General features: G+C 59.2%; 1 protein-coding gene across 1 annotated transcript; it reads right to left on the reverse strand.

The window, feature by feature from the left end:
- Positions 1-20,076: 20,076 nt before the first annotated feature.
- On the reverse strand, positions 20,077-43,892 carry MUC3A (mucin 3A, cell surface associated; the record flags this gene model as incomplete). Its single annotated transcript, XM_084616168.1, has 19 exons — positions 20,077-20,409; positions 21,409-21,488; positions 21,969-22,093; positions 25,118-25,285; positions 25,850-26,021; positions 26,993-27,061; positions 27,569-27,702; positions 28,300-28,361; positions 28,795-28,913; positions 29,884-30,009; positions 30,394-31,982; positions 33,411-35,525; positions 36,061-36,232; positions 36,764-36,823; positions 37,300-37,433; positions 38,029-38,090; positions 38,525-38,643; positions 40,172-40,297; positions 40,682-43,892. The coding sequence occupies 19 exons, from the start codon at positions 43,890-43,892 to the stop codon at positions 20,374-20,376; spliced, it is 8,679 nt and encodes a 2,892-aa protein (XP_084472294.1). The 3' UTR covers positions 20,077-20,373.
- Between the last annotated feature and the right edge of the window lie 25,368 nt (positions 43,893-69,260).

The raw sequence follows: 69,260 nt of genomic DNA on the forward strand, positions 1-69,260 counted from the left end.
CAGAGGAACTGAGGGCTGGATGTTGGAGCCTGACATGCTCCAATGGGAAATACAGCACCGACATTTAACAGCACGGGGGATCGGCCATTGGACCGAACTACCCTGGGCAAGCTACTGGGTTCAATACTGGGGTGACTGGGGGAGATTCTTCCCAAACATCTGGTGCAGCCCCCACCCACGTCTCTCCTTTGGGCCCAGGGAAGCAGATTCCCCCATTCACTCTGTTGGCCTGGGGAATAGCCCTGCTGTCTCATTGCTGGCCCTGTTGCATGGTCAGCTGGATTCTACGGGCACCCGCCGGGAGCATCCCTGCAGCCAGAGAGCCGCTCTAGAGCATCCTCCATTCCTCTTGGGAGGGTTAATAAATGCCCTGCCTGCGAGCACTTGGTGATTGGCATCTCTTCCTGGGTTCCCATGAGTGCATGATTGTCAGCAGGAGTCTTTTGAAAATTACAGTGGGTGCCATAGAAGCTAATAAGCTGTCATGGACAGTGGTGCTAAGGACATCTCAGAAATCAGTCTACCAACCTTTTCATCCATCTGTCCATTCATCCCCAGAATACATCCACACACCCATCCCCAGACACACCCATCCATCCATCCATCCACAGAAGCAACACCCCACCATTCATCCATCTCCAACCACACCCACCCGTCCATCCATCGTTCCATCCCCAGAAACATCCATCCACCAAAACATCCATCCCCTAACACACCCACCTATCCATCCATCCATCCCCAGACACAACCACCCATCCCTCCACCCATCCATCCCCAGACACACCCACCCATCCATCCCAAGTGTGACAAAGTGGGACTGTTCTTAATGTTTCCTCTGAATATTGTGGGGTTGCCTCAGTTTCCCATATGCAGTTCTTAAGTATCTAGGTGGTGGGGTAAGGGTGTATGATCGTTGCAGAGCCCTAGAGGGCAGGTGTGTGCAGGGGTCTGGACACAGAGAATGGCCGACACCCTGTTTCCTGTTTCCTCTCCCTTCCTCCCTGCAACATGAGAGCTAAAGGGCTGGAGAATAAAGGAGTTAGCTGACCTTCTGGCCCAGGAAAAGGACAAAGCCCAGAGGAGGAGGAGCTGGAGGGGGAGGCAGTTTGGGGCTGTCTGGGGACGAGGAGTGAAGTGCAGACGGGGTTGTCTGGCTCACTGTCCCCCAAAATGGACTCAGCTGAGGGGTCCTGTTCTCTGCACCTAAAAGCTCTGTTTTAGACTATGTTCCTGTCGTCTAATAAACCTCTGTTTTACTGGCTGGCTGAGAGTCCCATCTATCTGACTGTGGAGTTGGGGGGCTTCCCCAGGACCCTGCCTGGGCGGACTCGCCGTGGGAAGTGCACGGAGAGCCAGAGGATGCTGAATGCTCCGAGGTCAGACCCAGGAAGGTGGAAGCCGGGTGAGCTGTGTGTCCTGCAGACAGGCTGCTCCCAGAGAGGAGACTCCCCCAGAGTCCTGCCTGGCTTCCTAGGGAGCAGATCCAGAGCATCGTCCGGGGACTCCGTGACACCAAGACACACCCTTCCATCCATTCGTCCTTCCCAAGACACCCGTCTATGCCAAGACAAACCCATCCATCCATCCCCATCCACCTATCCATCCCTCAAGACACCTCAATCTCCTCTACTCATTCACCCATCTGCAGACATATCCTCGACCTAATGATTCATCCCCCTCCAGAAACACCTATTTATCTATCCATCCATCCATTCTCAGACACAGACCTATATCTATCTAGCCATCTACCATCCATCCATCCCCAGACACACCATCTCTATCTATTCATCTATCCACCCAGCATTGATATTAACCTCCCACTTTATGAGAAGGTTTTTCCACCGACTGACCTCACCATCCCCTCTCTGTCTCAGGCTGGGCTCTGGTGGGCATCAGCACAAAAGTAACACAGCAGAGATGTGCCATATGGGTAGACACAAATACACTGATTTGGTGAGGAAGACGCAGCAGGGAAGATGCTGATTCCACAGCATGTCACCCTCCAGGCACATAAGATGACAGAAAAACATGTGACCATGGCAACCACTACACCCGGATATTGATAGTGGGATCACAGAACACTGGGCAACTCACCTGCTGGTCCAGGTGCAGAGATGGATGGCTTGGGAGTGGTGGTCTGTGTGGAGGTGGCTGGAGCAGTGGAGGTCCTACTACGGGCTGTGGTGGTTTCAGTGGGGGCTGTGGAGGTCTTGCCGGAGGCCGTGGTGGTCTCACCGGGAGCAGTGGAGGTGTCGACAGAGGAAGTGGTGGTGTCGGGGGGAGCAGTGGAGGTCTCACCGGAGGCCATGGTGGTGTCGCCGGGAGCCGTTGAGGTTTTCCCGGAGGCTGTCGTGGTGACGGCGGGAGCAGCGGAGGTGTCACGGGAGACCGTGGTGACGACGGTGGAAGCAGTAAAGGTCTCGCCGGAGGCCGTGGTGGTGACGGGGGGAGCAGTGGAGGTGTCTCTGGAGGCCGTGGTGGTGACGGCGGGAGCAGTGGAGGTGTCTCTGGAGGCCGTGATGGTGATGGCGGGAACAGTGGAGATGTCTCCGGAGGCCGTGGTGGTGACGGGGGGAACAGTGGAGATGTCTCCGGAGGCCATGGTGGTGATGGCGGGAGCAGTGGAGGTCTCACCGGAGACCGTGGTGGTGACGGCGGGAGCAGTGGAGGTGTCTCTGGAGGCCGTCGTGGTGAGGGCGGGAGCAGTGGAGGTCTCGCCGGAGGCCGTCGTGGTGAGGGCGGGAGCAGTGGAGGTGACGGCGGGAGCAGTGGAGGTCTCGCCGGAGGCCGTCGTGGTGAGGGCGGGAGCAGTGGAGGTCTCGCCGGAGGCCGTGATGGTGACGGCGGGAGCAGTGGAGGTCTCGCCGGAGGCCGTCGTGGTGAGGGCGGGAGCAGTGGAGGTCTCGCCGGAGGCCGTGGTGGTGACGGCGGGAGCAGTGGAGGTCTCGCCGGAGGCCGTGGTGGTGACGGCGGGAGCAGTGGAGGTCTCGCCGGAGGCCGTGATGGTGACGGCGGGAGCAGTGGAGGTCTCGCCGGAGGCCGTCGTGGTGAGGGCGGGAGCAGTGGAGGTCTCGCCGGAGGCCGTCGTGGTGAGGGCGGGAGCAGTGGAGGTCTCGCCGGAGGCCGTGGTGGTGACGGCGGGAGCAGTGGAGGTCTCGCCGGAGGCCGTGGTGGTGACGGCGGGAGCAGTGGAGGTCTCGCCGGAGGCCGTGATGGTGACGGCGGGAGCAGTGGAGGTCTCGCCGGAGGCCGTCGTGGTGAGGGCGGGAGCAGTGGAGGTCTCGCCGGAGGCCGTGGTGGTGACGGCGGGAGCAGTGGAGGTCTCGCCGGAGGCCGTCGTGGTGACGGCGGGAGCAGTGGAGGTCTCGCCGGAGGCCGTGGTGGTGACGGGGGGAGCAGTGGAGGTCTCGCCGGAGACCGTGGTGGTGACGGGGGGAGCAGTGGAGGTCTCGCCGGAGGCCGTGGTGGTGACGGCGGGAGCAGTGGAGGTCTCGCCGGAGGCCGTGGTGGTGACGGCGGGAGCAGTGGAGGTCTCGCCGGAGGCCGTCGTGGTGAGGGCGGGAGCAGTGGAGGTCTCGCCGGAGGCCGTGGTGGTGACGGCGGGAGCAGTGGAGGTCTCGCCGGAGGCCGTCGTGGTGACGGCGGGAGCAGTGGAGGTCTCGCCGGAGGCCGTGGTGGTGACGGGGGGAGCAGTGGAGGTCTCGCCGGAGACCGTGGTGGTGACGGGGGGAGCAGTGGAGGTCTCGCCGGAGGCCGTGGTGGTGACGGGGGGAGCAGTGGAGGTCTCGCCGGAGGCCGTGGTGGTGACGGGGGGAACAGTGGAGATGTCTCCGGAGGCCGTGATGGTGACGGCGGGAGCAGTGGAGGTCTCGCCGGAGACCGTGGTGGTGACGGGGGGAGCAGTGGAGATCTCGCCGGAGGCCGTGGTGGTGACGGGGGGAACAGTGGAGATGTCTCCGGAGGCCGTGGTGGTGAGGGCGGGAGCAGTGGAGGTCTCACCGGAGACCGTGGTGGTGAGGGCGGGAGCAGTGGAGGTCTCGCCGGAGGCCGTCGTGGTGAGGGCGGGAGCAGTGGAGGTCTCGCCGGAGGCCGTCGTGGTGAGGGCGGGAGCAGTGGAGGTCTCGCCGGAGGCCGTGGTGGTGAGGGCGGGAGCAGTGGAGGTCTCGCCGGAGGCCGTGGTGGTGAGGGCGGGAGCAGTGGAGGTCTCGCCGGAGGCCGTGGTGGTGAGGGCGGGAGCAGTGGAGGTCTCGCCGGAGGCCGTGGTGGTGAGGGCGGGAGCAGTGGAGGTCTCGCCGGAGGCCGTGGTGGTGAGGGCGGGAGCAGTGGAGGTCTCGCCGGAGGCCGTGGTGGTGAGGGCGGGAGCAGTGGAGGTCTCGCCGGAGGCCGTGGTGGTGAGGGCGGGAGCAGTGGAGGTCTCGCCGGAGGCCGTGGTGGTGAGGGCGGGAGCAGTGGAGGTCTCGCCGGAGGCCGTGGTGGTGAGGGCGGGAGCAGTGGAGGTCTCGCCGGAGGCCGTGGTGGTGAGGGCGGGAGCAGTGGAGGTCTCGCCGGAGGCCGTGGTGGTGACGGGGGGAGCAGTGGAGGTCTCGCCGGAGGCCGTGGTGGTGACGGGGGGAACAGTGGAGATGTCTCCGGAGGCCGTGGTGGTAACGGCGGGAGCAGTGGAGGTCTCGCCGGAGGCCGTGGTGGTGAGGGCGGGAGCAGTGGAGGTCTCGCCGGAGGCCGTGGTGGTGAGGGCGGGAGCAGTGGAGGTCTCGCCGGAGGCCGTGGTGGTGAGAGCGGGAGCAGTGGAGGTCTCGCCGGAGGCCGTCGTGGTGAGGGCGGGAGCAGTGGAGGTCTCGCCGGAGGCCGTGGTGGTGACGGCGGGAGCAGTGGAGGTCTCGCCGGAGGCCGTGGTGGTGACGGCGGGAGCAGTGGAGGTCTCGCCGGAGGCCGCCGTGGTGAGGGCGGGAGCAGTGGAGGTCTCGCCGGAGGCCGTGGTGGTGACGGCGGGAGCAGTGGAGGTCTCGCCGGAGGCCGTCGTGGTGACGGCGGGAGCAGTGGAGGTCTCGCCGGAGGCCGTGGTGGTGACGGGGGGAGCAGTGGAGGTCTCGCCGGAGACCGTGGTGGTGACGGGGGGAGCAGTGGAGGTCTCGCCGGAGGCCGTGGTGGTGACGGGGGGAGCAGTGGAGGTCTCGCCGGAGGCCGTGGTGGTGACGGGGGGAGCAGTGGAGGTCTCGCCGGAGGCCGTGGTGGTGACGGGGGGAACAGTGGAGATGTCTCCGGAGGCCGTGATGGTGACGGCGGGAGCAGTGGAGGTCTCGCCGGAGACCGTGGTGGTGACGGCGGGAGCAGTGGAGGTCTCGCCGGAGACCGTGGTGGTGACGGCGGGAGCAGTGGAGGTCTCGCCGGAGACCGTGGTGGTGACGGGGGGAACAGTGGAGATGTCTCCGGAGGCCGTGGTGGTGAGGGCGGGAGCAGTGGAGGTCTCGCCGGAGACCGTGGTGGTGAGGGCGGGAGCAGTGGAGGTCTCGCCGGAGGCCGTCGTGGTGAGGGCGGGAGCAGTGGAGGTCTCGCCGGAGGCCGTCGTGTTGAGGGCGGGAGCAGTGGAGGTCTCGCCGGAGGCCGTCGTGGTGAGGGCGGGAGCAGTGGAGGTCTCGCCGGAGGCCGTCGTGGTGAGGGCGGGAGCAGTGGAGGTCTCGCCGGAGGCCGTCGTGGTGAGGGCGGGAGCAGTGGAGGTCTCGCCGGAGGCCGTCGTGGTGAGGGCGGGAGCAGTGGAGGTCTCGCCGGAGGCCGTCGTGGTGAGGGCGGGAGCAGTGGAGGTCTCGCCGGAGGCCGTCGTGGTGAGGGCGGGAGCAGTGGAGGTCTCGCCGGAGGCCGTGGTGGTGAGGGCGGGAGCAGTGGAGGTCTCGCCGGAGGCCGTCGTGGTGAGGGCGGGAGCAGTGGAGGTCTCGCCGGAGGCCGTGGTGGTGAGGGCGGGAGCAGTGGAGGTCTCGCCGGAGGCCGTGGTGGTGAGGGCGGGAGCAGTGGAGGTCTCGCCGGAGGCCGTGGTGGTGAGGGCGGGAGCAGTGGAGGTCTCGCCGGAGGCCGTGGTGGTGACGGGGGGAACAGTGGAGATGTCTCCGGAGGCCGTGGTGGTGACGGCGGGAGCAGTGGAGGTCTCGCCGGAGGCCGTGGTGGTGAGGGCGGGAGCAGTGGAGGTCTCGCCGGAGGCCGTGGTGGTGAGGGCGGGAGCAGTGGAGGTCTCGCCGGAGGCCGTGGTGGTGAGGGCGGGAGCAGTGGAGGTCTCGCCGGAGGCCGTGGTGGTTAGGGCGGGAGCAGTGGAGGTCTCGCCGGAGGCCGTGGTGGTGAGGGCGGGAGCAGTGGAGGTCTCGCCGGAGGCCGTGGTGGTGAGGGCGGGAGCAGTGGAGGTCTCGCCGGAGGCCGTGGTGGTGAGGGCGGGAGCAGTGGAGGTCTCGCCGGAGGCCGTGGTGGTGACGGGGGGAGCAGTGGAGGTCTCGCCGGAGGCCGTGGTGGTGAGGGCGGGAGCAGTGGAGGTCTCGCCGGAGGCCGTGGTGGTGAGGGCGGGAGCAGTGGAGGTCTCGCCGGAGGCCGTGGTGGTGAGGGCGGGAGCAGTGGAGGTCTCGCCGGAGGCCGTGGTGGTGAGGGCGGGAGCAGTGGAGGTCTCGCCGGAGGCCGTGGTGGTGAGGGCGGGAGCAGTGGAGGTCTCGCCGGAGGCCGTGGTGGTGACGGGGGGAGCAGTGGAGGTCTCGCCGGAGGCCGTGGTGGTGACGGGGGGAGCAGTGGAGGTCTCGCCGGAGGCCGTGGTGGTGACGGGGGGAACAGTGGAGATGTCTCCGGAGGCCGTGGTGGTGACGGCGGGAGCAGTGGAGGTCTCGCCGGAGGCCGTGGTGGTGAGGGCGGGAGCAGTGGAGGTCTCGCCGGAGGCCGTGGTGGTGAGGGCGGGAGCAGTGGAGGTCTCGCCGGAGGCCGTGGTGGTGACGGGGGGAGCAGTGGAGGTCTCGCCGGAGGCCGTGGTGGTGACGGGGGGAACAGTGGAGATGTCTCCGGAGGCCGTGGTGGTGATGGCGGGAGCAGTGGAGGTCTCGCCGGAGGCCGTGGTGGTGAGGGCGGGAGCAGTGGAGGTCTCGCCGGAGGCCGTGGTGGTGAGGGCGGGAGCAGTGGAGGTCTCGCCGGAGGCCGTGGTGGTGAGGGGGGGAGCAGTGGAGGTCTCGCCGGAGGCCGTGGTGGTGACGGGGGGAGCAGTGGAGGTCTCGCCGGAGGCCGTGGTGGTGAGGGGGGGAGCAGTGGAGGTCTCGCCGGAGGCCGTGGTGGTGAGGGGGGGAGCAGTGGAGGTCTCGCCGGAGGCCGTGGTGGTGAGGGGGGGAGCAGTGGAAGTCTCGCCGGAGGCCGTGGTGGTGAGGGGGGGAGCAGTGGAGGTCTCGCCGGAGGCCGTGGTGGTGAGGGCGGGAGCAGTGGAGGTCTCGCCGGAGGCCGTGGTGGTGAGGGCGGGAGCAGTGGAGGTCTCGCCGGAGGCCGTGGTGGTGACGGGGGGAGCAGTGGAGGTCTCGCCGGAGGCCGTGGTGGTGACGGGGGGAACAGTGGAGATGTCTCCGGAGGCCGTGGTGGTGAGGGCGGGAGCAGTGGAGGTCTCGCCGGAGGCCGTGGTGGTGAGGGCGGGAGCAGTGGAGGTCTCGCCGGAGGCCGTGGTGGTGAGGGCGGGAGCAGTGGAGGTCTCGCCGGAGGCCGTGGTGGTGAGGGCGGGAGCAGTGGAGGTCTCGCCGGAGGCCGTGGTGGTGAGGGGGGGAGCAGTGGAGGTCTCGCCGGAGGCCGTGGTGGTGAGGGGGGGAGCAGTGGAGGTCTCGCCGGAGGCCGTGGTGGTGAGGGCGGGAGCAGTGGAGGTCTCGCCGGAGGCCGTCGTGGTGAGGGGGGGAGCAGTGGAGGTCTCGCCGGAGGCCGTGGTGGTGAGGGCGGGAGCAGTGGAGGTCTCGCCGGAGGCCGTGGTGGTGAGGGCGGGAGCAGTGGAGGTCTCGCCGGAGGCCGTGGTGGTGACGGGGGGAGCAGTGGAGGTCTCGCCGGAGGCCGTGGTGGTGACGGCGGGAGCAGTGGAGGTCTCGCCGGAGGCCGTGGTGGTGACGGCGGGAGCAGTGGAGGTCTCGCCGGAGGCCGTGGTGGTGACGGCGGGAGCAGTGGAGGTCTCGCCGGAGGCCGTGGTGGTGACGGCGGGAGCAGTGGAGGACTCCATGCTGGATGTGGCTTCAGTTGGAGTTACATTAGGTAAGAACATAATAACAGCACACTGTGTGAGACTTGTCCCCCGTCCATCACAGTAGACAGTCAGCCTATTGCTGCCAGTGCCAGAGTTTCAAAATGAGTGGACAGAACAGGGCAATTTCAAGTGATTCATCCCCTGTTGTCCCATCACAGCCTCTGGCATTCAGGGATTAAAACAATGACAGCCTTGGGGTTTCCTCCCTGACCCTCTCCTTAGGATATAGATATTCAGGCCTGTAGGCAAAGGCCTGTACTCTAAGACTTTACGTGTATTCTTATCACTTAGCTAGTTCTAGAGGTATAAAAGAAAGAATCAAAATCACTGTCTGCCGGTGTAAGGGCCTCCTCTTACTGTGACAGTCTGAGGCCCTTTGGCTCAGCAGCAGAGGCAGCCATGAGCTGGGGAGCCACCGGTCACCTCCTCACATTCCAAACTAGTCACATTGAAAGAAGGTGCTATTGGGCTGTTAGGAATACAATCCTGTCCTGATAATGCCTATCGCCTCCAGAGAAAGGGAAGGGCCTAGAAAATGTAAAAGGAAACTTAGTTTGAGAGCATCCTGTCTGGCAAGAACTCACTTATCAATAGCTGGGATGTGAAATCCTCACTTCTGTATTGTTTTGTCATTATAGTTCCCACTTTGCTATTGTTTGTCTGTATAATCTCTGTCTGGTTCTGTGATTGTTCCTGTCTGCTGTATAATTAATTTGCTGGGTGTAAACTAATGAAGGTGGTGGGATATAACTGGTTGACGGTCGCTGCACATTGAGTGCACACTGAACTATCCACAGTGACTCCAGGATCTCTTTCTTGAGTGGTAACAGCTCATTTAGACCCCATCGTTTTATACAAATAGTTGGGATGATGTTTCCCAGTGTGCAGTACTTTGCATTTATCACGTGTGGCAAATTGCCGGCAGTACTACGATGGGTCTTGCCCTTTCTCTTCTTGGGTGCGGGTTCAGGGCACCGTTTCTTGCCCCTGAACTGGGGTATTAACTGCCCCACTAGTGTCCTAGGGGAGGGGAGTGGAGAGAGAGGGACCTGGGCCCACCCTCTACTCTGGGTCCCAGCCCAGGGGCCGTAGGGATAGTGGTAAACCACTAGAACTAGCGGTTCCTTCCCCTGGGCTACTTCCCTCTCCTGCCCCTCAGCTTGTGGGGCTTCCTGCCCTCCCTCCGCACAAACCAGGTGTCCCTTTACCTAAGGTCTTGGTCTTCTTAGCCGACCACAGCACTTCTCCCAACTCTCCTCTGCTTCCCTCCAAACTGCTCTCTGCTCCAACACCAATCCACTCTGCTTCAACTCCTCCTCTTGTCTGATTGAAGCAGGGCGGGTTTATCATGTGACTGGCTTCAGGTGCTTTAATTAATTTATAGCAAACTTTCTTCCCTCTACAGGGAATAAGGCTCCCTTCTAACACTCTCCTGCTGCCCTCTGGCCATGCTGTATCACACAACATTGAATTTCATCGGCCATTTTGTACCCCAATCACCTGGAGATCCTTTTGTAGCTCTTCCCAGTCTGCCTAGGACTTAACTATCTTGAGTAGTTTTGCATCATCTGCAAACTTTGCCCCCTCACTGTTTACCCCGTTTTGCAGATCATGGTTGTGGTTGTTCTGTCTGTGATCATGGTGGCTGTGGCCAAGAACCTGGTCTTTTCCGTCATGTCAATGGGTGGGATGGATGGGTCGGGATGGGGAGGTAGATGGGGTGTATGGGGATAGACAGAGAACGAAAGAGGGGATGCATGGGGATGGATAGATAATCGTGGTGTGCCAGCTGTACTGTGGTTGAGGTGGAGTATCCCGTTCTGAGAATGGTTGACTCTTCTAAGCGCTCTAAGCTCCTCATGCTTACTTGGAAGGTTTTGAACTTTGGTGTGCCTCCTGGGAACCTGAGACCGGGAAATTCGAGCAAGGGGTTCCCGAGATGCAGCCCCGCCCCAAACAAAAACAGCATTTCATAATATCCTCTGGCTTAATCAACATTTTTTGGTGCGTACATGAGAGACAAACCCAAGTGGATCTCAGTCACTCAGTATTTGTGTGTGATGAGGGGAGGGTGAGATTCCATGGAAATTTTTGAGAAAAATAATTGTGGAATTTTCTGGTGACAAATCAAAGCTCTAAATATTTCAGTTGGGAACTGCCACCAAGCTGCCTTATAGACGTTTTAGTTCAGACACCTCATGTCCCCACCTTTCTTCTACAGGCCTGGCTTCCTGCCTAGACTACATCTCCCATGATGCACTACGGTAGCTCTGCCAGAGGAGAAACTCTGGTGCATCATGGGAGGTGACCTCCCACTAGGAAGCCAAGTCTGCAGGGGAGACTGCAGAGGAGAAGGAAGGTGTGACGCATCCAAACTTCAACTCCCATCCAAACTTCAACTCCCATGAGCCACCTCGGCACCATTTCCAAATAGAAATGCTTGATTTTTTTTCATGAGAAGTTGAAATTTCCCATTGGAAAGCCCAACTAACCTGTGGAACTCATTGCCAGGGGATGTTGTGATGGCCAAAAGTATAACTGGGTTCAGAGGAGAACTGGATAAGTCCGAGGAGGACAGGACCACACTAGCCAAGATGGACGGGGACAAAATCCCATGCTCAAGGTGACCATAAACCTCTGACTGCAAGAAGCCAGGAGTGGAAGACACCTGGATCTCTCCAAAACTGCCCTGTTCTGTTCACTCCCCCTGAAGCAATGGGCAACTGTTGGAAGACAGGATACTGGGCATGATGGACTTTTGGTCTGACCCAATATGGCCACTCTGGCATTATGAAAGAGACGCTTTTCACACACCAAAAAAAGTTTTGGTAAAAACCCTATTTGCCATCAAAACCCAGTTTCAACTGGAGATTTTCACAGGTTCAGGGACATCAGCGCCCTTTCCATCAGCATCCTCTGGTTGTTCTCTGTCCCAGGAAGACTGATGCCAAGAAAAGGAGCTTAGTTACATTTCCTGGAGTGTCCCTCCTCCATGGGTGCATTGCCACATTCACCCCCATTGGCCGGGCTCCAAGCCATGCTCTGCCTTTGCTGCCTAATGAGCGGGTTGATCATTAGCCTGGTGAAGGGTGGGGCTGGCAGTCCTGGCCCCGAGGCAAAGCCCCTGTGACAGGCCAAATTAGCCTATCTAAGAGGTTAAGATTGTCGGGCTCAACGGGTAGTGATCAATGGCTCCATGTCTAGTTGGCAGCCGGTATCAAGTGGAGTGCCCCAAGGGTCGGTCCTGGGGCCGGTTTTGTTCAATATCTTCATAAATGATCTGGAGGATGGTGTGGATTGCACTCTCAGCAAATTTGCGGATGATACTAAACTGGGAGGAGTGGTAGATACGCTGGAGGGGAGGGATAGGATACAGAAGGACCTAGACAAATTGGAGGATTGGGCCAAAAGAAATCTGATGAGGTTCAATAAGGATAAGTGCAGGGTCCTGCACTTAGGATGGAAGAATCCAATGCACCGCTACAGACTAGGGACCGAATGGCTAGGCAGCAGTTCTGCGGAAAAGGACCTAGGGGTGACAGTGGACGAGAAGCTGGATATGAGTCAGCAGTGTGCCCTTGTTGCCAAGAAGGCCAATGGCATTTTGGGATGTATAAGTAGGGGCATAGCGAGCAGATCGAGGGATGTGATCGTTCCCCTCTATTCGACATTGGTGAGGCCTCATCTGGAGTACTGTGTCCAGTTTTGGGTCCCACACTACAAGAAGGATGTGGAAAAATTGGAGAGAGTCCAGCGAAGGGCAAGAAAAATGATTAGGGGTCTAGAACGCATGAGTTATGAGGAGAGGCTGAGGGAGCTGGGATTGTTTAGCCTGCAGAAGAGAAGAATGAGGGGGGATTTGATAGCTGCTTTCAACTACCTGAAAGGGGGTTCCAAAGAGGATGGCTCTAGACTGTTCTCAATGGTAGCAGATGACAGAACGAGGAGTAATGGTCTCAAGTTGCAGTGGGGGAGGTTTAGATTGGATATTAGGAAAAACTTTTTCACTAAGAGGGTGGTGAAACACTGGAATGCGTTACCTAGGGAGGTGGTAGAATCTCCTTCCTTAGAGGTTTTTAAGGTCAGGCTTGACAAAGCCCTGGCTGGGATGATTTAACTGGGAATTGGTCCTGCTTCGAGCAGGGGGTTGGACTAGATGACCTTCTGGGGTCCCTTCCAACCCTGATATTCTATGATTCTATGATTCTAAGAAAAACTCAGCTTAAGAGGAAAGGTGAAAAAACAAACAAACATGTGGGCCTGTGGAGCCTTTAGAAAAGAAGAGTGAGGGAGGGGAGAGACCTGAGAACAGGCTCCAGATATTTTCAAAAGAGGACAGGGATCAATTGTTCTCTGTGGCCACTGAAGGCAGGACAAGGTGCAATGGGGCTAATCTGGAGCAGAGCAAAGTTCAGTTGGGTTTTAGGAGACGCCTTCTCACTCCCGGGGAGCTCAGCTCTGGAACAGGCACCACGGGAGGCCAGAGGGTCCCGTCGCTGGTGGATTTTAAGAACAGGTTGGACAAACACCCATCAGGGACAGTCTAGGTTTACTTGGTCCTGCCTTAGTGCAGGGGGCTGGACTGGATGACCTCTTGGGATCTCTTCCAGCCCTGTGTTTCTATGATGCTATGAATCTAGTGAGTTTATGGAAAATAGATCCTGTCAGACTAGCCTGGTTTCTTTTTTTTTTTTTTATGAGATTACAGATTGGGTTACTCAAGGCCATAGTGGTGACCCAATGGACTTAGACGTGGGTTTGACTTGGTCCTGCATGACATTTTGATGTAAAAGCTAGAACGATATAAAATGAACAGGGCACACATTGAATGGATGAAAAACTGGCTAACTGATAAATCTCAAAATGCAACTGTAAATGAGGAATGATCAGCAAACTGGTGTTTTTCTAGTGCAGTCCCTCAGGGACCGGTTCTTGGCCCTACTCTATTTAACATTGTTATCTATGACCTGGAAGAAAACATAAATCACTACTGATAAGATTTGCAGATGACGCAAAACTTGAGGGAGTGGTCAATAATGAAGAGGACGGGACTGATACAGTGTAATCTAGATCTCCTGGTAAAGTTGGCACAAGCCAACAAAATGTTTTTTAACGGGGCTAAATGTAAATGTGCACATCTAGGAACAAAGAAAGTAGGCAAGATACAGAGGATGGGGGACTCCCTGTCCTGGGGAGCAGTGACTCCAAAAAAATTTGGGGGTCATAGCGGGTAATCAGCCAAACGTGAGCTCCCAGCATGACACTGTGGCCAAAAAGGCTAATGCAATCCTGGGCTCTGTAAACTGGGGAATCGCCTCTAGGAGCAGAGAGATGATTTTGTATCTGTATTTGGCCAGGGTGCAACCACCACTGGGATCCCATGTCCCGTTCTGGTGCCCACAGTTCCAGCGGGGCTGTAATTAAATTGGATAGAGGCCAGAGAAGAGCCACAAAAAGGATTAGAAACCCTGCCTTCAAGTGAGAGACTTATAGAATCATAGAATAGAATATCAGGGTTGGAAGGGACCTCAGGAGGTCATCTAGTGAGAGTCCAACCCCCTGCTCAAAGCAGGACCAACCCCAGCTAAATCATCCCAGCCAGGGCTTTGTCAACCCTGGAAAGAGATTCCACCACCTCCCTAGGTAACGCATTCCAGTGCTTCACCACCCTCCTAGTGAAATAGTGTTTCCGAATATCCAACCTAGACCTTCCCCACTGCAACGTGAGACCATTGCTCCTTGTTCTGTCATCTGCCACCACTGAGAACAGTCTAGATCTATCCTCTTTGGACCCCCCTTTCAGGTAGTTGAAAGCAGCTATCAAATCCCCCCTCATTCTTCTCTTCTGCAGACTAAATAACCCCAGTTCCCTTAGCCTCTCCTCATAAGTCATGTGTACCAGTCCCCTAATCATTTTTGTTGCCCTCCGCTGGACACTTTCCAATTTTTCCACATCCTTCTTGTAGTGTGGGGCCCCAGACTGGACACAGTACTCCAGATGAGGCCTCACCAATGTCGAATAGAAGGGAACGATCACGTCCCTCGATCCACTGGCAATGCCCCTACTTATACATCCCAAAACGCCACTGGCCTTCTTGGCAATGAGGGCACACTGTTGACTCATATCCAGCTTCTCGTCCACTGTCACCCCTAGGTCCTTTTCTGCAGAACTGCTGCCGAGCCATTCGGTCCCTAGTCTGTAGCGGTGCATGGGATTCTCCTGTCCTAAGGGCAGGACTCTGTACTTGTCCTTGTGGATCCTCATCAGATTTCTTTTGGCCCAATCCTCCAATTTGTCTAGGTCCCTCTTTATCCTATCCCTACCCTCCAGCATATCTACCTCTCCTCCCAGTTTAGTGTCATCTGCAAACTTCCTGAGGGTGCAGTCCACGCTAGACTCAGGGAGCTCGATCTATTTAGCTTAACAAAAGAAGGTGAAGGGGTAACTTGATCACAGCCTGTCAGTACCTACGTGGGGAACAAATATTTAACAACGGGCTCTCCAATCTAGCAGAGGCAGGTCTAACCCGAACCGAGGGCTGGGAGTTGAAGCGAGACAAATCCAGACTGGAAAGAGATGTCAATTTTTAATGGTGAGAGTCATTAACCCTTGGAACAATTTCCCAGGGTCATGGTGTGTTCTCCACCAGTGACAACTGTTAAATCAAGGTTGGCTGTTTTTCTACCGGCTCTGCTCCATGAATGACTTGGTGGGGGCAGGTCTCCAGCCTGGGCACTCCAGGGGGTCAGACCATATGATAGCATTGGTCCTATCTGGCCTCAGAAGGTACGAATCTAGGAAAACACTGGTGGATGGGGTAGGAGGGGGGAACTAGCAGCTGGATCGTGGCAGGTGGTGGGGTGGGGAGACCAGGGCTCTTTGTGCAGACTCGCAGTGGGAACTGCCTTTGTGCCAGCAGAGGATGGGGAGAGCTTGTCACGGGCTGAGATCTGGGACTGGCCACTGGGGAACAGCGGGGCACACCCAGATCCAGGAAAGGCACTTGCAGGGGGAGACATCAAGGGGGCCATGCAGCATTGGGAAGACCCCCCAGCAGCACCCCCACCCCAAGAGGGAGCCTCTGGAGGATTCAGTGGGACCCCCCCTCCCCATCCTCAAATTAGAAGCCAAACGAACTTCAGGGGGCCCAGCAGAGGCTGGCCGCTCACTGAACCCCCCCCCCCACCGGGACTGAGCCCCACTCACCTGATGTGATGCCTGAGCAGGCAAAGTGGAAGAGGAAGAGAAGAGCAGTAAATTTCCTCATCCTTCCCTGCAGAACACTTCGGTGCGGTCCGGAGAAGCAAAGGCAGCTGCGGCCAGCTGTCGGTTCAGAGGTCCCTAGGCACAGTTCCGAGAGAAGGCACGGGCAGGGCCACGTTCAGGTGCGGAGCGGAGCCGGCCCTCACCTGCTCACAGCCACACAGGAACTGAACAGAGAGAACAAGACTCGGGAAATATCAGCGGCCCAGAACGAACCTTTGTCCCTTCGCTCACAGTCTGTGAGCTCCCTCAAGGATGTTGCAGAGATAGGACAGGGACAATAACCAGAATGCAGTAGCAAAGGGCAGAGTGAGTAGTGTACCAGGTATTCAGTGGGCAAGCCCCAGGAACAAGGAAGGAGCTGGCTGCAGGGGTTGGGGTGATAAATAGAGGGGGTGTATAGAGATAGATAGATAGATAGATCGATCAACCTCAGGAGGTCATCTAGTCCAACCCCCTGCTCAAAGAAGGACCAACCCCAACTAAATCATCCCAGCCGGGGCTTTGTCAAGCCTGACCTTAAAAACCTCTAAGGAAGGAGATTCCACCACCTCCCTAGGGAACCCATTCCAGGGCTTTACCACCCTCCTCGTGAAATAGTGTTTCCGAATATCCAACCTAGACCCTCCCCCACTGCAATTTGAGACCATTACTCCTTGTTCTGTCATCTGCCACCACTGAGAACAGTCTAGATCCATCCTCTTTGGAACCCCCTTTCTGGTAGTTGAAAGCAGCTATCAAATCCCCCCTCATTCTTCTCTTCCGCAGACTAAACAATCCCAGTTCCCTCAGTCTCTCCTCATAAGTCATGTGCCCCAGCCCCCTAATCATTTTTGTTGCCCTCCACTGGACTTTCTCCAATTTGTCCACATCCTTTCTGTAGTGGGGGGCCCAAAACTGGATGCAGTACCCCAGCTGTGGCCTCACCAGTGCCAAATAGAGGGGAATAATCACGTCCCTCGATCTGCTGGCAATGCCCCTACGTATACATCGCGAAATGCCATTGGTCTTCTTGGCAACGAGGTGCCAAGATTCATATCTAGCTTCTCGTCCACTGTAACCCCTCAGTCCCTTTCTGCAGAACTGCTGCCGAGCCATTCGGTCCCCAGCCTGTTGCCATGCATGGGATTCTCCCGTCCTAAGTGCAGAACTTCAGGGGAGCTGGGGGCAAACTGGGAAGCAGCCAGGGGACAATCCAAGGGCTAGAAACCTGACCTAGGGGAGAAGGTTAAACCTGGACACATTTAGCATGGAGGACGGGGGGACTTGAGCCCAGCCTGGAGGTCGGGGAAGGGCTGATCTGAGGGGACAGTGTCAGTTGTTCTCTGGGGCCCCCAAAGGCAGGACAAGGAGCAAGGGACTTAATCCGGAGCAGGGCCGAGCTTGGTTGGGTTTTAGGAAACGCTTTCTGGCTCTCCAGGGAGCTCGGCTCCAGAACAGGGCAATACGGGGGGGGAGAGGGGGTCCTGTCCCTGGGGGTTTTTCAGAGCAGGTTGGACAAATGCCCATCAGGGCTGGACTGGGGTTACTGGTCCTGGCTCAGTGCAGGGGGCTAGACCAGATGCCCTCCAGTGGGGATGGGGGGCTGGACCGAATGACTCCTCAAGGTCCCTTGCAGCTCAACCTTCCCATGACTAGGTGTAAATTGTCCCCCACCCTGGTGCTGGCTGAGCATTGGGAGGGGATGGTCTGCTCAGCATCTCCTGCTCCTTCAGGAAGCGGGGCTGCCCAGGAGAGCCAGGGGCTGATAGAGCCTCACACAGACGCCCGCTCCATCTACAGAGGTCCAAGCACAGGTCCCGCCTCAGGCCCACGGGGTTCAAGGCCAGAGAACCTCCCTGAGCTGCTCCTGCATCCAGCAGTAGTAGGGCTGTTGTCTGCAAGCTGAGACCAGGGCCTCGTCCCGTTAGGTGCTGCCCAGACCCTGACCAAGAGCCAGGCCCCGTGGGGCCAGGCACTGCCCAGACCCAGCTGAGATGAGGCCCCAGGGTGTATGGGACGGGACAGTGACACAGGCGGGGCACTCTGCGTGACTTGGAGCCGGAACATTGCAAGGGGCTTCCAGGGATGAAAAGTCCAGGACAATCCAGCTACCTGCACCATGGATCTTTGGACCGCAATTAGCACCATTGATGTGGGATGCGCTTTGGAGTCTATTTGCGGCACTGTTGCCATCGCAGCGGGGAGGGAGGGGAAGAAACAACCGTCATTCAGCCACCATAAAGACATTGAACCCTGGCTAGTATTCACTCCTGGTTATGGCCAGGAAACAGCAGGGCCCCTTATCAGCAGCTGGGTTATCAGCACCATGCAGGGCAGTCATAAACCGGTCCAAGGTCTGCCACGTGAGCGGCCTGCTTCCAGGAGGGCAAGGTGGGTCGGGAGCCTCTTCTCGTCCATCTTCGGCCGCTCTGCCAGCCTCGCCTGGGCTCAAAGTCCAGCCCCCTCGGGCCGCACCCAGCAGGCTGGAGATAACGGCTCTACTACTGCTGCCTGCTCTGTCCCTTTTGTCATCCCGGCCCTACTGTGGAGACGGGGGTCCCATGAGATGAACTGTGCCAATGACAGATGTGCCTCTTTTTGGAGGGATAGCAGCCCTACTACTGCCGTCAGCTAACACGCTCCCTCCTTTGAGGGATCCAGGTTCAAACCCGGCTCATGGGGGCGTCAGAGTGGCTGGGCCACTCTGTCCATCACACGCTGCCTGGACCTGCCCCGTCGCCGCCAGGGAAGGTAGCAGACATAGGTCAGATAGGATCCTGGCCTCTGACTGCACCCAGGTGCTTCCAGTTCGGGTCTCAAACTGGTCTCTAACAGAGAGCAACTCAAACCATGGGGGAGGAGGGGGGTTATCTCATAGATTTGTGTCGACCCAGGCCAGAGAATTCACCCAGCTCCCCCCGGACCGCGCCTGGCCGCTTGTGCTGGACTAAAGCATCTCCCAGAAGGGACCCGCGACTGCCCCTCGACAGTTCCAGACAGAGACCAAGTGGCCATCTCCTAGCCCAACGCGTGGGGGCCCTGTTCCTTCTCTGTCCTTCTAGTTTCATTTCTCAAGCCTGGCACCACCCAGGAGTGCAAGTCTCTGACGTCTTCTCATCAGCACCAGGGAGCCAGCCAGTCTCTGTTCTCCATAAACCCTTAATTAACCCTCCCCCTCCTTTCATTCCAGATGAACCAAGTCCCGTATCAGCCGCTCCGGCATCTTGCCCAAATATTTGGCCCGTTTATCCGTGTTAAATATTGGCACAACGCTGGCTCCCTGCCCATCTTTGGGACGGGCAGAGCCCTGGGAACCCACCACAAGTGGGCACGGAGGGGCGGAGCGGACAGGGGACTGTGCCAAGCTGGCATGTCAGTGTCCCGGGGGCTATTCACTCAAGTGTTTGCCTTCGCACCGCGCCCTCCACCCGGGCCTCCTTTCCCCCCCCCTTCTTTCTTTCTCTACAAGTTTGTTTTTCAAGTGACTCGGCCCCGGGCTCAGGTCGCCACTATCTGCCCCGCTGCCGTCTGACTTGGCAGTCACGTGCCGCGATAGCAGGGACACGTGCACCCTTGTCAGGTGTTTGGGCACCACTTCATCAGCTGGCACAAGCCAGCCTTGGGCTGGGCAGACTGGGGCCGACCCATCCCCTCCCAGGTCCCGGGACCGAGCAGCCCAAGCAGCCAGGTTTGGGTACAGGTGCTGTGCGGCCCGGCAGGCACCAGACGCCCCCCGGGGCACAGACATGAGCATGATCTGGGCGGGGGGGACACGCTGCTCTCGCCCCTGAGTCTGCCCTGAATTGGGGGGGGGTTCCTACTCCCTGTCTGGGGATCTGTGGGAGGCATGTGTCTGGAGACACAGTTCCTCACAGGGGAGCCTTAGGTAACAAGCGCCCCATTCTCAAAATAACACCCGCCCCCGGGCAAGGAAACCCACTCACGCCTGGCATTTTCTCACCGCTTTATTTCCCCTCTGAGAATCACAACAGCAGAGCTTAATTTCTTACACTTACATTATTTCAGTCCGCAGAGGCTGTCGGGGAGCAAAATCCGGGGGGGGGTGTCCTGTCTTGGGGGGGTCTGTCATGAGGAGAGGCAGCCCCCTCCCGGGGGTGGGGAAATCTGATCCAGGGGCGTCCCCCTGCAGAGCAATGAACCTGGCCAATGCCTTTTGCCTTGCTCTGCTCTAGCGTGGCTTCTTCCCCTGGACGCCTGGGTCCCCTGTCTTCACTGAGAACCCCCTCCCAGCTGGAAATGGGCCATCCTCACTTCCTCTGGATGCCTGGGTCCCCTGGCCTCACCCCTTGGGAACGCAGCCCCCATTCCCCCTACCTCCATCCCGCCCCTGTTTGCTCAGGGCAAAGGAAACAATTGGAAATCAACACCACCCCCACCCCAGAAATCGCCAGCAGAGGGGCTTGGTGCCAGCCAGCACCTTCCTGGCCTGCCCATTCTTCCTCTTTGACAAACGATCCGCTGAACCCGCTGTGCAAACAACCTCAGTGCGGCCAGCCAGGGCCTGGGAAAGCTCCACCCGTGCACCTGGCTGCCAAAGAGGAACACCCCGCCCCCAGACACAGGCAGAGTTGGGGACGCTACCAACTCCTGCCCCACTGCCAGGACCCCAACTACCACCAACAGCAGCACTGCTCGGTGCCTGCCAGTCCCCGGGAGCTCAGCAGTGCCCAGTCCCGGATCCGCTGCGTCCCTGTCCCACGGGAGGGTCTTGGCAGCAGAGAGTGACTGGCCTGGTGGTGGCTCTGGGTTCACGTCTGGCCTGGGCCCCCCGGCCTCAGCTCCGCAGGTCTGACGGGTGCAGGTCCCCGGGGAGCAGCCTCCTCCAACAGCTACGGCCGCTGGATCAGTCCTGGATGTCGCAGGCCAGACCAGCTGCCGGGACTCAGATACGGGTCACCTGGGGCCGGGCAATTTGCGTCTGGGGGAAGCAGAGCCAGCCTGGGTCAGACAATGCGGAGAGCCCAATGCCCCTCACCCCCGACCCGCAGCTAGGGTGACCAGGTGTCCAGTTTCTGGCCGGAACACCCGGTCAGAAAGGGACCCTGGTAGCTCCAGTCAGCACCCAGTCATGGTGCTGCAGGACTAAGGCAGGTGAGCCCCTACTTCTCCTGGAACAGCGCTGCGCCCTGGAAGCAGCCAGCAGGTCCAGCTCCTAGGCGGGGGTGCCACAGGGCTCCACAAGCTGCCCCCGCCCCGAGCACTGGCTTTGCACTCCCATTGGCCCGGAACCATGGCCAATGGGAGCTGCAGGGGCGGTGGCTGTGGGTGAAAGCAGCATGCAGAGCCACCTGCCACACCTCCGCCTAGGAGCCGGACCTGCTGCTGGCCGCTTCTGGGGTGCAGTGCAGAGTCAGGACAGGCAGGAAGCCTGCCTTAGTCCCCACACGGCACCGCTGATTGGGAGCAGCTGGAGGTAAACCCATGCCCCAACCCCCTACCCTGAGCCACTCCCAAACCCAGAGCCCCCTCCTGCACCCCAAACTTCTCATCCCCAGCCCCATCCCAGAGCCTGCACCCCCAGTTGGAGCCCTCACCTCCCCAGCATCTCAACCCCCTGCCCCATCCCAGTGCTCCCTCCCACACCCTGAACCCCTCTGCCCCACCCCCTAGCCTGGAGCTCTCTCCTGAACTCCTCAACCCTCATCCACAGTCCCACCCCAGACCCTGCACTCACTTCCTCCTGCACCCCAATTTCCTGCCCCAGCCCACTGAAAGTGTGTGAGGGTGGGGGAGAGTGAGCCACTGAGGAAGAGAGGGAATGTAGTGAGCAGGGGGCGGGGCCTTAGGGAAGGGGGGGCCCCAGGGAAGGGGTGGGGCTAAGGTGTTCATTTTGTGCAATTAGAAAGTTGGCAACCCGACCCACAGCCTCTGCTAGCCCAGCCCTGGGCTCCCCCCAGCTCTGCCAATGGTCAGGTACCTGCAGAGATGTGTCTACTTTGTCCAGGGAAGGCCGGAAGGACGAGGAGACTCTGTGGCTGCCAGTGCCTCCCTCAGTCCCTGCAAGAGGCCCCAGAATGGGATGAGCAGTTACCATTTGGGGGGCCAGTTTCCTCCACCCTCGGCTATCCCAGCACTGCTGCCCCTGCCCCACTGCACCCTGGTCCCCTGACCCCACCCTGCCATGCACTTTCTCCTGCCCCCATTCCATCCCCTCCCTTTCCCAGCCCCCCTGCTCCACCCCCGCCGGCTAAGGTTGCCCCAGAATCAGCCCTTTGTGGCAGGATCGGCCCCGGGCACCCGCTGCACCTGGCCAGTACCTTGGGTTCAGGCTCCTCCCAGATCTCCCAGTTATTTGTGCCTCGGAGGTGGCAGCCAAACCCCTTGCCCAGCCAGCCCCCTTCCACCCAGACCCTCTCCCAGCGCCCACCGCTCAGCACCCCTGCAGAGCACGAAGGAGCCAGGCCAGCAGAGTGGAGAGGGGAGGCTGAGGTCAGCCTGGCTCACTGAGGCCCAGAGCCGGGGGACGTGGCTACACACCTGGGATGTTACCAGTCCAGCTGGGTGCAGTCGGGGTCCTGGCAGTGATTCCCTGGGGTGGCGCATTCCACTCCCACTCCTCGTTGTTGTACCACTTCTCCTGACTCTCCTCCAGGTCCGCCACACTGCAGAGAGAGCAGCCATACCGCCCGTCAGCCCCAAGGCCCAGCCCCCCACAGCCCTCGGCATGTGCACTCCGGGGGGGCTGGCTGCCACATACCCACCTCCAATTTCCACCCCCCCCCCAAATGTCTCAGATTCTCTGGTTTCAAAACCTGCCAGAGCCTGGCGCAGCCTGTCCTCGGTACAACCCCAGCACGGCCTGGCGCACAAAGCCTGTCTGAGAGGATCGGCCTCTGGACTCGCCCCAAGCCACGCGGTCTGCAGCAAAACTGTGGCGAGAACCCAGGAGTCCTGAGTCTCAGCTCGGGGCCCTGGCTCCCCCAGCTCACGGCAAATCCCTCTTCTCCCATGCCTCAGTTTCCCACTCCATGAAATCCTTCCCTACCTGACGGGGGCGGGGCAGGGGGAGAGACTAAAATCTATTGGTGACTCCGTGGAGCCACCCAGATGCCACAGTGATGAGGCCAAGAAAAGGTCACAGATTCATAGAATCATAGACGATCAGGGTTGGAAGGGATCACAGGAGGTCATCTAGTCCAACCCCCTGCTCAAAGCAGGACCAATCCCCAACTAAATCATCCCAGCCAGGGCTTTGTCAAGCCCAAGCTTAAAAATGTCTAAGGAAGGAGATTCAGAGCATTCAAGGCCAGGAAGGACCATGAGTCTGAGCGTCTGTTTAGCCCGGGCCAGCAAATCTCACCCACTCAGAGAGCTGTGTCTTCCAACCACCTCTGGAGAGACTGGCCCCTCCGTTCCCCTGGCCCTGTCGGCCGCCCTGCTCCTCACCCCGGCCAGCTTGAGATCCTCTCTCTTGGGCGTGGCTGGACGTTGGGGTCTGACCCGTGCCTGACCCCAGGGTGTGACGAACGTGGGCGTTCTCTGCAATATCATTCTGAACACTCTGCAGGACTCGGCGCCTGTGCCCCTGTCATCGCCCCCCCGGGGGGAGGGTTTGCATTCGACACACCTGCCCCCGCTGGCTCTCAAGGCAGCAACAGTCCTAGGCTCACCGGAAAGACCAAACCCCTCTCTGGCCCTCTGTCCTTCCCAGTGCAGATTATCTGGGGCAGAGGGGGTTGACAAAATTGGATTTTGGGGGGTCAAAAAACACTCATTTCTCAAAACGGGGCATAGGAAAGTTTCAGGCATCCATGCAGTTTTTGACTTTGGGGGGGAAAAAGGGTCTGAAATTGTACTGCCCCAGTTTGCCATTTTCCAAAAGAAACCAACGAACTAAAAAAAGGATCAAGTTTTCCGGTTCCCAACTTTTCATGGGGATGTTTCAAAGACCGAAAATGGTTGAAACCGAACTATCCCAAACTGAAATTTCGGGGGGTGGGGGGTGGTATTTTCAGTTCAGGGAATTTTCTGAGGTTTCCATCAAGTAGGGGCAGAGAGGTAGTTTTCCCTCTGTGCCTAGCCTGGGTGCGACCATGGCTGAAATCAGTGTCTCAGTTTCCCCTTCTATGAAATCCTTCCCTACCTGACTGTGGCAGGGGAAAGGAAGGGAAAAGACCAAAATCCATGAATCTGAGCATCTGTTGCCCGTTCTAGCACCCACAGTTCCAGCCAGATGGTGATTAAATCACAGAGGGGTCAGAGAAGAGTCATGAGAAGGATTAAAAACCTTGCTTTCGAGTGACAGACTCCAGGAGCTCTGTCTATTTGTTCTCCTTAACCTCTCTGAACAAGACAAGAGGCAATGGGCTTAAATTGCAGCAAGGGAGTGTGACGCTGCACTCCATATGATTTTAAGAAAATATGCTAATGAGTGTGAATATAATGTCACTGGAATATGCTTCATGCAAAAGGTCTCTTGTGAGGTTTCATGACAAAGCTTATAATCTACGGAGTGTGGTCATCCTATTTGTATGAATGTATCACTCTTGTATCTGAAACTAGAAATATGAAATATAACTCTGAGGGCCGATTGTAATTATGCAAAATGTGGGCCATTAATGGTGGTTTGGAATCTTGATGGCGCCCAGCAGCCAGGACAATTGACTGTGGATGGCTCTGTTTGCAGGCAGGCCTTCCTGTGAGCCAGACCAGGAAGAATGGAGGCTTAGGGGACTCATAGGATATGTGACCATAACACCTGGTACTGGAATCCATCTTAAACATAATGCTTTTCCATTTAGAAGGAGGGGTGGGGATCCAGAGAGACAAAAGATTCCCGCCCTGTGCCAAAGCTATAAAAGTGAGAGGAGCAGGACAAAGGGGGCGGCAGTCATGAGAAATCCCCTAGTGACCACTTGAGCTGGAACAAGGGCTGTACCAGGGGAAAGGATCGGGCCCAGACTAGAAAGGAGTCTAGCCTGTGAAAGAAGCTTATTGGAACTATATTAGGCTTAGACGTGCGTGTTTTTGTTTTATTTTGCTTGGTAACTTACTTTGTTCTGTCTGTTATTACTTGGAACCATTTAAATCCTACTTGTTACTAATTAATTAACCCAGAACAAGTCATTAATACCTGGGGGAGCAAACAGCTGTGCATATCTCTCTATCAGTGTTACAGGGGGCGGACAATTTATGAGTTTATGCTTTATACAGAGTAAAACGGATTGACTTGGGGTTTGGGTTCCACTGGGAGCTGGGTGTCTGGGTGCTAGAGACAGGAGCACTTCTTAAGCTGTTTTCAGTTAAGTCTGCAGCTTTTGGGGGACGTGGCTCAGACCTGGGTCTGTGTTTGCAGCAGGCTGGCATTTCTGGCTCAACAAGACAGGGTATGGAAGTCCCAAGCTGGCGGGGAAAATGGGATCAGAGGTAGTCTCAGCACATCAGGTGGCAGTCCCGAGGGGGTCTCTGTGACCAAACCCATCACAAGGAGGTTTAAATTGACATCAGGAAACACTTCCTAACTGTCAGAGTGGTTAAGCCCTGGAATAAATTGCCCAGTGAAGTGGTGGAATCGCTGTCCTTGGAGGTTATTAAGAGCAGGTCAGACAAACCCCTGTCCAGGATGGGTTAGATCCCACCATGCTGTGCCTCCCAGGCCCCGCCTGCCCCAGACCCTCCCCCCGTACCTGTGCTTGCCACTCCAGTGCCGACGCCAGCCAAGGCAGATGGCCAGGACAAGAATCACCAGCAGCAGCACGACCAGGCCGAGCGCCACCCCCACTGCTACGCCCACCTTGCTCACGACTTGTTCGCAGTGACTGCCCGTGAACCAGTACCAATCTGAGTGCTGGCAGCTGCCAAGAGAGGGGGAGGCCATCAGGAGTGTGATGCAGTGAGGACACCTGGGTTCTCTCCCTGGCTCTGGGAGGGGAGCGGGGGCTGATGGGTCAGAGACAAGGGGCTGGGAACCAGGAGTCCTGAGTTCTCTCCCCAGCTCGGAGAGGGGAGTGGGGGCTGGTGAGTTAGAGAAGGGATGGCTGGGAGTCGGGACTCCTGGGTTCTCTCCCCAGCTCTGGGAGGGGAGCGGGATCTCATGGGTTAGAGCAGGGGTAGGGGTTTCCGATGTCAGAAGTGTGGGAAAGGGACCCCTAACCCCATTCAGCAAGGGACAGTCCCAGCCCCAGTACTGAGGCTCAGGCCTGACCCAAATCTGCCCAATGCTCCCCAGGAGCAAATGCTGAAGAGGGGGGTGACCAGCCCTGTGCCCCAGTGACCCCCCTCCCATTTTTTGCTGCTCCAGAGTGTGGTGTTCCGACCAGCTGCGGGTGCCTTTCACCCAGGTGTTGCAGCCGGCCTCCATCCCCCTCCCCAGCCACAGTTGAGTTCCCCACACCTCCACCCCGGGCGGTGACACTCACTAGCAGGTGGGTCCCCCCAGCTGGATGTAGCAGTACCCCCGGCCGTTGCAGGCATAGGTGTCGGGGTGGTGGATGCTGCAGTTGGAGACGCACATCAGCTGCCCCAAGACATTGACGGGCAGGAAGTATTTCTGGTAGGACTGGCTGATGGTCGAGTTGTTCAGACACACACCTGGGGAGACAGGGCCAGAGCAGGTAAGCACGGGAATCCCCCCAGTTCCAGCTGGGCCAGCCCCAGAACCGCCCTGCAGGAAAACACGCTGGGGCTCTGGTTCCGTCCTGAGGTCTCCAGACCCCCCCCTACTGCCCCCCAAGAGCCAGCAGGAGTAGATACCGGCCTTCCCAGGATGCTGGAGGCAGCGGGACCACCCGTTCTGGGTCTCCCGCACTGGGATTCTTTTTCTTGAACATCCTCCCTGTATAAAATGTCACCCCTTGACCTTTCCTCCCAGTGCAACATATTTCCATTCCCCCCAGTTATGTGAAATTTTGTATGGGATGGGATTTCCATTTTCCGGCCAATGCTACTTGGCCTCAGGCAGACCTTGGGGCAGCAAGTTCCCCTGGTTGTCATCAGTTGGGAATTTGCTGCCTATGTCAGTGTTAACACACAAACAAGGGGGCATCTGACATCCGCATTTGTCCGTTCTCTTTAGAGGCCGGCGGAATGCCCCGAACAGCCAACAACAATTGGTCTTCATTTTCCTTCCTGGTTTGAAAATCTCTCGGCCGAATTTCCCATCCTGGCTGCTCTGTGCTGTTCGTGACTCCATAGGCTTCGATCGCAGCTCCATTCCCAGTGAGATGGCCGGACGCCAAAGTGAGACAAGGGGACCCTGGAAACGGGGCACCACGTCTGTGACGCTGGGGGCTGATTAACCAGGGGAATCAACTCACTAGTCCCAGTGGTGGAGCCTCCGCCCCTTGGGGGGGCGCAGTCTGACCCGCAAAGGCCCAGGCTTCCGGCAGTGCTGGTAACAAAGCGGGGGACGAATTTCCCAGGGGCCGTGCTGGAGTCTCCACCCATGTTACAGCAAAAGAAAGAGGTTTTTCTAACAGACCTGGGAATTACTCTGGAGGCAGGTATCTGGGGATCAGGCCAGATGGTCCCCGCCCCACCGCCTCTCCAAGACTGCATCTCACCTGCCATCATCAGGGGGACCGTGTTGACGTGCGTTGCGTTGGCTTTGAAGCACAATTCCTGCGACTCAGCTGAAAGAGAAGATCCAGGCCCGTAAGTGGCGCCCCTCGGCATGGACCCTGGCGGCTTTCCGCCTGGGGATAGGGGTGGGGAGCAGCGAGGACCCCAGGGCTGGGCCAGCAGCCATGCCGCTGGAGCTCTGGGAGCAGGCGGGTGTGAACTATAGGGGTGCCACGAGCGCTGGTCCTGGGGGGCCCATGTCTGCGCAGGGGGGCAGGCCCAGTTGGAGGCCAAGTGGGAGAAGGGGCTAGCCACTCTGCGGGACAGATGCAGCGGAGTGAGAGGGGTCTCCGTCATCACCCCAGGGGGGGCTCTAGAGACCCCCTAGGCTGGCTGGCGCCTCCTGAGAGCCCAAGACAGATGCAGGAAACACAGCAAGGACGGCATGCAAGGCTCCGCAGGGAAGGGATGAGACGCCAGGCCTGCGGCTGGCACCTTGCAGCGACCCCAAAAGCTGGATGGCCAGCGCCGGGCCCGCAAAGGGGAGGCCGGCTGGCCAGGCGAATCGCGGTACACACCCGGAGAGGCGCTGGTGCAATTGGTGGCGTTCAGCCGCGCTCTGACGTTGGCCACGGCCTGGGTGTACACACTGGTGTAGTTGGCGTAGGGCACGTCCAGGACCACGCGGTGATCCACCACCACGCTGCCCTTGCTGTGGGAGGAGAACGAGAGGAGAAAACTCATCAGGGGGCCACCGGATGACACCACCCCATCCCCAGGGTTGCCAGGCATCTGGGTTCCAAGAGGAAGGCCTGGTCGAAAGGGGACCCTGGCAGCTCCGGCTGGCACTGCCAACCACTTGGTGAAACGTCCGGCCGGCGGTGCAGTGCGGGTAAGGCAAGCTAGTCCCTGCCTGCCCTGGGACACCGCACTGCTCCCAGAAGCTGCCGCCAGGTCCCTGCAGCAACATGGCACATGGGTGGCCCGTGAGGCTCCATGCACTGGCCTCGCGCCTGCAGGCATCACCCCCACAGCTCTCATTGGTGGAGGTTCCCGGCCAATGGGAGCTGCGGAGCCAGGCCTCGGGCTGAGCGTGGAGCCTCACTGGCTGCCCATGTGCCTAGGGGCTGCAGGGACATGGTGACAACTTCCTGGAAACAGCGGCAAGTGCCACAGGGACCCCCCCCACCCTGAACCCCTCCTGCACATGAACTCCCTGCCCCAGCCCGGGGGGGTTGGTATTGTGTGACTAGAAAGTTGGCGACCCTTTCCCCCACCCCCACCATGGGGCCCGGGCCCCACACCTCACCTCAGCTGGATCACCTCGATGCTGAGGAACCCAGGCACCGTCTCCCTGTAGATCGGGTCCATCTGCAAGAGAGTGGGCTCAGCACGGTGGGCGCAAAGTGCTCCCCCTACTCCATGGAGCCCTGGCCCCCTTCCCTGCGCTCCGCACAGACCTGCCCTGCTGCAGCAGCTGTCCCCCACCCAGCAGAGACCCTGCTCCCCCAAACCAGTGGGATGCTCCTTCCTCCAGACTGCCTTGGACCTTCCACGGCTCAACCCAGCCCCAGGGACCATCCCCCACCTGCCAAAGCCCCAAACCTCCCATAATACATTGCATCGGGCCCCTGCCCCTAGGAGACACCGTGGCTCTCTGCAATGGGGCACTGCCTCCACAGACCCTGCAATCTAACCCCTCACCGGCGTGCCAGACCCCAGCTCTGCCCCCACTACAGCAGTTCCCCGTTCACCCACAGCTCCGCGCGTTCTCCCCAGCCCTCCTGAGTCCGGTCTCCCTCACCCGGGTACGGAAGATTTCCTCAAACTCTTTGAACGCTGTGGACTTTGGATCCTCCATGCTTTCGGAGAAGTTCATGTTTGTCACCACCACGGTGACATTGATCTCCGCCTTCACCACATCTGCAAATGGGAAACAAAGTGCAGCTTTGGCAGCCCCGAGCGCTCACGAGCTGGGGAGGATGAGCGCTGACTCGCCAGGCTGGGTTTAAACACCACAAGATAGGGGCAGGGGTAATTAAAGAGCCAAATGAGTTTGGCTCCTCTTCTGAGCCTCTAAAGTAGGTCCATCATTGGAGAATCCAGGAACGGCCGGCTGGAAAGGACTCCGAGTTCAGATCCACACGCTAAGCCAGGACCAGTAATCCCAGCCCAGCCCTGATGGGTGTTTGTCCAACCTCCTTTGAGAAGCCTCCAGAGATGGGACCCGCCCGTGGCACCTGTTCTGGAGCCGAGCTACCCTGAGAGCCAAGAAGCGTTTCCTAAAACCCAACTAAGCTTGGCCCTGCTCCAGATTAAGCCCCTTGGTCCTTCTCCTGCTTTCAGGGGCCCCGGAGAACAACTGACCCTCTACGCTCAGACCAGCCCTTCCCTGACCAGCAGGCCGGGCTCAAGTCCCCACCGTCCTCCACGCTAACCACGCCCAAGTTGAACCTCGCCCCCTAGGTCGGGTTTCTAGCCCTCGAATCGTCCTCTGGATGGCCACTCCCCCGTTTCCCCCAGCTCCCCTAATGCTCCCAGAGCTGGCCACAGCACCCTAGCTCGGGGCTTCCGGAGCCAACAGAGCAGGATGACCCCCTCCCCTGTTCACATACCCTGGGTTGATATTAGCCGTTTTTGCACCCGTCTCACATTTGCTTGTGCGATGCTCTTGCAAAAAAGACGAGTGTCAGTCACGGGTCGCAGGAACAAACACCCCGGTAAAGCCACCAGGGTTGCCGATGCAGCCAACGGCACCGTGAGCCCGGAATAGGGGCTCAGGAACCAAACCCTTGGGAACAAGCCGCTCTGCGAGAATGGGTACCCAAAAGGCTCAGGGACTGACAGTCCAACAGGAACCCACAGAGCGATGGGGGAGGCCAGAGCCACTCACCGATGTTGATGTTGTTCATCACCGTTTCGCACCGCTCCCCTGTAAATCCCGAAAGGCAGAGACACTTGTTCGCAAGGGGGGTCCCTCCATTCTGGCACCTCAGGGGCTCCAGCGTGGTGGCGGGAGCTTCAGGGGAGCAAAGAGAGAAATGGGACTGAATGAGGACATACACCTGAAAGGGACCCCTCGCCCGGCACTGAGATGCGGCCACCTCTGGGGTGAGCATGGGAAATGGTAATGGTTTGCCACAAGTTTCTAGCCAGGAATTAACTTCACATCCCAGTTAGCCACTGATGTGGATGATGTGATTTTTGTGTGTGACAGTAACCCCTGCATGCCCCAAACCGTAAGGAGGACCCCATCGTGCTGGGCACTGCACCTGCCCCGACTGAGATACGAGACCCCACGGTGCTGGTCAGTGGCTGAGCCAGGAATAGAGTCTACGGTTCCCAATCTGCCGCCCCTACCTTCCTCGCGGAACCCTGCTCCCCATAGAAACCCACAACTCACCCGCAGTGGTTGTGGTGCCAGTGGGGTTTGTGGGGTGGCTGCTGGTCCCTGGGATTTTGGTTGGCACAGTCACGGAAGTACTTGTGCTGCTAGACTGCGTCTGAGTCACAAGGCTGGTCACGGTGCCGGGTTTCCTCGTGGGAACCGAAGAACCTGTCGAGACGGAAAGAGGAGGCGCCATGGACCTTGTAGAAGACACTTGACTTGTTCCTGGCTCGGACGTCATCATTGTGCGAGAGATGCCGGAGATGGACCCTGTGCTGGTAGGCGAAAAAACAGTCGTGGCCAACGTTTCCTCGTGGCTGGTGGATTTGGTTGGGCTTGGAACAAAACGGGTTGTCGTTGGCAGTGTCTCATGGTGGGTGGATGCCGGAGGACTTGAGTAGGAAAGTGTTGTTGCCAGGGTGGTCTCGCTGGTGGTGGATGAAGATATGGTTGGATAGGACTCTTTTGTCTTTACGGTAGACTCAGTGGAAGATGTGGTCACAGGCGGCTGAGGAGAGACTGTCGTCAAAGTTGTCTGTCGGCTGCTGAATTCCTCTGTGTTAGGGACAGAAAGAGTTGTTACTCCTCTACTTGCAGTACTTGTGAATTCAGTCGGAGCTGGATGGAGAGGGGCCGACGTCACGGTTGTCTTCTTGCTGGTGAATTCAGGTACAGTTGTATGGGACACAGATGTCATGGTGCTACTCTCGATGGAAGATGTTGGCACAATGGGCTGAGAGGTGGCTGTTGTCAAGCTTGTCTCACTGGTGGAGATTTCACTTCTGGCAGGCGCAGAAAGAGTGGTTGCCAGTGTCGTTTGGTTGTGAGTGAGTCCTGTTGCTGGGACATAGGGAGTTGAGGTTACGGTGGTCTCATTCTTTGGGAATTCAGTCATAAGAGTGGAAGGACTAGTTGCCTTGGTTCTCTCATTGGTGCTGAATTCGGGTAGGGTTGTATGGGACACAGATGCCATTGTCCTACTCTCCGTGGAAGTTGTCACGACAGTTGGCTGGGATGTGACTGTTGTCAAGTTTGTCTCACGGGTGGAGCTTTCTGCTGCAGCTGCCACAGAGAGTGTGGAAGACCTTGTGACTTCAGGAACCGTTGACCCGGAAAGACTTGTTGCGAGTGTTGTTTCATTAGTGGGGACTTCAGACATGGTTGAATAGCGCCCAGTTGTCTTTACAAGGCTTGTTGCCAAAGTTGTCTCCTTTCTGGTGAACTCAGACACAGCTGAGTGGGAGGGAAACGTCACTGAAGGGCTCTGAGAGGAAGGGGTGGTCAGAGCTGGTTGGGAGGTGGCCATTGTAGAGTTCGTTTCAAGGGTGGAGATTTCAGGTGTAACAGGTACAGAGAGAGTTGTTGATATCGTGGTCTCAGCCTGGGTAGATTTTGAAGCCGTTTCTACAGGAAACCTAGTTGCCATGGTAGTCTCACGGCCTGTGAATTCTGTTAAAGTCAGATGTGGAGGAGTTGTCGCTGGGAGTGCGGCACTGGTAATGAATTCAGGAACTGTTGTGTGTGACATGCTTGTCATGATGGCACTCTCAGTAGAAGATGTTGATACAACTGCAGAGTTAGTAGCTCTTGTAGCCGCTGTCTCGCTGGTGGATATCTCAGATGTAGCAGACGCAGAGGGTGTTGTTGACAATGTTGTTTCACTGTTGGTCAATTCTGCTGAAACTGGAGCAGAAACCGTTGTTGCCAGAGTCGTTTCCTTGGCTGTGCTTTCAGAGAGGGTTGTGTTGGAGACAGAAGTCAAGAAGGTGCTCTGGGTGGAAGAGCTGGGCACCGTTGCCGGTGAAGAGGATGTTACTGAGGTTGTCTCACTGTTACTTGTTTCCATTGTGGTATGCCCTGAAGAAGGTGGTATCACATTGTGTGTGGATGTCTCTGTCATTGGAAGAGAAGGAGTGCTTGCCATGCTAGTCTCTGTCCTTGGGAATTCAGTACCAGTTGGATGGGGTGGAGCCAATGTCACGGTTGTCCCATTGGTGGTGAATTCAGACACCGTGGGGTGTGTGAAACTCGTCCTTATCGGACTTTCACTGGACGATGCTGTCAGAGTTGACTCGGAAGCAGTCATCAGACTTTCCTCCCTTGTGGAAATTTCGGCTGTTCTCGGGACCGGAAGAGAGGTTGCCATGGGAGTCTCACTGTTTGTATATTCACTAAAGGTCGGGGGAAGAGTTGTTGTTGTTAGGGTTGTCTCACTGGTGAAAGTTTCAGGTAGTGTTGGGAGAGAGACACTTCTTGTTATCTCCCTGGAAGATGTTGAAACAACTGCCGAGTTAGTAGCTCTTGTAGCCGCTGTCTCGCTGGTGGATATCTCAGATGTAGCAGACGCAGAGGGTGTTGATGACAATGTCGTTTCACTGTGGGTCAATTCTGGTGAAGCTGGAGCAGAAACCGTTGTTGCCAGAGTCGTTTCCTTGGCTGTGCTTTCAGAGAGGGTTGTGGGAGAGACAGAAGTCAAGAAGGTGCTCTGGGTGGAAGAGCTGGGCACCGTTGCCGGTGGAGAGGATGTTGCTGAGGTTGTCTCACTGTTACTTGTTTCCATTGTGGTATGCCCTGAAGAAGGTGGTATCACATTGTGTGTGGATGTCTCTGTCATTGGAAGAGAAGGAGTGCTTGCCATGGCAGTCTCTGTCCTTGTGAATTCAGTGCCACTTGGATGGGGAGGAACCAATGTCACGGTTGTCCCATTGGTGGTGAATTCAGACACCGTGGGGTGTGTGACAGTCGTCCTTATGGGACTTTTACTGGACGATGCTGTCAGAGTTGACTCGGAAGCAGTCATCAGTCTTTCCTCCCTTGTGGAAATTTTGGCTGTTCTCGGGACCGGAAGAGAGGTTGCCATGGGAGTCTCACTGTTTGTATATTCACTAAAGGTCGGGGGAAGAGTTGTTGTTGTTAGGGTTGTCTCACTGGTGAAAGTTTCAGGTAGTGTTAGGAGAGAGACACTTCTTGTTATCTCCCTGGAAGATGTTGAAACAACTGCAGAGGAAGTAGCTCCTGTAGCCGCTGTCTCGCTGGTGGATATCTCAGATGTAGCAGACGCAGAGGGTGTTGGTGACAATGTTGTTTCACTGTTGGTCAATTCTGGTGAAGCTGGAACAGAAACCGTTGTTGCCAGAGTCGTTTCCTTGGCTGTGCTTTCAGAGAGGGTTGTGTTGGAGACAGAAGTCAAGAAGGTGGTCTGGGTGGAAGAGCTGGGCACCGTTGCCGGTGAAGAGGATGTTACTGAGGTTGTCTCACTGTTACTTGTTTCCATTGTGGTATGCCCTGAAGAAGGTGGTATCACATTGTGTGTGGATGTCTCTGTCATTGGAAGAGAAGGAGTGCTTGCCATGGTAGTCTCTGTCCTTGGAAATTCAGTACCAGTTGGATGGGGTGGAGCCAATGTCACGGTTGTCCCATTGGTGGTGAATTCAGACACCGTGGGGTGTGTGACAGTCGTCCTTATCGGACTTTCACTGGACGATGCTGTCAGAGTTGACTCGGAAGCAGTCATCAGACTTTCCTCCCTTGTGGAAATTTCGGCTGTTCTCGGGACCGGAAGAGAGGTTGCCATGGGAGTCTCACTGTTTGTATATTCACTAAAGCTCGGGGGAAGAGTTGTTGTTGTTAGGGTTGTCTCACTGGTGAAAGTTTCAGGTAGTGTTGGGAGAGAGACACTTCTTGTTATCTCCCTGGAAGATGTTGAAACAACTGCCGAGTTAGTAGCTCTTGTAGCCGCTGTCTCGCTGGTGGATATCTCAGATGTAGCAGACGCAGAGGGTGTTGATGACAATGTTGTTTCACTGTTGGTCAATTCTGGTGAAGCTGGAGCAGAAACCGTTGTTGCCAGAGTCGTTTCCTTGGCTGTGCTTTCAGAGAGGGTTGTGGGAGAGACAGAAGTCAAGAAGGTGCTCTGGGTGGAAGAGCTGGGCACCGTTGCCGGTGGAGAGGATGTTGCTGAGGTTGTCTCACTGTTACTTGTTTCCATTGTGGTATGCCCTGAAGAAGGTGGTATCACATTGTGTGTGGATGTCTCTGTCATTGGAAGAGAAGGAGTGCTTGCCATGGCAGTCTCTGTCCTTGTGAATTCAGTGCCACTTGGATGGGGTGGAGCCAATGTCATGGTTGTCCCATTGGTGGTGAATTCAGACACCGTGGGGTGTGTGACAGTCGTCCTTATCGGACTTTTACTGGACGATGCTGTCAGAGTTGACTCGGAAGCAGTCATCAGACTTTCCTCCCTTGTGGAAATTTCGGCTGTTCTCGGGACCGGAAGAGAGGTTGCCATGGGAGTCTCACTGTTTGTATATTCACTAAAGGTCGGGGGAAGAGTTGTTGTTGTTAGGGTTGTCTCACTGGTGAAAGTTTCAGGTAGTGTTGGGAGAGAGACACTTCTTGTTATCTCCCTGGAAGATGTTGAAACAACTGCCGAGTTAGTAGCTCTTGTAGCCGCTGTCTCGCTGGTGGATATCTCAGATGTAGCAGACGCAGAGGGTGTTGATGACAATGTTGTTTCACTGTGGGTCAATTCTGGTGAAGCTGGAGCAGAAACCGTTGTTGCCAGAGTCGTTTCCTTGGCTGTGCTTTCAGAGAGGGTTGTGGGAGAGACAGAAGTCAGGAAGGTGCTCTGGGTGGAAGAGCTGGGCACCGTTGCCGGTGGAGAGGATGTTGCTGAGGTTGTCTCACTGTTACTTGTTTCCATTGTGGTATGCCCTGAAGAAGGTGGTATCACATTGTGTGTGGATGTCTCTGTCATTGGAAGAGAAGGAGTGCTTGCCATGCTAGTCTCTGTCCTTGGGAATTCAGTACCAGTTGGATGGGCTGGAACCAATGTCACGGTTGACCCATTGGTGGTGAATTCAGACACCGCGGGGTGTGTGACAGTCATCCTTATGGGACTTTTACTGGACGATGCTGTCAGAGGAGACTGGGAAGGAGTCGTCAGATGTTCTCCTGTAGCTGTCTCTGAGGAACTCGTGTGTGTGCTTCTCTCTGTGGTGGCTACAGACGTCTTTGGGACAGGAGCTGTGGCTGAGCTCGGTGGCTCTGTGCTGGACCGAACCGCTGTGCTGTGTGCTGTCTCCCGTACTGTGAACTCAGCTGTTGTTGGCATCGACTGGGTCCCTGCTACTGTCGTGGTCAGCTGACTGAGTGGGGAAAATTACCATGGCTTCATCACTCATGGAACCAATTACAGATCATGCCTTTCCCATGGGCCGCTGCTGAGTTACCCACCCCACGTTCTGCAGTGCAACCCCGCCTGACACCGTGCTGGGGCAGCGTGGAAATCACTGACTGGCAGGGGACAGCACCCGCTGCTGAGCCCCTGCCCCGCTCCCTGCCCCACGATGCCCGCTAGTGCCCCACTTGGGCCAGCCCTACTTGCTGGGGGAGAGCGCCCGCTGCTGAGACTCCACCCTGCTCCCTGCCCCACAGCATCCCCTGGCAAATGCGCACCCTCTGAGCCCCCCACTCCCTACAGCTCAGGCTCCCCACTTCTTGTGGCGCAGCACCCCCAGTTACCACCATGCTGAGGCGTTGGGCAGTGACCCATGGAGGAGAGCATCCCCTGCCCTGCCTGGCTTTGGAGAGCTCATTCGCGCACGGGACACAGCAGCAGGGAGGCAAGATGTCTCTAGCTCCAGCAGAAAGCAGCCCCCTTTGGGGAGGTGTGTGACTCACCGGCACTGGGGTCCCTGAGCCCCAAGGTAGCACTGCTCCCCTGCTTTGCAGAAGGGGCCGTAGGGGCTGTGGATGCTGCAGTTGGAGATGCACATCAGCCCGTTGCTCACGTTCAGCGGGAAGTAATATTTCTGGTACGCCGCGGGAATGATGGAGTTTTTCTGGCAGACCGCTGGGGGGGAGGGCGAAAGCCGAGGCAGGTCAATACCACAGGAAACCAACCCACCTCCCTCTTCCTTCCTGGATGCTCAGACACTGCTCAGCCAGATGCGTCCCAAGGGACCCTCCAAAACAGGAACCGGTCCCAGAGAGCGACTGGATCCCGGGCTACAGGGGAGAAGGCATCTAACACCTGGGAGCCGCGCTTCGCCCGATTCAGACTGCACGGAACATGGGCATGGCGGCCAGAACGGCCTCCCCGGGGAGCTGCTGGATTCCCGGAGCATTTAAATGGAGCCTGTGTGACTCCAAACGCTCTGCACTCGCTCAGCCGGACGCAGAGATCACTGGGGTCCTTGCATCTGCCGGCCAGACCCTTAGCTGCGGTGAATCCGCTGTCAAGCCACAGGCATAGATTCAGCTGTGATGCAAGTTCGCTCCAGCTGCGTCTCTGACGTTACAAACCAACAGGACCGGCCCCTGACGTTATCCTGGGAGAGCAGGGAAGGGGGTGACGGGCAGAGACAGAGGCTCTGGGTCTTACCTGCTATGTTCAGATTTACCGAGTTGACCTGCGTGGCTCCAGGTTTAAAGCACAATTTGTCTGAAAACAAGAGAGAGGGAGACCCAAATGTGAGTTGCAGCATCTGCGATTTGGGGGGGATCTGGCTCCAGGTTTGTGCATGTTTCCAGCCATGTTGGGGAGCAGGATGCACGCTGGAGGCCGAGCGGTTAGAAGGGGCCGTTCACAGTCCAGCATGCTGAGCGCCCACAGCCCTAGCGCGGTGGAACCCCAACGCCTGGGAGAAACTAGCCGGTCTGCATGACAGATGCAGCGGAGCGAGGTGGGGGTCTCCTTCATCTCCCCGGGGGCTCTGGAGACCCCCTCGGCTGGCTGGCGCCCCCTGGGAGCCCAAGAGAGATGCAGGAAACACGGCAGGGACGGCATGCAAGGCTCCGCAGGGAAGGGATGAGACGCCGGCTCTGCGGCTGGCACCACGCAGCGACCCCGAAAGCCAGATGGCCAGCGCCGGGCCCGCAAAGGGGAGGCCGGCTGGCCAGGCGACGCGCGGTACACACCCGGAGAGGCGCTGGTGCAATTGGTGGCGTTCAGCCGCGCTCTGACGTTGGCCACGGCCTGGGTGTACACACTGGTGTAGTTGGCGTAGGGCACGTCCAGGACCACACGGTGATCCACCACCACGCTGCCATTGCTGTGGGAGGAGAAGAAGAATAGAAAGGCCGTCAGGGGCCACCGGATGACACCACCCCATCCCCAGGGTTGCCAGGCGTCCGGGTTCCGAGAGGAAGGCCTGGTCGAAAGGGGACCCTGGCAGCTCCGGCTGGCACTGCCGACCACTTGGTGAAACGTCCGGCCGGCGGTGCAGTGCGGGTAAGGCAGGCTCGTCCCTGCCTGCCCTGGGACACCGCACTGCTCCCAGAAGCTGCCGCCAGGTCCCTGCAGCCCCATGGCACATGGGCGGCCAGTGAGGCTCCATGCACTGACCTCGCGCCTGCAGGCATCACCCCCACAGCTCTCATTGGTGGAGGTTCCCGGCCAATGGGAGCTGCGGAGCCAGGCCTCGGGCTGCACGTGGAGCCTCACTGGCTGCCCATGTGCCTAGGGGCTGCAGGGACATGGTGACAACTTCCTGGAAACAGTGGCAAGTGCCACAGGGACTCCCCCACCCTGAACCCCTCCTGCACACGAACTCCCTGACCCAGCCCGGGGAGTTTGCTTTTGTGCGACAAGAAAGTTGGCGACCCTTTCCCCCACCCCCATCATGGGGCCCGGGCCCCACACCTCACCTCAGCTGGATCACCTCGATGCTGAGGAACCCAGGCACCGTCTCCCTGTAGATCGGGTCCATCTGCAAGAGAGCGGGCTCAGCACGGTGGGCACAAAGTGCTCCCCCTACTCCAGGGAGCCCTGGCCCCCTTCCCTGCGCTCCGCACAGACCTGCCCTGCTGCAGCAGCTGTCCCCCACCCAGCAGAGACCCTGCTCCCCCAAACCAGTGGGATGCTCCTTCCTCCAGACTGCCTTGGACCTTCCACGGCTCAACCCAGCCCCAGGGACCATCCCCCACCTGCCAAAGCCCCAAACTTCCCATAATGCATTGCATCAAAACCCCTACCCCTAGGAGACACTGTGGCTGTCTGCAACGGGGCACTGCCTCCACAGACCCTGCAATCTAACCCCTCACCGGCGTGCCAGACCCCAGCTCTGCTCCCACTACAGCAGTTCCCCGTTCACCCACAGCTCCGCGCGTTCTCCCCAGCCGTCCTGAGTCCAGTCTCCCTCACCCGGGTACGGAAGATTTCCACAAACTCTTTGAACGCTGTGGACTTTGGATCCTCCATGCCTTCGGAGAAGTTCATGTTCGTCACCACCACGGTGACATTGATCTCTGCCTTCACCACATCTGCAAATGGGAAACAAAGTGCAGCTTTGGCAGCCCCGAGCGCTCACGAGCCGGGGAGGACGAGCGGGGGCTCGCCAGGCTGGGTTTAAACACTACGAGATCGGAGCGGGGGTAATTAAAGAGCCAACTGAGTTTGGCTCCTGTTCTAAGCCTCTAAAGTTGCTCCATCATTGGAGAATCCAGGAACAGACAGGCTGGAAGGGAGCCTGAGTCCAGATCCTCACGCTGAGCCAGGACCAGTAACCCCAGCCCAGTCCTGACGGGTGTTTCTCCAACCTGCTCTGAGAAGCCTCCAGAGACAGGACCCGCCTGTGGCACCTGTTCTGGAGCCGAGCTACCCTGAGAGCCAGGAAGCGTTTCCTAAAACCCAACTGACCTCGGCCTTGCTCCGGATTAAGCCCCTTGCTCCTTCTCCTGCCTTCGGGGGCCCCAGAGTACAACTGACCCTGTCCCCTCAGACCAGCCCTTCTCCGACCTGCAGGCCAGGCTCAAGTCCCCACCGTCCTCTACGCTGACCACACCCGGGTTCAACCTCGCCCCCTACGTCGGGTTTCTAGCCCTCGGATCGTCCTCTGCATGGCCACTCGCCCGTTTGCCCCCAGCTCCCCTAATGTGCCCAGAGGTCGCCACAGACCCATGGCAGGGGGCTTACCGGCACCAACAGAGCAGGACGACGCCCTCCCCCATTCACACACCCTGGGTTGATATTAGCCTTTTTTGTACCTGTCGCACATTTGCTTGTGCGATGCTCTTGCAAAAAAGGCGAGTGTCAGTCACGGGTCGCAGGAACAAACACCCCGGTAAAGCCACCAGGGTCGCCTGGTAAAGTAAAGCTGCTCCAGGTCAATTAAGACACCTGGGGCCAATTAAGAACTTTCCAGAAGGCAGGGAGAAGGCTAGGTTGATTGGGACACCTGAAGCCAATCAGGGGCTGGCTGAAACTAGTTAAAAGCCTCCCAGTTAGTCAGGTGGGTGCGCATGTCAGGTGCTGTGGGAGGAAGTTGTGCTGTTGGAGAGGCTGCGTAGTACACACCATATCAGGCACAAGGAAGGAGCCCATGAGGGAAGGGTGAAGTGGAGCTTGAGGAAGTGAGGGCTGCTGTGGGGGAAGTAGCCCAGGGAATTCTACATGCCATGTTTCTAAAAGGTCAGCTGCCATAGTTGATACTATTAGGGTCCCTGGGCTGGAGCCCGGAGTAGAGGATGGGCCTGGGCTCTCCCCCACACCTTTGCCACCTGATTAATCACTGAGACTGGGAGACGACAGAGACTGTGCAAGGAAGGAAACTTCTCCTCACCTTCCTTGCTGGCTTATGATGAAAATGGTTCAGTAGACTGTGACCCATGTCTCGAGAGAAAGAAGGGTTACGTGGAGGGTCACAGTGAGCCTCTGAGACTAGCGAAATCCGCCAGGAAATGCAGGACCCATGGAGGCAAGGACAGAGCTTTGTCACAGTCCCCAAAAAGCTCAGGGACTGGCAGTCCAACAGGGACCCTCAGAGCGATGGGGGAGGCCAGAGCCACTCACCGATGTTGATGTTGTTCATCACCGTTTCGCACCGCTCCCCTGTAAATCCCGAAAGGCAGAGACACTTGTTCGCAAGGGGCGTCCCTCCATTCTGGCACCTCAGGGGCTCCAGCGTGGTGGCGGGAGCTTCAGGGGAGCAAAGAGAGAAATGGGACTGAATGAGGACATACACCTGAAAGGGACCCCTCGCCCGGCACTGAGATGCGGCCACCTCTGGGGTGAGCGTGGGAAATGGTAATGGTTTGCCACAGGTTTCTAGCCAGGAATTAACTTCACATCCCAGTTAGCCACTGATGTGGATGATGTGATTTTTGTGTGTGACAGTAACCCCTGCATGCCCCAAACCGTAAGGAGGACCCCATCGTGCTGGGCACTGCACCTGCCCCGACTGAGATCAGAGACCCCACGGTGCTGGTCAGTGGCTGAGCCAGGAATAGAGTCTACGGTTCCCAGTCTGCCGCCCCTACCTTCCTCGCGGAACCCTGCTCCCCATAGAAACCCACAACTCACCCGCAGTGGTTGTGGTGCCAGTGGGGTTTGTGGGGTGGCTGCTGGTCCCTGGGATTTTGGTTGGCACAGTCACGGAAGTACTTGTGCTGCTAGACTGCGTCTGAGTCACAAGGCTGGTCACGGTGCTGGGTTTCCTCGTGGGAACCGAAGAACCTGTCGAGACGGAAAGAGGAGGTGCCATGGACCTTGTAGAAGACACGTGACTTGTTGCTGCCTCGGACGTCATCACTGTGCGAGAGATGCCAGAGGAGGACCCTGTGGCGGTAGGCGAAGAAACAGTCGTAGCCAATGTTTCCTCGTGGCTGGTGGATTTGGTTGGGCTTGGAACAGAACGGGTTGTCATTGGCAGTGTCTCATGGTGGGTGGATGCCGGAGGACTTGAGTAGGAAAGTGTTGTTGCCAGGGTGCTCTCGCTGGTGGTGGATGAAGATATGGTTGGATAGGACTCTTTTGTCTTCACGGTAGACTCAGTGGAAGATGTGGTCACAGGCGGCTGAGGAGAGACTGTTGTCAAAGTTGTCTGTCGGCTGCTGAATTCCTCTGTGTTAGGGACAGAAAGAGTTGTTACTCCTCTACTCTCAGTACTTGTGAATTCAGTCGGAGTTGGATGGAGAGGGGCCGACGTCACGGTTGTCTTCTTGCTGGTGAATTCAGGTACGGTTGTATGGGACACAGATGTCATGGTGCTACTCTCGATGGAAGATGTTGGCACAATGGGCTGAGAGGTGGCTGTTGTCAAGCTTGTCTCACTGGTGGAGATTTCACTTCTGGCAGGCGCAGAAAGAGTGGTTGCCAGTGTCGTTTGGTTGTGAGTGAGTCCTGTTGCTGGGACATAGGGAGTTGAGGTTACGGTGGTCTCATTCTTTGGGAATTCAGTCATAAGAGTGGAAGGACTAGTTGCCTTGGTTCTCTCATTGGTGCTGAATTCGGGTAGGGTTGTATGGGACACAGATGCCATTGTCCTACTCTCCGTGGAAGATGTCACGACAGTTGGCTGGGATGTGACTGTTGTCAAGTTTGTCTCACGGGTGGAGCTGTCTGCTGTAGCTGCCACAGAGAGTGTGGAAGACCTTGTGACTTCAGGAACCGTTGTCCCGGAAAGACTTGTTGCAAGTGTGGTTTCATTAGTGGGGACTTCAGACATGGTTAAATAGCGCCCAGTTGTCTTTACAATGCTTGTTGCCAAAGTTGTCTCCTTTCTGGTGAACTCAGACACAGCTGAGTGGGAGGGAAACGTCACTGAAGGGCTCTGAGAGGAAGGGGTGGTCAGAGCTGGTTGGGAGGTGGCCATTGTAGAGTTTGTTTCAAGGGTGGAGATTTCAGGTGTAACAGGTACAGAGAGAGTTGTTGATATCGTGGTCTCAGATTTTGAAGCCGTTTCTACAGGAAACCTAGTTGCCATGGTAGTCTCACGGCCTGTGAATTCTGTTAAAGTCAGATGTGGAGCAGTTGTCCTTGGGGGTGCGGCACTGGTAATGAATTCAGGAACTGTTGTGTGTGACATGCTTGTCGTGATGGCACTCTCAGAAGAAGATGTTGATACAACTGCAGTGTGAGTAGCTGTTGTCGCCGCTGCCTCGCTGGTGGATATCTCAGATGTAGCAGACGCAGAGGGTGTTGTTGACAATGTTGTATAACTATTCGTGAATTCTGCTGAAACTGGAGCAGAAACCATTGTTGCCAGAGTCGTTTCCTTGGCTGTGCTTTCAGAGAGGGTTGTGGGAGAGACAGAAGTCAGGAAGGTGCTCTGGGTGGAAGAGCTGGGCACCATTGTCGGTGAAGAGGATGTTGCTGAGGTTGTCTCACTGTTGATTGTTTCCATTGTGGTATGCCCTGAAGAAGGTGTTATCACATTGTGTGTGGATGTCTCTGTCATTGGAAGAGAAGGAGTGCTTGCCATGGTAGTCTCTGTCCTTGTGAATTCAGTGCCACTTGGATGGGGAGGAACCAATGTCACGGTTGTCTCATTGGTGGTGAATTCAGAGACTGTTGGCTGTGTGATTGTGCTCGCATCAGCCGTGGAACTCAGGTTTGAAATGCTGGGTATGGAGACAGACTCAGAGAGGGTGCTGGACTCAGATGTGAGGGTCAGGCTGGAAACCCTGGGTGTGGAGACTAACTCCGAGACGGTGCTGGACTTGGATGTCAAGGACAGGATCGAAGCACTGGGCATGGAAACGGGCTCGGAGACGGTGCTTGACCCAGCCATGGAGGTCGAGCTGGAAGCACTGGGTGTAGAGATGGACTTGGAGATGGTTCTGGTCTCAGCCGTGGAGGTCAGACTAGAAGCACTGGGAGTGGAGAAGGACTCAGACACTGTCCTGGCTTCTACAGTGGAAGTCAGGGTGGAAGCTCTGGGCGTGGAGATGGATTGGGGGACAGTGCTGGACTCAGCCGTAGTGGTCGGGATGGAAGCGCTGGGTGAGGAGACGGGCTTGGAGACAGTGCTGGACTTGGCCATGGAGATTGGGCTGGAAACACCTGGCATGGAGACGGACTCGGAGACTGTTGTTGAGTGAGCCATGGAAGTCAGGCTGGAAGCTCTAGGTGTGGAGACGGACTCAGAGTTGGTGCTGGTCTCGGCCACAGAGGTTGGGCTGGAAAAACTGGGCGTAGAGATGGACTCAGGGACAGTGCTGCTCTCGTCCGTGGAGGTCGGGCTGGAATCTCTGGGAGAGGAGACAGACTCGGAGCTGGTGCTGATCTTGCTTGTGAAGGTCGGGCTGGAAACTCTGGCTGTGGAGATGGACTTGGAGTTGGTGCTGGTCTCGGTCACAGAGGTTGGGCTGGAAGATATGGGGGTGGAGACGGACTTGGAGACAGTGCTGGACTCGGCCATGTAGGTCAGGCTGGAAGCTCTGGGGGTAGAGACGGACTCGGAGCCGGTGCGGGTCTGAGTCACAGAGGTCGGTCTAGAAGTGCTGGATGGAGAGATGGACTCGAAGGTGCTGGTCTCAGCCACAGAGGTCAGGCTTGAAGTACTGGGCGAGGAGACGGACACAGAGGAAGTGCTGGTCTCGGTCCTAGAGGTCAGGGTGGAAGCGCTTTCCGTGGAGACGGATTTGGAGATGGTGCTGCTCTCGGCCGTGGAGGTCGGGCTGAAAGCTCTGGGCAAAGAGACGGACTCAGAGCCGGTGCTGGTCTGAGTCACAGAGGTCGGTCTAGAAGTGCTGGATGGAGACGTGGACTCGGAGGTGCTGGTCTCGGTCATAGAGGTCGGGGTGGAAGCGCTTTGCGTCGAGATGGACACAGAGGCAGTGCTGGTCTCGGTCCCAGAGGTGAGGATGGAAGCACTATGCGTGGAGATGGATTCGGAGTTGGTGCTGGTCTCGGTCCCAGAGATCGAGGTGGAAGCACTTTCCGTGGAGATGAATTTGGAGACAGTGATGGACTCGGTCCTAGAGGTCGGGGTGGAAGCTCTGGGCATAGAGACAGACGCGGAGACAGTGCTGATCTTGGCTGTGGAGGTCGGGCTGGAAGCTCTGGGCGAGGAGATGGACTCGGACACGGGGCTTATCTCGGTCCTAGAGATCGGGGTGGAAGCACTTTGCGTCGAGATGGATTTGTAGACAGTGCTAGTCTCGGCCATGGAGGTCGGGCTGGAAGCTCTGGGCGAGGAGACAGACTCGGAGACACTGCTAGTCTCAGTCCTAGAGGTCAGGGTGGAAGTGCTTTGCGTGGAGACGGATTCGGAGATGGTGCTGCCCTCGGTCGTGGATATCGGACTGGAAGCTCTGGGTGAGGAGATGGACTCGGAGCCGGTGCTGGTCTGAGTCACAGAGGTCGCTCTAGAAGTGCTGGATGGAGAGGTGGACTCAGAGGTGCTGGTCTTGGCCATAGAGCTCGGGCTGGAAGCTCTGGGCAAGGAGATGGATTCAGAGACGGTGCTGGTCTGAGTCACAGAGGTCGGGCTGAAAGAGCTGGACAGAGAGATGGACTCATACGGGGTGGTTGGGATGGAAGCTCTGGGCATAGAGACGGTCTCGGAGCCGGTGCTGGTCTCTGCTGTGGAGGTCGGACTGGAAGCTATGGACACAGTGCTGGTCTCAGTCCTAGAGGTCGGGCTGGAAGCGCTTTGCGTGGAGATGGATTCGGAGACAGTGCTGCTCCCGGCCACAGAGTTTGGGCTGGAAGATCTGGGCAGGGAGACGGACTCAGAGAGAGTGCTAGTCTCGGCCATGGAGGTCGGGCTGGAAGCTCTGGGTGAGGAGACGGACTCGGAGACAGTGCTAGCCTCAGTCCTAGAGGTCAGGGTGGAAGTGCTTTGCGTGGAGACGGATTCGGAGATGGTGCTGGACTCGGTCCTAGAGGTCGGGCTGAAAGAGCTGAATAGAGAGATGGACTCATATGGGGTGGTTGGGATGGAAGCTCTGGGCATAGAGACGGTCTCGGAGCCGGTGCTGGTCTCTGCTGTGGAGGTCGGACTGGAAGCTATGGACACAGGGCTGGTCTCAGTCCTAGAGGTCGGGCTGGAAGCGCTTTGCGTGGAGATGGATTCGGAGATGGTGCTCCTCTTGGCCACAGAGCTTGGGCTCGAAGATCTGGGCAGGGAGACGGACTCGGAGAAAGGGCTTATCTCGTTCCTAGAGATCGGGGTGGAAGCGCTTTGCGTCGAGATGGATTCGTAGAGAGTGCTAGTCTCGGCCATGGAGGTCGGGCTGGAAGCTCTGGGCAAGGAGACAGACTCGGAGACACTGCTAATCTCAGTCCTAGAGGTTGGGCTAGAAGCGCTTTGCGTGGAGATGGATTCGGAGACGGTGCTGCTCTCCACCGTGGAGGTCGGGAGGGAAGCTCTAGGGGAGGAGACGGACTCGAACCTGGTGCTGGACTCAGCCGTAGCGCCCGGGCTGGAAGCTGCATGGGAAGAGAAGGACTCAGAGATGCTGCTGCTCTCGGTTGTGGATGTCGGACTGGAAGCTCTGGGTGAGGAGATGGACTCAGAGATGGTGCTGGTCTGAGTCACAGAGGTCGGTCTAGAAGTGCTGGATGGAGAGGTGGACTCGGAGGTGCTGGTCTCGGCCATAGAGCTCGGGCTGGAAGCTCTGGGCGAGGAGATGGACACAGAGGCAGTGCTCGTCTCGGTCCTAGTGGTCGGGGTGGAAGCGCTTTGCGTTGAGATGGATTCAGAGACGGTGCTGGTCTGAGTCACAGAGGTCGGGCTGAAAGAGCTGGACAGAGAGATGGACTCATATGGGGTGGTTGGGATGGAAGCTCTGGGCATAGAGACGGTCTCGGAGCCGGTGCTGGTCTCTGCTGTGGAGGTCGGACTGGAAGCTATGGACACAGGGCTGGTCTCAGTCCTAGAGGTCAGGGTGGAAGTGCTTTGCATGGAGACGGATTCAGAGACGGTGCTGCTCTCTGCCGTGGAGGTCGGACTGGAAGCTCTAGGGGAGGAGACGGACTCGGACACAGTGCTGGTCTCGGCCACAGAGGTCGGGCTGAAAGCACTTTGCGTGGAGACAGATTTGGAAATGGTGCTGGACTCGGTCATAGAGGTCAGGCTGGAAGCTCTGGGCGAGGAGATGGACACAGAGGCAGTGCTGGTCTCGGTCCCAGAGATCGAGGTGGAAGCACTTTGCGTGGAGATGAATTTGGAGACAGTGATGGACTCGGTCCTAGAGGTCAGGGTGGAAGCTCTGGGCATAGAGACCAACTCGAAGATGGTGCTGGTCTGAGTCACAGAGGTTGGGCTGGAAGAGCTGAACAGAGAGATGGACTCGAACGTAGTGGTTGGGATGGAAGCTCTGGGCATAGAGACGGTCTCAGAGCCGGTGCTGGTCTCTGCTGTGGAAGTTGGACTGGAAGCTCTGGACACAGGGCTGGTCTCAGTCCTAGAGGTCGGGCTGGAAGCTCTTTGCGTGGAGATGGATTCGGAGACGGTGCTGCTCCCTGCCGTGGAGGTCAGGCTGGAAGCTCTAGGGGAGGAGACGGACTCGGACACAGTGCTGGTCTCGGCCACAGAGGTTGGGCTGAAAGCGCTTTGCGTGGAGACAGATTCGGAGATGGTGCTAGACTCGGTCATAGAGGTCAGGCTGGAAACACTGGGCGTAGATACGGACTCAGAGACAGTGCTGGTCTCGGCCATGGAGGTCGGGAGGGAAGCTCTAGGGGAGGAGACGGACTCGGACCTGGTGCTGGTCTCGGCCATAGAGCTCAGGCTAGAAGATCTGGGCATGGAGACGGACTTGGAGACAGTGCTGGTCTGAGTCACAGAGGTCGGTCTAGAAGTGCTGGATGGAGAGGTGGACCCGGAGGTGCTGGTCTCGGCCATAGAGCTCAGGCTGGAAGCTCTGAGCGAGGAGATGGACACAGAGGCAGTGCTCGTCTCGGTCCTAGAGGTCGGGGTGGAAGCGCTTTGCGTTGAGATGGATTCAGAGACGGTGCTGGTCTGAGTCACAGAGGTCGGGCTGGAAGAGCTGAACAGAGAGATGGACTCATACGGGGTGGTTGGGATGGAAGCTCTGGGCATAGAGACGGTCTCGGAGCCGGTGCTGGTCTCTGCTGTGGAGGTCGGACTGGAAGCTATGGACACAGGGCTGGTCTCAGTCCTAGAGGTCGGGCTGAAAGCGCTTTGCATGGAGACAGATTCGGAGATGGTGCTGGACTCGGTCATAGAGGTCAGGCTGGAAGCACTGGGTGTAGATACGGACTCGGAGACAGTGCTGGTCTCGGCCATGGAGGTCGGGATGGAAGCTCTAGGGGAGGAGACGGACTCGGACCTGGTGCTGGACTCAGCCGTAGCGCTCGGGCTGGAAGCTGCATGGGATGAGAAGGACTCGGAGATGCTACTACTGCTCTCGGTCGTGGATGTCGGACTGGAAGCTCTGGGTGAGGAGATGGACTCGGAGCCGGTGCTGGTCTGAGTCACAGAGGTCGCTCTAGAAGTGCTGGAAGGAGAGATGGACTGAGAGGTGATGGTCTCAGCCACAGAGGTCGGGCTGGAAGCGCTTTGTATGGAGACAGACTCGGAGACAGTGCTGGTCTCGGCCATGGAGGTCGGGCTGGAAGCTCTAGGGGAGGAGACGGACTCGGAGCCAGTGCTGATCTTGGTTGTGAAGGTCGAGGTGGAAGCTCTCGGCAGGGAGACGGACTCTGAGACAGTGCTGGTCTCAGCCACAGAGATCGGGCTGGAAGGGCTTTGTATGGAGATGGACTCGGACCTGGTGCTCGTCTCAGCCATAGAAGTCGAGGTGAAAGATCTGGCCATGGAGACGAACTCGGAGACAGTGCTAGTCTCAGTCCTAGAGGTCAAGGTGGAAATGCTTTGCGTGGAGACAGATTCGGAGATGGTGCTGGACTCGGTCATAGAGGTCAGGCTGGAAGCACTGGGAGTAGATACGGACTCAGAGACAGTGCTGGTCTCAGCCATGGACGTCGGGCTGGAAGCTCTAGGGGAGGAGACAGACTCGGACCTGGTGCTGGTCTTGGCCATAGAGCTCGGGCTGGAAGCTCTGGGCGAGGAGATGGACACAGAGGCAGTGCTCGTCTCGATCTTAGAGGTCGGGGTGGAAGCTCTGGGCATAGAGACAGACGCGGAGACAGTGCTGATCTTGGCTGTGGAGGTCGGGCTGGAAGCACTGGGCGAGGAGATGGACTCGGACACGGAGCTTATCTCGGTCCTAGAGATCGGGGTGGAAGCGCTTTGCGTCGAGATGGATTCGTAGACAGTGCTAGTCTCGGCCATGGAGGTCGGGCTGGAAGCTCTGGGCGAGGAGATGGACACAGAGGCAGTGCTCGTCTCGGTCCTAGAGGTCGGGGTGGAAGCGCTTTGCGTTGAGATGGATTCAGAGACGGTGCTGGTCTGAGTCACAGAGGTCGGGCTGGAAGAGCTGAACAGAGAGATGGACTCATACGGGGTGGTTGGGATGGAAGCTCTGGGCATAGAGACGGTCTCGGAGCCGGTGCTGGTCTCTGCTGTGGAGGTCGGACTGGAAGCTCTGGACACAGGGCTGGTCTCAGTCCTAGAGGTCGGGCTGGAAGCGCTTTGCGTGGAGATGGATTCGGAGACGGTGCTGATCTCTGCCGTGGAGGTCGGACTGGAAGCTCTGGACACAGGGCTGGTCTCAGTCCTAGAGGTTGGGCTAGAAGCGCTTTGCGTGGAGATGGATTCGGAGATGGTGCTGCTCTCCACCGTGGAGGTCGGGAGGGAAGCTCTAGGGGAGGAGACGGACTCGAACCTGGTGCTGGACACAGCCGTTGCGCTCGGGCTGGAAGCTGCATGGGAGGAGAAGGACTCGGAGATGCTGCTGTTCTCGGTCGTGGATGTTGGACTGGAAGCTGTGGGTGAGGAGACGGACTCGGAGCCGGTGCTGGTCTGAGTCACAGAGGTCGGTCTAGAAGTGCTGGATGGAGAGGTGGACTCGGAGGTGCTGGTCTTGGCCATAGAGCTTGGGCTCGAAGCTCTGGATGAGGAGATGGATTCAGAGATGGTGCTGGTCTCTGCTGTGGAGGTTGGACTGGAAGCTATGGACACAGGGCTGGTCTCAGTCCTAGAGGTTGGGCTGGAAGCGCTTTGCGTGGAGATGGATTCGGAGACGGTGCTTCTCTCGGCCACAGAGCTTGGGCTGGAAGATCTGGGCATGGAGACGGACTCAGAGAGAGTGATAGTCTCGGCCATGGAGGTCGGGCTGGAAGCTCTGGGCGAGGAGACGGACTCGGAGACAGTGCTGGTCTTGGCCATGGAGGTCGGGCTGAATGCGCTTTGCTTGGAGACAGATTCAGAGATGGTGCTGGACTCGATCATAGAGGTCAGGCTGGAAGCACTGGGTGTAGATACGGACTCGGAGACAGTGCTGGTCTCGGCCATGGAGGTCGGGATGGAAGCTCTAGGGGAGGAGACGGACTCAGACCTGGTGCTGGACTCAGCCGTAGCGCTCGGGTTGGAAGCTGCATGGGAGGAGAAGGACTCAGAGATGCTGCTGCTCTCGGTCGTGGATGTCGGACTGGAAGCTCTGGGTGAGGAGATGGACTCGGAGCCGGTGCTGGTCTGAGTCACAGAGGTCGCTCTAGAAGTGCTGGATGGAGAGGTGGACTTGGAGGTGCTGGTCTCGGCCATAGAGCTCGGGCTCGAAGCTCTGGCCGAGGAGATGGATACAGAGGCAGTCCTCATCTCGGTCCTAGAGGTAGGGGTGGAAGCGCTTTGCGTTGAGATGGATTCGGAGACGGTGCTCCTCTCGGCCACAGAGCTTGGGCTGGAAGATCTGGGCATGGAGACGGACTCAGAGAGAGTGATAGTCTCGGCCATGGAGGTCGGGCTGGAAGCTCTGGGCGAGGAGACAGACTCGGAGACAGTGCTGGTCTCAGTCCTAGAGGTTGGGCTGGAAGCGCTTTGCGTGGAGATGGATTTGGAGACGGTGCTGCTCTCCGCCATGGAGGTCAGGCTGGAAGCTCTAGGGGAGGAGACGGACTCAGACACAGTGCTGGTCTCGGCCACAGAGGTCGGGCTGAAAGCACTTTGCGTGGAGACAGATTCGGAGATGGTGCTGGACTCGATCATAGAGGTCAGGCTGGAAGCACTGGGCGTAGATACGGACTCAGAGACAGTGCTGGTCTCGGCCATGGAGGTCGGGAGGGAAGCTCTAGGGGAGGAGACGGACTCAGACCTGGTGCTGGACTCAGCCGTAGCGCTCGGGCTGGAAGCTGCATGGGAAGAGAAGGACTCAGAGATGCTGCTGCTCTCGGTCGTGGATGTCGGACTGGAAGCTCTGGGTGAGGAGATGGACTCAGAGATGGTGCTGGTCTGAGTCACAGAGGTCGCTCTAGAAGTGCTGGAAGGAGAGATGGACTCGGAGGTGATGGTCTCGGCCATAGAGCTCGGACTGGAAGATCTGGGGGACGAGACGGACTCGGAGCCAGTGCTGATCTTGGTTGTGAAGGTCGAGGTGGAAGCTCTCGGCATGGAGACGGACTCGGAGACAGTGCTGGTCTCAGCCACAGAAGTCTGGCTGGAAGCGCTTTGCGTGGAGACGGACTCCAAGCCGGTGCTGCTCTCTGCTGTGGAGGTCAGGCTGGAGGCACTGGGCGTAGAGACCGAATCAAAGACAGTGCTGGTCTGAGTCACAGAGGTCGGTCTAGAAGTGCTGGACGGAGCGATGGACTCGGAGGTGCTAGTCTCGGCCATAGAGCTCGGGCTGGAAGCGCTTTGCGTGGAGATGAATTCGGAGATGGTGCTGCTCTCCGCCGTGTAGATCAGGCTGGAAGCTCTAGGGGAGGAGACGGACTCAGAGACAGCACTGGTCTCAGTCCTAGAGATCGAGGTGGAAGCTCTGGGCGAGGAGGCAGACTCGGAGCTGCTGGTCTCAGCCACAGAGGTCGGGCTGGAAGCGCTTTGCATGGAGACGGACTCGGACCTGGTCCTGTTCTCAGTCATAGAGGTCGGGATGGAAGATCTCAGCATGGAGACAGGCTCAGAGTTGGTGCTGATCTTGGTTGTGAAGGTCGAGGTGGAAGCTCCGGGCGTAGAGACGGACTCGGACCTGCTGCTGGTCTCAGCCGTGGAGGTTGGGTTTGAAGTGCTGGGAGTGGTGATGGCCTCAGATGTTTCTGTTCTGTTGTGTGTTGTGATCCATTTACTAGTCGTTCTCTCCTTGGTTCCTGAGGTTGTCACTGTGCCTGTTACAAGTACATTCTGTGTGATATTTGCATCTCCTCTGTTAGCTTTTGAAGCTGGTTTTTACAACAGGACCTTTGTTTTTTATGTACCCCAAGGGCCATTCCTTTGGGAGCTGGGCACCAAATTTTGTTGGTTCCTTTGGAAATCCCACCTTGAGACCCCTCCTTCCCCCCCCTCCCAATTTCCCTCTCTCATTTGCACTTTCCGCACCTCTTTCCAGGTGCCCCGTTGCTTGCCTGGGTCCCTGAGCCCACACCGATCACCTTCCACTTCACAAAGGCAAATACAGGTGCTTCTGATAACCGAGGGGTTAATGCCCAGCTCTGGTAGGACTATGTGTCCAATGACAATTATGGACCGTTATGCAAACAGCTTCCTTTCCCCGGCATGAGCCCCTCCCGCTCTAACCCACCAGCCCCCATTCCCCTCTCAGAGCCGAGGAGAGAACCCAGGAGTCCAGGCTCCCAGCCCCCCTGCTCTAACACACCAGCCCCCACTTCCCTCCCAGAGCCGGGGAGAGAACCCAGGAGTCCTGGCTCCCAGCCCCCCTGCTCTAACCCACCAGCCCCCACTCCCCTCCCAGAGTGTGACGAAGCAGGACTGTTCTTAATGTTTCCTCTGATTAGTGTGGGGGTGCCTCAGTTTCCCCTAGGCAGTTCATAAGTCTCTAGGGATTGGGGTAAGGGTGTATGATCCTTGCAGAGCCCTAGAGGGCAGGTGTGGGCAGGGGTCTGGACACAGAGAAGGGCCGACACCCTGTTTCCTGGCCACTGATGGCCTGGGCCCTTCCCCCCCTGCGAGGTGAGAGCTAAAGGGTTGGAGAACAAAGGAATCAGGTGACCTCCTGGCCCAAGAAAGGGACAAAGCCCAGAGCAGGGGGGGCTGGGGGGAGTTTTCAGTTTGGGGCTGGCTGGAGACATGGAGTGAAGGGCAGACGGGGTTGTCTGGCTCACTGCCCCCCAAAATGGACCCGGCTGAGGGGTCCTGTTCTCTGCACCTACAAGCTCTGTGTTAGACCCTGTTCCTGTCGTCTAATAAACCTTCTGTGTTACTGGCTGGCTGAGAGTCCCGTCTGACTGCGGAGTTGGGGGGCAGGACCCTCTGGCTTCCCCAGGACCCCGCCTGGGCGGACTCGCTGGGGGGGAACTGCCTGGAGGGGTAGAGGAGGCTGAAGGCTCCGAGGTCAGACCCAGGATGGGGGAAGCCGGTTGAGATGTCCTGGAGACAGTCCACCCCCCCCCACTCTAACCCACCAGCCCCCACTCCCTTCCCAGAGCCAGGGAGAGAACCCAGGAGTCCTGGCTTTTGATCCAGTACCTTATCTATCAGCCCCCACTCCCCCGACACTGAGGGACGAGGCTCTGTCCGAAGTCCCTTCGGTTCCCAAGGTTGCCCGCTGGGCATGTCCGTGGTGTGCCAGCCAGGTATCACCCTGGGCTACTCAGGGCAGGGGCAGGAATCAAGGAACGAAACCAGTGCGGTTTTCTCCTGTGGAAACCCTCTTCATCTAAAGTAGCTTCTCTCTCTCCCTTCCCCGCCCCCCGCCCCGTTTCCTCCCCACCCTGCAGAGCCAGGGGGCAAGGCCAGACAGCCACAGACCTTCACCAGCAGGGTCCAGCCCCGTAGAACCTCAGTGTGGGGAGGACAGATCCGGGGGGTGGGGGGGCTGTGGGGCAGCAGGGACCAGCCCCACAGAACCACAGGGTGCAGAGGAGGGATTGGGTTGTGGGGGGCCCTGGGACAGCAGGGACCAGCCCCATAGAACCGAAGGGTGGAGAGGACAGATCCGGGTGCGGGGGGGCTAAGGGGGAGCAGGATCCAGCCCCATAGCGCAGGGGGGCAACTACAGAACAGCCCTTTAGCAGCAGCATCCCTGCAGTGGGGTGCCCCATTTGCCCTCCCCTAGGGAAGGCACCAGCATCGCTGCACTCCTGACCCATGGGACTGCCCTGTCTGGGGGAGCGATGCCCCCAGCCCCACCCCTGCCCAGTCCAGGGGGACACTAACCCCTCCAGTCCCAGCCGGCTGCATTGCCCCAGAAGGGGGGTATGCAAGGAAGGGGGAATTTTCTGTAACATTTCTATGCCTGCCTCAGTTTCCCTCTGCACTTTGCCTGACTACCCAGCGTTCCGAGGGTTAACACCGCTTGTGACCAGTGCAGGGGGTGGGGCGCACACACCATTGCTTGGGGTGGTGCGAAGGGGGGCCCAAACAGACACGGCTGCAGCCGCCCCCCAGCCCAGAGCTCCCCGAAGGCACCCCCAGCACCGAGCAGGCAGCTGGGGAAGGGCGGGGACCCAATGTTGCCAATTGCGGTCGGGTGCATTCCTGGAGATTTCCTGCCACGACACGTTTCCTGGTGACTCCGGGGCACACCGGGACAGCTGAAAAGCTGGGGGCTGGGACACGGGTGGCCTTCGGGGAGAGGGGCGGCCCCTGAGCACCCCCAGGACTAGCGCCAAGCCGGTGGCTCTGGCTCGGCCCGGCTGGCCTGGCCCTGCCCCTCTGGGAAGCCCAGGGACCGGTCTGGGCCGGGGGCGCTGCAGATCGCCCCCACCCCACCCTCCATTGCCCCCACCTCACCCCTCCCCCACCCCCCAACCCCTCCTTCATCCACCCCTCCACACCCCCACCTCCAGCCATCCATCCCCCTGTGCCCCCCACACCCCTCCTCCATCCACCCCCACCCCCTACCCCTCCTTCATCCACCCCTCCATCCCTCCCACACACCCCTCCATCCCCCCTTTCACCCCCCCACACCCTTCCTCCATCCATCCCCCCACCTCCACCCCAACCCCTTTTTCATCCACCCTTACATCCCCCCACCTCCAACCATCCATCCCCCATTCCCTGCACACCCCTCCTCCATCCATCCCCCCACCTCCACCCCCCTCCTCCATCCCCCAACCCCTCCTTCTCCCACCCCTCCATCCCCCCATCCCCCTGTGCCCCCCCACCCTTCCATTCCCCCCCCCACTGCCTCCAGCTACCCCTTCCACTCCTCCCCTCCTCCATTCATGCCCCCACACTCACGCGCTATAGGGTGCCATGGGGGGCTGCGATGCCAGAGACGGGGGGCCGGAGGGTGTCCAGGCAGCCATGGGGGGCTGCAGTGGATGGGGGGGGTGCCAGCCAATGCTGTAGCACCCTGCGTCCCCCACCCCACAGCTCGCCCTCCCCCAGGTGGTCCCCTGGGTACTCACCCCCCGTGGAGGCCAGGGCCAGGGCTGCCCAGAGGCAGAGCACCACCGGCATCATCCCCCCGCTCCAGTCAGGGGTCCGCGTGGGCGGGGGGGCCGGGGCCAGGCTCTGGAGAGGAGGATGCACCCGGGTGGCCTCCAGGATCCTGCTCGGAGCTGAAGTGCCGCTCGGGGTGGCTGGTGGATTTCATAGAGGGAGGAGAACAGGTAGGAGGGGCCCCCAGGCGTTGGAAACCACAGCGATCGGCTGATAAGGGAGCCCGGGCCCCACCCCGGGCCCCATACTGCCAGCAGGGCCTGGCAGCTGGCACCCCAGAGCCCTGGGGGGCTGGGTGGGGGCTGCCGCCTGCCCAGGGCTGCAGGCCGGGCGGTGCCAAGCGTGGGGCAGGGAGCTGCCAGCGACGCACTGTTTCCATAGCTGGGCAAATATTTGGAGGAAATCAGTTGCTGGAACCCAGGGCGAGGGTGTGTGAAAGAGCGGGGGACCGGGCCCCCGAGCCGTGGGGGGGGATTTCTTGCTCTGCACCGGAACTTCTCCAGGCACCCCCATCCCCGTGGCCTCTGGGCACCTCCTGGTGCATCCTCAACCACACACCCTGCCCCCCGCGCCGGGCCAGGAATATCAGGGGAGAGGGTCCCACCCGGGCCCCGAGGCCCGGCGACCCTGCTGCATTTAGAGCTGACGGGGGGCTGACGGCTGGTGGGGGGGTATATGCAGTGTCGAGGTTCCCTCCAGGCAGCAGGGACTTGACCCCGGGTCTTTCGCCCGACCCAGCGGCCCGGTCTTCCCCTCGCTGCAGAAATTAAGCTGAGCTGCCCCGGTTTGCGACGCCCGGCCTGTGAACGGGGACACGACTCCCACCCGCTTCCCCAAACGCCTCGCTACCCCGGAGGATGGGGGTGTGCGGGGAAGGTGTGTGAGCAACAGCACTCAGCCCACGTGCGAGCAGGCGGGATGCGTGTGAGTGACAGCACTCAGCCCACGTGCGAGCAGGCGGGATGCGTGTGAGTGACAGCACTCAGCCCACGTGCGAGCAGGCGGGATGCGTGTGAGTGACAGCACTCAGCCCACGTGCGAGCAGGCGGGATGCGCGTGAGTGACAGCACTCAGCCCACGTGCGAGCAGGCGGGATGCGCGTGAGTGACAGCACTCAGCCCACGTGCGAGCAGGCGGGATGCGCGTGAGTGACAGCACTCAGCCCACGTGCGAGCAGGCGGGATGCGCGTGAGTGACAGCACTCAGCCCACGTGCGAGCAGGCAGGATGCGCGTGAGTGACAGCACTCAGCCCACGTGCGAGCAGGCCGGATGTGTGTGAGTGACAGCATTCAGCCCTCGTGCGAGCAGGCGGGATGCGCGTCAGTGACAGCATTCACCCCGCGTGCGAGCAGGCCGGATGCGTGTGAGTGACAGCATTCAGCCCACGTGCGAGCAGGCCGGATGCGCGTGAGTCACAGCATTCAGCCCACGTGCGAGCAGGCCGGATGCGCGTGAGTGACAGCATTCAGCCCGCGTGCGAGCAGGCCGGATGCGTGTGAGTGACAGCATTCAGCCCGCGTGCGAGCAGGCGGGACTTGCGTGAGTGACAGCATTCAGCCCACGTGGGAGCAGGCGGGATGCGTGTGAGTGACAGCATTCAGCCCACGTGCGAGCAGGCGGGATGCGTGTGAGTGACAGCACTCAGCCCACGTGCGAGCAGGCGGGATGCGCGTGAGTGACAGCATTCAGCCCACGTGCGAGCAGGCCGGATGTGTGTGAGTGACAGCATTCAGCCCTCGTGCGAGCAGGCGGGATGCGCGTCAGTGACAGCATTCACCCCGCGTGCGAGCAGGCCGGATGCGTGTGAGTGACAGCATTCAGCCCACGTGCGAGCAGGCCGGATGCGCGTGAGTCACAGCATTCAGCCCACGTGCGAGCAGGCGGGATGCGCGTGAGTCACAGCATTCAGCCCGCGTGCGAGCAGGCCGGATGCGTGTGAGTGACAGCATTCAGCCCGCGTGCGAGCAGGCCGGATGCGTGTGAGTGACAGCATTCAGCCCGCGTGCGAGCAGGCGGGACTTGCGTGAGTGACAGCATTCAGCCCACGTGGGAGCAGGCGGGATGCGTGTGAGTGACAGCATTCAGCCCACGTGCGAGCAGGCGGGATGCGTGTGAGTGACAGCATTCAGCCCACGTGCGAGCAGGCCGGATGCGCGTGAGTCACAGCATTCAGCCCACATGCGAGCAGGCCGGATGCGCGTGACAGCATTCAGCCCGCGTGTGAGCAGGCCGGATGCGTGTGAGTGACAGCATTCAGCCCGCGTGCAAGCAGGCCGGATGCGTGTGAGTGACAGCATTCAGCCCGCGTGCAAGCAGGCGGGACTTGCGTGAGTGACAGCATTCAGCCCACGTGGGAGCAGGCGGGATGCGTGTGAGTGACAGCATTCAGCCCACGTGCGAGCAGGCCGGATGCGTGTGAGTGACAGCATTCAGCCCACGTGCGAGCAGGCGGGATGCGTGTGAGTGACAGCACTCAGCCCACGTGCGAGCAGGCGGGATGCGTGTGAGTGACAGCACTCAGCCCACGTGCGAGCAGGCGGGATGCGTGTGAGTGACAGCACTCAGCCCACGTGCGAGCAGGCGGGATGCGTGTGAGTGACAGCACTCAGCCCACGTGCGAGCAGGCGGGATGCGTGTGAGTGACAGCACTCGGCCCACGTGCGAGCAGGCGGGATGCGTGTGAGTGACAGCACTCGGCCCACGTGCGAGCAGGCGGGATGCGTGTGAGTGACAGCATTCGGCCCTCGTGCGAGCAGGCGGGATGCGTGTGAGTGACAGCATTCGGCCCTCGTGCGAGCAGGCGGGATGCGTGTGAGTGACAGCTTGCAGCCTGCAGGTGAACAGGTGGGACTTGTGGCCAGGCATGCGCATGACACCACAGTGCACGGGACCCCCTTGTGCCCACGTGACAGGCTGTTCGCACGGCCCCCCCTCTCCGCTCGGTTCCTGATAATGCTGCATTGACGTCAGCGCAAGATATAACTAATTTGCCTTTTATAAAAAGGAGTTCCCCTCCTTAAGGAGATGAGTGGTTAATCAGCGCTTCAAAGAGCCTTCGTTACAAACACTCATGCCCTTGGAGTTCGTTTATCGTTACGGCAAACAAAACACCAGCTATAAATAGAATTTCAAGGGCAGAACCTACCTGTGCATCCCCTGGGTTCTCTCCCCGGCTCTGGCGGGCAGTGGGGGCTGGTGGGTTAGAGCAGGGCCAGGGGGCTGGGAGCCAGGACTCCTGGGTTCTCTCCCCGGCTCTGGGAGGGGAGTGGGGGCTGGTGGGTTAGAGCAGGGCCAGGGGGCTGGGAGCCAGGACTCCTGGGTTCTCTCCCCGGCTCTGGCAGGCAGTGGGGGCTGGTGGGTTAGAGCAGGGCCAGGGGGCTGGGAGCCAGGACTCCTGGGTTCTCTCCCCGGCTCTGGGAGGGGAGTGGGGGCTGATGGGTTAGAGCAGGGCCAGGGGGCTGGGAGCCAGGACTCCTGGGTTCTCTCCCCGGCTCTGGGAGGGGAGTGGGGGCTGATGGGTTAGAGCAGGGCCAGGGGGCTGGGAGCCAGGACTCCTGGGTTCTCTCCCCGGCTCTGGGAGGGGAGTGGGGGCTGGTGGGTTAGAGCAGGGCCAGGGGGCTGGGAGCCAGGACTCCTGGGTTCTCTCCCCGGCTCTGGCGGGGAGTGGGGGCTGGTGGGTTAGAGCAGGGCCAGGGGGCTGGGAGCCAGGACTCCTGGGTTCTCTCCCCGGCTCTGGGAGGGGAGTGGGGGCTGATGGGTTAGAGCAGGGCCAGGGGGCTGGGAGCCAGGACTCCTGGGTTCTCTCCCCGGCTCTGGGAGGGGAGTGGGGGCTGGTGGGTTAGAGCGGGGCCGGGGTGTGACGATGTGAGGCAGCAGGGAGGGGGGAGTGTTGACCTGGGAATGTGCCCTGGGGATGGGAGACCTGAGAGCCTGTCACCTGAGCCAGGAGGGGGATGGAGGAGGTAACACCTCTGCCCAGGAATGTGAACAGAGGCTGCAGCAGGGAACCTGCTGGGTGGGTTTAGTTCAGTTTGGGGCTGGGTGGAGGAACACAGGGAACCCCAGGGCTGGGGTCTAAGCTCCCTGCTCCCCCAGAAGGACGTGATTGAGGGGTCCTGGTTGTACCCACAAGCTCTGTTTTGGACTGTGTTCCTGTTGTCCAATAAACCTTCTGTGTTACTGGCTGGCTGAGAGTCTCAGTGGATCCCAGGAAGAGGGGTGCAGGGCCTGGACTCCCCCACACTCCGTGACATGGGGAGCCAGGACTCCTGGGTTCTCTCCCCAGCTCTCGGAGGGGAGTGGGGGCTGGTGGTTAGAGCAGGCGGGGCTGGGAGCCATAAGAGCAGCCAGACTGGGTCGGAGCAAACGTCCATCTAGCCCAGTGTCCTGTCTTCCAACAGTGGCCAATGCCAGGTGCCCCAGAGGGAATGAATCATCCAGTGATCCGTCTCCTGTCACCCATCCCCAGCTTCTGGCAAACAGGGGCTAGGGACGCCAGCCCTGCCCAGCCTGGCTAATAGCCACTGCTGGACCATTGTCATGGAGTCCCCGGGCGATGCTCTGGAGCTGCTCCTTACGAAGCCAGGCAGGACTCTGGGGGAGTCTCCTCTCGGGGAGCAGCCTGTCTGCAGGACACACAGCTCCCCCGGCTTCCCCCTTCCTGGGTCTGACCTCAGAGCCTTCAGCTTCCTCTGCCCCTCCGTGCGCTTCCCCCAGCGAGTCCACCCAGGCGGGGTCCTGGGGAAGCCAGAGGGTCCTGCCCCCCAACTCCGCAGTCAGACGGGACTCTCAGCCAGCCAGTAACACAGAAGGTTTATTAGACGACAGGAACATGGTCTGACACAGAGCTTGTAGGTGCAGAGAACGGGACCCCTCAGCCGGGTCCATTTTGGGGGGCAGTGAGTCAGACAACCTCGTCTGCCCTTCACTCCATGTCCCAGCCAGCCCCCAACTGAAAACTCCCCCCAGCCCCCCCTCCTCTGGGCTTTGTCCCTTTCCCAGGCCAGGAGGTCACCGGATCCCTTTGTTCTCCAACCCTTTAGCTCTCACCTTGCAGGGGGGAAGGGCCCAGGCCATCAGTGGCCAGGAGACAGGGTGTCGGCCATTGTCCGTGTCCAGACCCCTGCACACACCGGCCCTCTAGGGCTCTGCAATGATCATACACCCTTACCCCACCCCCTAGATACTTAAGAACTGCCTAGGGGAAACTGAGGCACCCCCACACTATTCAGAGGAAACATAAGAACAGTCCCACTTCGTCACAACCCTCCTCCAGGAACGTATCTAGTTCTTCTTTGAACCCTGTTATAGTCTTGGCCTTCACCACGTCCTGTGGGAAAGAGTTCCACAAATTGTGCGTTGGGTGAAGAAATACTTCCTCCTGTTTGTTTTCAACCCGCTGCCTATTAATTTCATTGGGTGTCCCTAGCCCTACTTATGAGAGGGAGTAAATACCACTCCCTTATTTACTTTCCCCAGAAGTCATGATTTTATAGACCTCTGTCATACCCCCCCCTTAGCTGTCTCTCTCCCGAGCTGAAAACTCCCCGTTTTTTTAAGCTCTCCTTGTACGGCCGCTGTTCCATCCCCCTAACCAATTTTGTTGCCCTTTTCTGAACCTTTTCCAATCCCAACAGATCCTTTTGGAGACGGGGCCACCACATCAGCGCGCAGGACTCAAGCCGTGGGAGTCCCACGGATTTAGAGAGCGGCAACATGAGATGTTCTGTCCTATTATGTCCCCCTTTCCTAATAGGACTCCTGGGTTCTCTCCCCGGCCCTGGGAGGGGGGAGGGGAGTGGGGGCTGGGAGCCAGGACGCCTGGGTTCTCTCCCCACCCGCCACCTCCCTGTCTGACAAGTCCCTTCTCCTGTGGGTTAGCTTTCCCCTCCCTGCAGCGAGCCTCACTCAGTGTCTGGCCACACTGTCCCAGCACTTGCGGGTGCCAGGGAGGTCACCCAGGGTGCTTGCCAGGGAATTTACCAGCCTGTTCGGCACCCTTTCACTTTCTCCTTTCCTCCTCTCCCCCCCGGCCAGCCCAGTCCCGCGCGCTTCCATGTCACACCTCTGCCAGCCCAGCCACGGGACCGACAGCGACATCTGACTGAGATCTGGGCCCCGCCGTACCAGGCCCCCAGCCTGTGACCCCCATTGTGCTGGGGCTGCAGAGACCCCATGATTGGGGCCCCCATCACAGCCTCCCTCTTACACAGAGGACCCCCCCCCCCCGTCAACCACATGCCCCTCCTCCCTAGGGGACCTCATTTCTGGGGCCCATCCAGCCTCTCTGCTGGGGTGCAGGACTGACCTGGCTAGCTCATCTCAGGGGGAATGGGGGGCAGGCAGCGGGAGAAGGGGGGAAAGGTGGAGGAGCGGAGTGGGCCTGGACCAAGGGACTGGGCTACAGCAGATGCCCTGACCTCGTTTGCCAGGTTCCAGGCTGGGAGCGCCCCAGCGCCTTTTGGGGTTACCTGGAAGCCTCTCAGGGTCTGGGTCAGAGCTGGGCCTCCCCTGGGATCTCCTTGCATAGCCCCCAGCCGCTCCAGGCCACCGGTTCAACAGCCCTGGGCCTCCCCCAAAGCCCAGCCTGCCCCACTGCCTGGGCCAGCACCTCCCCGGCAGCCCTTTATAACAAACACCTGCCCCAGCCCAGCTGGCTCTGGTGAGTGACTGGGGCTGGCCGGCCCAGGCCCGAGCCCCTTAAAGGGGAACACCGGTCCGCCGCAGGGGGGAGCGGCTTTGGGTCCCTCCCCAAGCTAGGTCCTGGTACAGGAGGCGGGATTCCTGGGGGCTCGGCAACCCTGTCCATTGGGGGCTACGCCTCCCTCCAGCCCGAGCCCTCAGCAAATTGGGGTCCCTGGAGGGCACCGAGGGGGGCGGGGGGCGTGGCTGGCCGGCCGGCCGGCCAGGGGCCCAGCCTCGGGGGAAGGAGGCTGTGCCACACTGCCGGGGCCATGCACGGACCCGCCTGACATCAAATGGGCTGCCATGGCGACCCACGGAACCACGCGGCACTGCTGGGATGCAGTGTGGAACCACCGGGCCCCAGGAATCCCGGGGGGGGGTGCCCATCCCCCAGGTGCAGGGAGGAAGGGGGTGACGGGTTCCCAGCGGCAGAGCCCAGGGCATGGGTGGGGGAGAACTCTCCACCCGCCGGGACATCTGGGCTGGCGCCCGGGGCCCATCCCAGCGCACGTTCCATGGGACTCTAAATAACAACTGAGATTTCACAGAACAAATAAAGCAAAGGTCACCCTGGGTACCTGAGAAATGCCAGGGCGGGGGGACATGAGCATCTGAGACCGGCCTCGCCTGGCAGGTGACGCAAAAGGGACAGGGTGGAGGGCTGGGTGCCAGGACTCCTGGGTTCTCTCCCGGCGCTGGGAGGGGAGCGGGGGCTGGTGGCTGAGAGCAGGGGGGCTGGGAGCCAGGACTCCTGGGTTCTCTCCCGGCTCTGGGAGGGGAGTGGGGGCTGGTGGGTTACAGCAGGGGGGGCTGGGAGTACGGGCTCCTGGGTTCTCTCCCCGGCTCTGGGAGGGGAGTGGGGGCTGGTGGGTTAGAGCAGGGGGGGCTGGGTGCCAGGACCCCACTCTCCCCAGCTCTGGGAGGAGAGTGGGGGCTGGTGGGTGAGAGCGGGGGGCTGGGAGCCAGGACTCCTGGGTTCTCTCCCGGCTCTGGGAGGGGAGTGGGGGCTGGTGGGTTACAGCAGGGGGGGCTGGGAGCCAGGACGTCTGGGTTCTCTCCCCGGCTCTGGGAGGGGAGTGGGGGGGCTGGGAGCCAGGACGTCTGGGTTCTCTCCCCAGCTCTGGGAGGGGAGCGGGGGCTGGTGGGTGAGAGCAGGGGGGGCTGGGAGCCAGGACGTCTGGGTTCTCTCCCCGGCTCTGGGAGGGAAGTGGGGTCTAGTGGTTAGAGCGGGGGGGACGGGACTGGGAGCCTGGGTTCCATGCCTGGCCAGGTTGTTGAGTCACTGTGACTTGTCCTGTCTCTCCCCTGGGCCTTGCCCGGCTTTGCTGTTGGTAACGGGTATAAGATTTGTGTGCACAGTGCATGAGGCCAGCACTGCCCCTCCACTCCTGGGGCAGCCTGAGGGTGAAATCACCGGTGCCCGCAAAGCGCTCGACCCTGTAGTTCAGGGCCACGGTGCAGCGTCGGGGTGGGTCATTCGATGGAGCACGGGGTTACGCGGGGGGTTGTCTGGGTGCGGGGTGCACTGGCAGGGAAGCTGGCCCAGCTTTACAGGCAGGGCGTGAGGTTTCCATTAGCCGTCAAGGTTCATTTCCTAGGTAGGGGCAGGCATTAAGGTCCAAGTGAGGGGTTAAGGGCTGTGATTTGGGTTGTGGGAGTCAGGGTCAGTGGTGGGGGTCACCCATGGGGCACAGCCGGCCTGGGTCAGACCCAGAGGACCCCTGGATCCGGCCTGATGGCCCCTGCCCCCTGGTGCTTTGCTTGGAGTGGACAGACCAGGGCGATTCACCAAGGGATCCAGCCCCCGTCGTCCCACCCCAGCTCCAGAGGTTTCAGGACACCCAGAGCGTGGGGCTGCGCCAACGACCCTTTGGGCAGATACTGATCAATAGGGGAGGACGGGATGAGAGCAGGGGACAGGCTCAGGTTAGCAACAGGGGCTGGGGGTAGGATTTACGACCGAGGGGGATCATCCAGCGCAGGCTACGTGCCCTCCCGCCCCAGTCCCGAGCCACAGCCCCACAGCCTCATCGGAGCCCCGGGGAGAGGAGCCCAGCAGAGCCAAGGCCTCGCCCAGCCCGCCTGGCTAATGCCAAGGTGCCAATATTTGCTCACGGATAAACACTGGAGAGAAAGTCAAACAAGGCCGGGACAGGACGGGGGGGCCCGCTCTGACAGCGACGGGATGGGGCGAGCGGCTGCCCGCACCCATTTCAGGGGCTGGCAGAGCCTCTTCCAGGAACTGGAGCTGGCCCCCATCACTAGGTGATGGACAACACCAGAGAGGGCGCTAGGCAACAGGCAGCCTCAGTCGGAGCCAGGGTGTGGGGACGGGGAAGCCCCACAGCCACCCACCTGTCCAGGGGGCGGGGCCTAGGGGGAGCTGTATACCTGTGCCAGGGGCTCACCTGTCCAGGGGGAGGGGCCTAGGGGGAGCTGTATACCTGTGCCAGGGGCTCACCTGTCCAGGGGGAGGGGCCTAGGGGGAGCTGTATACCTGTGCCAAGGGCTCACCTGTACAGGGGGAAGGGCCTAGGAGGAGCTGTATTCCTGTGCCAGGGGCTCACCTGTCCAGGGGGAGGGGCCTAGGGGGAGCTGTATACCTGTGCCAGGGGCTCACCTGTCCAGGGGGCGGGGCCTAGGGGGAGCTGTATTCCTGTGCCAGGGGCTCACCTGTACAGGGGGCGGGACCCAGGGACAGCTTTACCCTTCACCCTGTGACCCCAGCTCCTCCCCACTTCATCTCTCCTGCACCCCAAGGGCCCAGCCCCATGAAGCCACTGCCCTCCCAGTCCCCTAGGCCTGACACCATCCCCCAGGTCCCCTCTACCCCCTGCGCCCTGCACCCCACAGGTAAACTCTCCCCACTCCAGCCCCCCTCCCCACCAGGGGTCCCTCCCCATGCACACCCCTTCCAGCCCCGCCCCAGGCCCTGTACCCCCACAGGTAACCCCTCCCTGCTGCAGCTCTCCCCCCACATAGGCCATGTCTCTTTAGGGTCCCAGACCTACTCGGGCTGGAACCCCCCCACACACATACATAAGATCGGCCCTACTTGGTCAGAGCAAAGGTCCATCCAGCTCAGTGTCCTGTCCTCTGACAGTGGCCAGGGCCAGGGGCCCCAGAGGGAATGGACCGAACAGGGAATCATCCAGTGACCCCTCCCCTCTCACCCATCCCCAGCTCCTGGCAAACAGAGGCCAGGGCCACCATCCCTGCCCATCCTGGCTCATAGCCATTGCTGGACCCGTCCTCCAGGAACATATCTTGTTCTTCTTTGAACCCTGTTATAGTTTTGGCCTTCACCACGTCCTCTGGCAAGGAGTTCCACAGGTTAACAGTTGGGTGAAGAAAGACTTCCTTTCGTTCGTTTTACACCCGCTGCCTGTTCGTTTCATTGGGTGGCCCCTAGTTCGTGTGCTATGAGAAGGAGTCAGTCGCACTTCCTTCTTTGCCTTCTCCACCCCCGTCATGATTTCATAGGCCTCGGTCACACCTGCCCTGCGCCGTCCCTTTCCCAAGCGGAGCAGTCCCGGTCACGCTAATCTCTCCTTGCAGGGCAGCCGGTCCACGCCCCTGCTCTGTTTTGTCCCAAGCCCGACAGACCCTTATGCGACGGGGCCACCAGGCCAGCACGCCGGGCTCAAGCCACGGGTGTCCCACGGATTTAGAGAGCAGCAACAGGGGATTTTCCCTCCTACTTGCTATCCCTTCCTCGAGGCCTCTGCCGGGACGGGGCGAGCTCTGGAGCTGGATCAGACTTCTTGGGGTGGTTTGGGGTTGGACCCCTGGCACGTTTGGGGCGCAGGGGGCGTGGGGAGGAGAACAAGGGCACCAGTGCAGCTTCTGCAGGGCAGGGCTGCCCCCTGCTGGCTGTGGCCGGGAGTGTGTCTGGGCTGGGGGTGGGGACAGAGACAGTGAGAGGCCTGGCTCTGTGTGTGTGTGTGTGAGAGAGAGAGACAAGGCTGTGTGTGTGTGTGTGTGTGTGTGACAGGCCTGGCTCTGTGTGTGTGTGTGTGTGAGAGAGAGAGAGAGAGAGAGAGAGAGACAAGGCTGTGTGTGTGTGTGTGTGTGTGTGTGTGACAGGCCTGGCTCTGTGTGTGTGTGTGTGTGAGAGAGAGAGAGAGAGAGAGAGACAAGGCTGGCTCTGGGTGTGTGTGTGTGAGAGAGAGAGAGAGAAGGCTGGCTGTGTGTGTGTGAGACAAGGCTGGCTCTGGGTGTGTGTGTGTCGGACAGGCCCGGCTCTGGGTGTGTGCGTGTGTGTGAGAGAGAGAGAGAGACAAGGCTGTGTGTGTGTGTGTGTGTGTGTGTGTCAGGCCCGGCTCTGTGTGTGTGTGTGTGTGTGTGTGTGTGTGAGAGAGAGAGAGACAAGGCTGTGTGTGTGTGTGTGTGTGTGTGTGTGTGACAGGCCTGGCTCTGTGTGTGTGTGTGTGTGTGTGTGTGTGAGAGAGAGAGAGAGAGAGAGAGAGACAAGGCTGTGTGTGTGTGTGTGTGTGTGACAGGCCTGGCTCTGTGTGTGTGTGTGTGTGTGAGAGAGAGAGAGAGAGAGAGAGAGAGAGACAAGGCTGGCTCTGGGTGTGTGTGTGTGAGAGAGAGAGAGAGAAGGCTGGCTGTGTGTGTGTGAGACAAGGCTGGCTCTGGGTGTGTGTGTGTCGGACAGGCCCGGCTCTGGGTGTGTGCGTGTGTGTGAGAGAGAGAGAGAGAGAGACAAGGCTGTGTGTGTGTGTGTGAGAGAGAGACAAGGCTGTGTGTGTGTGTGTGTGTGAGAGAGAGAGAGAGAGAGAGACAAGGCTGTGTGTGTGTGTGTGTGTGTGTGTGTGTGTGTGTGACAGGCCTGGCTCTGTGTGTGTGTGTGTGAGAGAGAGAGAGAGAGAGAGAGAGACAAGGCTGGCTCTGGGTGTGTGTGTGTGAGAGAGAGAGAGAGAAGGCTGGCTGTGTGTGTGTGAGACAAGGCTGGCTCTGGGTGTGTGTGTGTCGGACAGGCCCGGCTCTGGGTGTGTGCGTGTGTGTGAGAGAGAGAGAGAGACAAGGCTGTGTGTGTGTGTGTGTGTGTGTGTGTCAGGCCCGGCTCTGTGTGTGTGTGTGTGTGTGTGTGAGAGAGAGAGAGACAAGGCTGTGTGTGTGTGTGTGTGTGTGTGTGTGTGTGACAGGCCTGGCTCTGTGTGTGTGTGTGTGTGTGTGTGTGTGAGAGAGAGAGAGAGAGAGAGAGAGAGACAAGGCTGTGTGTGTGTGTGTGTGTGACAGGCCTGGCTCTGTGTGTGTGTGTGTGTGAGAGAGAGAGAGAGAGAGAGAGAGAGAGAGACAAGGCTGGCTCTGGGTGTGTGTGTGTGAGAGAGAGAGAGAGAAGGCTGGCTGTGTGTGTGTGAGACAAGGCTGGCTCTGGGTGTGTGTGTGTCGGACAGGCCCGGCTCTGGGTGTGTGCGTGTGTGTGAGAGAGAGAGAGAGAGAGACAAGGCTGTGTGTGTGTGTGTGTGAGAGAGAGACAAGGCTGTGTGTGTGTGTGTGTGTGTGAGAGAGAGAGAGAGAGAGACAAGGCTGTGTGTGTGTGTGTGTGTGTGACAGGCCTGGCTCTGTGTGTGTGTGTGTGAGAGAGAGAGAGAGAGAGAGAGAGAGAGAGAGAGAGACAAGGCTGTGTGTGTGTGTGTGTGTGTGTGTGTGTGTGTGTGACAGGCCTGGCTCTGTGTGTGTGTGTGTGTGAGAGAGAGAGAGAGAGAGAGAGACAAGGCTGGCTCTGGGTGTGTGTGTGTGAGAGAGAGAGAGAGAAGGCTGGCTGTGTGTGTGTGAGACAAGGCTGGCTCTGGGTGTGTGTGTGTCGGACAGGCCCGGCTCTGGGTGTGTGCGTGTGTGTGAGAGAGAGAGAGAGAGAGACAAGGCTGTGTGTGTGTGTGTGAGAGAGAGACAAGGCTAGCTGTGTGTGCGTGTGTGTGTGTGTGTCAGGCCCGGCTCTGTGTGTGTGTGTGACAGGTGTGGTTCTGTGTGTGTGTGTGTGAGAGAGAGAGAGAGAAGGCTGGCTCTGGGTGTGTGTGTGAGAGAGAGAGAGAGAGAGAGAGAAGGCTGGCTGTGTGTGTGTGAGACAAGGCTGGCTCTGGGTGTGTGTGTGTCGGACAGGCCTGGCTCTGGGTGTGTGTGTCAGAGAGAGAGAAGGCTGGCTCTGGGTGTGTGTGTGTGTGTGTGTGAGAGAGAGAGAGACAAGGCTGGCTCTGGGTGTGTGTGTGTGTGTCGGACAGGCCCGGCTCTGGGTGTGTGCGTGTGTGTGAGATCGCACACGCTTGCCCACCCGCCCAGCTGTAACTGGACCCCCCGACGGAGTCTCATCCGCAGATTCCGCAAATCTCCCAGCCCAAAATATCCCCTGGCATTTGGAGACAGTTCCGGCCCCCCCAATGGGTGCCGGGGGGGGAGATGGGGGGCAGAGACCTTTACTGGGGAGTCATTCCACCCCCCACCCTTCCCCCAGCCGGTCCCCCCACATCTCACTGCACCCCCATCCCTCGGCACAGCCCCCCCACACACGCACACACACAGGGCAGCCGGGCTCCAGGCTGTCTCTGCTGCCAGCATTAATGTAATTACCGTCCCGGCTAATTCCCCCGGCTGCTCCGATCCGCTCCTCAGAGCCAGGGAGACCCAGACAGGCAGGCAGCAGGAGACACACCCAGCCACGCAGAGACACACTCACACAGATGTGCACACACGTGGCTACACAGTGACACACTCACACACAGACACACACACCCAGATGTGCACACGCACAGCCATGCAGCAACACACTCACACACTCACTCACACACACAGAGATTTGCACACACATGGCTACACAGTGACACACTCACACACACAGAGAGAGATTTGCACACACGGTTACACAGTGACAGACACACACACACAGATGTGTACACACACAGCCACACAGCGACACACTCACACACAGGTTTGCACACATGGCTACACAGTGACACACACACACAGAGATTTGCACACACAGAGCCACGCAGCGACACACTCACACACACACAGGTTTGCACACATGGCTACACAGTGACACACACAGAGAGATCTGCACACACGGCTACACAGTGACACACACACAGACACACACACAGATGTGTACACACACAGCCATGCAGCAACACACTCACACACAGGTTTGCACACACAGCTACACAGTGACACACACAGAGATTTGCACACACATGGCTACACAGTGACACACACAGATTTGCACACACAGCTACACAGTGACACACACACACAGCCACGCAGTGACACACTCACACACACACACATACAGCGACACGCCCATGCTGACAACTGGTCACCCACACAGACCAACACCAGCCAAGGGGCACTCGCACTCGCACCCCCACGAGCCCCATCAACTCCATGCTTCATCTTTAACCCTCCCCCTCGCCCCCCCACTCCTGCCCCCACCCCAGCCTAGCCCCGACCTTTAACCCTGCACCTACAAACTCCTTTGCTCTGAGCTGAGACCCCCCCTCATCGCTGGTCCCCCCCACGTGCTGTTCTCTGAGCCCCCCCCCCGCCCTCCCCACGGGGCCCCGCCCCAGAACCCGAACCCAGGGCCTCCCCGCCCCCCACGGGCCCAGCCGGGGACCTGCACCCAGCCGTGGACGGGGCGCGGGGGGGTCCCTGCCCTGGGCTCGTCACTGCCGCTTTCAACACGGCCCGAGCCCCACAGAGCCAACCCCACAGCGCCCCACTGCACCTCCCCACAGCCTCACTGCACCCCACACCCCCACCCCACTGCACCTCCCCACAGCCGCACCCCACAATGCCCCACCCCACAGCACTCCACTGCACCTCCCCACAGTGCACCACCCCACAGTGCCCCACTGCACCCCACAGCCTCACTGCACCCCCCACCCCACGGCCCCACCCCACTGCACCTCCCCACAGCCCCACCCCACAATGCCCCACTGCACCCCACAGCAACCCATCGCACCCCACAGCCCCTGCCCCACAGCACCCAGGGCCCTGGACCACAGGCTGGAGGGGACGGCCCAGCCCCCCAACTCTGCCCCATC

Source organism: Lepidochelys olivacea, assembly GCF_965140295.1.
Source record: "Lepidochelys olivacea isolate rLepOli2 genome assembly, chromosome: 28".
NCBI classification, from domain to species: Eukaryota; Metazoa; Chordata; order Testudines; family Cheloniidae; genus Lepidochelys; species Lepidochelys olivacea.